This window comes from Mercenaria mercenaria, chromosome 1 (genome assembly GCF_021730395.1).
Source record: "Mercenaria mercenaria strain notata chromosome 1, MADL_Memer_1, whole genome shotgun sequence".
Classification (NCBI taxonomy): Eukaryota; Metazoa; Mollusca; class Bivalvia; order Venerida; family Veneridae; genus Mercenaria; species Mercenaria mercenaria.
In genome coordinates, this window is record NC_069361.1 from 25,573,259 (window position 1) to 25,645,347 (window position 72,089).

General features: G+C 35.8%; 1 protein-coding gene across 1 annotated transcript; it reads right to left on the minus strand.

The window, feature by feature from the left end:
* Positions 1-5,968: 5,968 nt before the first annotated feature.
* On the minus strand, positions 5,969-16,365 carry LOC123545715 (uncharacterized). The gene is made up of 2 exons (XM_045332025.2): positions 16,274-16,365; positions 5,969-9,366 (listed from the first exon to the last, which is right to left on the minus strand). Exon 2 carries the CDS (start codon positions 9,297-9,299, stop codon positions 7,836-7,838), a length of 1,464 nt encoding a protein of 487 aa, XP_045187960.1. The 5' UTR covers positions 9,300-9,366; positions 16,274-16,365; the 3' UTR covers positions 5,969-7,835.
* Positions 16,366-72,089: the final 55,724 nt, after the last annotated feature.

Consider the following 72,089-nt stretch of genomic DNA (forward strand, 5'->3'; position numbering starts at 1 on the left):
AAATATGTAATTATAGTTACTTCCCTAAATTGCAATAAAATGTATTCCAAAATAACTTTCAGGTTAAACCAGTGAAAGATGATGGAAGATATCATTCACCAGAAACTATGTTAAAAGCATACAATTTAGTGGGGAATAGGGAATTAACTTTAAAGAGTAAAAAAAGTTGCTAGAATGTTTGGACTGCCATAATCTACCTTGAGAGGATGTTGACCCTATTAATTTTGGACACTATCTTTATTCACAAAACAAAAAGAAAAGAAACTTATTGAACATTACAGTCTAGAACTGAATTCGGTTATGGTATATGTCAAACACTAAAACCAAAATATTAGCAGGAGAAATGGAATATGAGCTTGGCAGAAAGACGAAAAATGCATATTCCAGTAGCAAGCGGCTATATGCATTTCTGAAAAGATGGCAAAATGAAATTGCAGCTTTGGAACCACAACAAATTCCATCCCTGAAGCCATTACTTAATTCTTGAACTTGAAAGCTGTCATGGAAAATAATGATTTACTTAACAAACCTAACAATATCTACAACCTTGATGAGACCTCTATACAACCAGAGCATTGACGTTCCAATATTGCTGTTAATCAAAATGTCAATCCCCAAGCAATATCCCACCAAAATCTTCAACAACCACAGTAATTGGTTGTTAATGCTGTAGGCAATGCAATCCCACCATTATTTGTATTAAATGTGGAATCAAGACCTTATGAAAGGTGCTTGTACTGGTGCCAGGTCTGAAACCGGATGGTCACTGTTAGACAGCTTTCAAGTTCAAGAATTAAGTAATGGCTTCGGGGGTGGAATTTGTTGTGGTTCCTAAGTTTCAATTTCATTTTGCCATCCTGTCTAGAGGAGCATGTTCTTCCTTTTGCGAGCCACTCATCCCTTGCTTCTTATTTATGATGGACATTCTTCCCATAGATGTCCAGAAACCATCAAATGGACCAGGAAAAATGACATTATCTTGTTTGTTCTACCTGCTCATAGTTCGCATAATTATATTACAACCACTTGACGTAGTTATGTTTGGTCCATTCGAGAAGTATTATTACAGTAAATGCTCTCAGTACATGTCCAGATACATAGGGCAGACTATTACAAAATATAACATTTCCTCTCTTGTATCCGGAGCCTACCTTAAAGCATTAAGCCCTTTGAACATTCAAGCTTGTTTCAGGAAAACATGGATATATCCTCTGGATATAAAATGTGATAACCCAAGAGCAGATGTTGCTTTGTGAGAGTTTCAGAGAAATTAACTCAGTCCCCATAGTAAAAGCCATCGCAGAAGTGTCTTTAAATTACTATTGAATGTTATTGAACCTCTTTAATAAAACGTTTTATAATCTTACCAAATACAATTCGAAAATTAACCATGACCCAAGATCTTACGAAATTTGTAAACCACATCCCCATAAAAACGGGTTTAGAAATACCTTCTCGCAGAAGTGTCTTTAAATAACTATTGAATGTTAAAACCAAATTAGAATTACGATAGTAAAATTTAGCAAAATATTTACGCATTTTGTAATTACGGTAGCCTTGCTGAAGAAGTTAACTTGTAATATATTGATTACGTTCATTGAAATTCTTGACATGACTACAAAGTCCTGCTTGGGAAAGAAGAGCAAATAACCATAAACACCAAAGAAGATAACGATCAAAGTATTTTTTTTTACAAAATTATAGGTCATATGGCGACTTTACAGCTATGAATGTGGAGGAAGACCCGTGATGCCCTTCCGTGCATTATTTCATCACGAGCGGGCACCTCAGTAGAACCACCGACCTTCCGTAAGCCATGAAGAATTCAACGCCTCGAGTAAGGCTTGAACCAACATCGATGAGGGGCAAGTGATTAGAAGTGAGTGACCTTAACCACTCGGCCACGGAGGCTCTCTGAAAAAGTAATTTACCTCTAAGAAACCTAACGCTAGCGACAAAGCCATTACCGATGATAATTACTTTGATAATCTAACATAGTATCTTAAGGAAAAGCAAGTCAGAACAACCACCATGTCAGCTTAAGAAGGAAGCACATCAGAAAAAGAACAACACCAATAACCATAAACCTTACAGTCCAAAACCATCAACTAGTGTACTGCACAATGACAAAGGCGCAACAATTGACCAAGACACTGACAGATCATATTCAGATGATGATTGAAATGAAGACAACTGCTGTGATTGTGGGAAGTTCTCGCCACCCAGACAAGATGACTCTATAAAAATATAGGTTGGGTCAAGTGTGACAAGTGTGCTCACTGGATTCATCTGGTGTACTGCACAACAGTGCGTGTTGTCAGTGGCACACTGTGTTCCTGTGTCCTCACTGTAAACCAGATTACTAAATAATTATGACCTCTAAACTTTTATCACTGTAAATCTGTTTATAAACAGTTAGAATTTTAACAAACTTTTTATCATTAACAGTTCAAGTTGCATTTTTCTGTATTTCTTGTAATTTTCATGCTCTAAATTTACACACCCATCTTCGTGAAATCTCTAAAACATTTGAGAAACTGGCAATAATGAAAGCACATACCTTGACTGATTATGAATTACATTATTGAGATTGAACTGTAAATTACTATTCACCATAACAACCTTGTTAATCAAAAGTCTCGAATTGGGGAAACAGCTTCTGGGAGATTCTGATCACTACATGTATACAAATCAGGTACGTGATTTTTATGTTTATGTTACAGTTTACGGAGTTTTGAGAGTCCAGTGACTCCAGTTAATAGTTCATTCATTGTTTGGTGTAGTTAAAGAAACAAGTTCTTGTCAGCTGTACTGCGCATGCGCGAAAATCCAAGCTAACGGTCATGAAATGGGGAAACAACAGGGTATTAAATGAATTAAGCCACTTAAGAAACATCATTAATGGTCTAGCAAACAGGACAGACGACAACAGAAATCAGAGCAACTGAATCCCTGTGGGCTATGCGAACTATCTATTATGGAGTCTACCACCTGCCCCTTTATGCACAGTCAAAGAGGAAAGTATTATGTCCAGCTGTAAAACGTCTTATCAATAGTTGTTTTCAAAATAATCGGGTCATAACCACGAAGTTCACCATAGGGAAAGTGACAATAAAGGAAGCTAGGTTTAAACGTCAGGGTTGTATGGTAGCTGATTTCTGTCATCTTGATTTGGCGTGCCTCTGCCCTTCAAACGCGACAACAAGCCAGGATGACAATATAAGAGCGCAAACACGCCAATTATAGGGAGTCAAAATGACAAATGTTTAAAAACGTCGTACTTGCGCTAATACTTGGCGTTAGCACCTGTTGTCTTAACAAGCAACGATAGACATGGCGAATCTGATAGTGTCACATTCTTACCGACCTTTCAATGAAACAAAAAGACCGTAGCCTGTAATTTATCTCTATTGTTTCATAGGTTTGTTCGGCAAAACCCCATTCAGCCAAGTTTAGGACTTAGGTAAGTCTGTCGGGATATCAAAGATTTAACTATTTAATACACAGGCATTAATATTTCGGCTGAAACAATTTCGTTTGGACACCGCGAATTGCTTTGGCAGCGGTTACTTTCAGGAGTCGGTATTACTAAATTGCTCATGTATTCATTTTTAGACCATAGTGATCCACGTCTGTTAGGAAGGTAGAACCAAGACATTTTGATACATAATTTCAACTCAATAGTGAAAGAAACAGTGTGTAACAAACTAAAAGATTGTTCTGCAATATTATAACCGATCAGAAGAATGATTAAGAAACCTATAAATATATAAAATCCCTTACGTAATATGACTTTATATAATGCAAAGGACGTAATTTCAGAAACCAAGCGACATAATAATAGTATTCAGTAATCGTGAGCATTAGCTCATTGCAAAATACACCTCTACTATAAACAGAAACAGGGAAGTTTATTATCAATTTTGTTTTCTTCCTGTTTATCATCTTAAATGCTTTATCAGTCATAACTATGGGGTGTGATAATATTGCCAGACAGACATATACGATCGTAATAAACTGTCTATGGATGTGTTAGCTTGGTTATAATCAGTGAATGGATTTTTCGTCATAAACGATATATTGAAGGATTTTTGCTTCCGGCTAGCTTTATCCATTTAAGATATTGATCAATAAAGGTTATTTTTGGACCACAATATTGCACTGGACTTCATACAATTCATGCCACCCATATCAATGAAATTATAAATATTACTTGACAACAGTAAATAGAACTAAGATCATGTACCGAAATGTTTTCCCGGATGAGGTTTTACTAACGTATTACCTGTTATGTACCAACACAATAGTTTGAATACGAAATGCTACGTGATGTAACTCACTTGTATCTCATGTTTACATTTGCTTTAAATACCTGTCAATTTGTTTCGAATCAGTTAGTTTGCTTTCAAATAATCTTCCTAATACATTTTAAATCATTATCTTACTTTTGTTGTTTTTGTTGTGCTTTGAGCAACTACTTGTTCATCACTATAAATAGTTACTTCTAAGTCGCGGTAAATGACCATGTTATGGAATCAATATATGTTCTCTGTCAGCGTTCACCATTTTAGCACTGATAGTTATATTTAGTGTTCAAGAACAAAAACATGTTAACATTGATTGAACAACATTATCTTTATAAACCCACACGAAATTGAAACAAGAGGGTCATGATGACCCAATATTGCTCACCTGAATAATATGAGCCACATGTTTCAAGTGGCAAACTGATGCTAAAATATTTAGAAAGTAGGTCAGAAGGACACATTCATGGTCACTGAAAGTCTGTTTTGAGATTGGTGGGCAACTGTACATGTCATCCAAATTTCAAGGCTGTATCTTAAAAAAAAGTAGGTCAGTAGGTCAAAGTCACAGTCAAGTGACCCCTTATCACTCGGGGTCTTCAGGTAATTTTAATTAAACATTAGGAAATATGATCTTATAATCTTTGAAGTATTTTTTCCTATATAACTCATTTAACAAGTGACAAGGGCCTCTTTTCACCCCAGGGGCATAATTTGAACAATTTTGTTAGGAATCCACGAGGCAATGTTACAGACAAAATACCAAAGGCCTAGGCCTTGAACTTTCAGACAAGTATATCTTTTTCTATATAAGTCTGTGTTAAATTTGGGACCCCCAGGGCAGGGCCTCTTTTCACCCCATGGACATAATTTGAACAATTTTGGTAGAGGAATTCTAAGCAAGGAAACATATCAAATATAAAAAGCCTATGCCTTGCAGTTTCAGGCAAGAAGATTTTAAATGTTTTTTAACTATATAAGTCTATGTAAAATATGAGAGCCCCTGGGACAGGGCCTCTTTTCACACCAGGGGCATAATTTGAACAATTTTGGTAGAGCACCACAATTCAATGCAACATACCAAATATCAAAAGCCTAGGCCTTGCAGTTTCAGACAAGAAGATTTAAAAAAAATCCTACGTAAGTCTATGTAAAACTTGAGACCCCCCACCCGCCACCACCCGGCCCCGGGGCAGGGCCTCTTTTCATCCCATGGGTATAACTAGAGCAATCTTGGTAGAGGACCAAAAGGCAATGCTACATACCAAATGTCAAAGGTCTAGGTCATGTGGTTTTAGACAAGAAGATTTTTAAAGTTTTACCATTAGATTATGCCACATGCCAAATATCAAGGCTCTACCATTTGCGGTTTTGGACAAGAAGATTTTTAAAGTTTTTCCTTTCGTTTGCCATGGCAACCACAGTTCTGCATGGAATTCAATTCTTTGAAAGGGGGCCACACAAAAATCATTCCTGTGAAGTTTGGTGTAATTCTGCCCAGTGGTTTTCAAGAAGATTTTTAAGAAAATGTTGACGGACGGAGTGAAAAGGTGTAATATCAGTACATGCATAATTGTATGTGACTGAAATGCTGTTATGAAATATGTACTGTCTTTATATAGAATGCATAACCCTAAAACAATAATGTCATGGAATATTTTTCTCATGTTTATTGTAAAGCTTTTTTCATGATTAATTACAGTAAAACAATTTAATCTCCATTAACAATCCTAAAGAATCTTATTTATTAACTATCGCAACACGTCATTATGCCATGTAGTGACCATAAATGTAAACTTTTTAGTCCTTTTGGCAATCGAAGAACAGTACAAAGTTCCCATCAAGCCATTGCTAGGGCAAATAAGGTGTATTGCACTTTTCATTACGTCTCATGAAACAAGTTTTGCTTGATTGCGTTCTAGCTGTATTTAAATGCTACTTGGCGATCATAAAAGTTATTCCCGTGCTTGAATCAGTTTAAACATGCCCTTTTTGATGATGGAGTTTAAAGTATCTGTAAAGGGTTCCGCAGCAGTGTACAAGGACCATAGCTCTACTGTACCTTACTTTTTTTACAGTTATCTTTCTTTATTGATTTTTATGCAGGGCATAACTCTAAAAAGTACTTAATATTATAATATTTATTGCACATAAGATGAAATTGAAACATTGTAAACTTATACTGATGTATGAAGTTTTCACCGTGGATTTCACAAGCAATATAACTGAAATTAAAATAATATAAAGTATGTTTTATGTAAAGTTATATGTTATAAAACTTGAGCCAAATATTACATATTAGTTATTCTAACATGACTCGGTTAGATGTCCAGTTAAACAAAGAAGGAAATCAAGCTCTGTATATTCTGCGATAAACAACGGTTGACCTGCGAGAGCATTATGACATCAATTATGACGTCAAATTGCCGCGCGACGTCTGATACATTACTCCTCGCGTAAATGAAGTCCAGCAAAATATTTATTAAAATATATCAATGAGCATGTCAGAATGAAAATAATCTAGGCCTTCTTTTGAATTATCGTCTTATTTACCACGGTTCATCGTTCAGATGCTTCAGTATTTAACCACTCGGGCTAACGCCCTCGTGGTTCAATTCCTACGCATCTGAATTCTGAACCGTGTAAATCAGACGATAAACCACTCGAAGGCCTAGATTATTTGCTAAACAATTCCATTCCTCAAAAAAAGCATATTGCCCTATGTCTAACAAATCTGGTTCCGTGAAATATCTCCAGTATTTTTACATTTCTGCATCAAATAGAAAAAGTGGAAACTCCACAGGTCGCTCAACTCGACAAAAACGAAAATGTTACAGGCTCGGTTTGAGCCTGTTCATGGACGGTAGTAGAAATGCATGCTACCATCAACGCCCTCAAGCCATTTTTTGGTTTGTTTGCTTTGTCTTCTTCCAAAGCAAATGCACTGTTTGTCTTACATAGCTGTATTCACAGTTTTGTGAAAATATCTGTTGTTGGGAGATTTAAATTTTCCAGACGGATAAACTGTTGATACGTAAACATGACGTTCTACCACATCGTTATTACAATAATTTATGAGAAATTTTACTATGCTCTTTATGCTACATACAATTATTAACTTTAAGTTTTCATAGAAATACAAAATGGGTTTGGACCTCAATATTAGCAGTAGATGTCAAAATGTTCCCTTCGATAAAGCAGAAAAATTATTTTCTTCTTGTGCATAATTACTGAGATTGAGCTTTTTGTCCTTTGCGTTGAATTAGCTAAACAAACAATTATATGAACATTTACATTGTCTATACCATAACAGTATAATCGGCAATTGGTGAAAAAGTGAGTCACCTAATATTATAGAAATATAAATATGCCAGTTACCACAATTACATTAAGACAAGTATATACCGTATAAAAACATTACGGACCTACATATATGACATTCATTTTAACATTTTGTCAAGAAATCAGTGTCTACACTTAACGTTTTCATATAGAACCGCTTGCATCACTGATTACCGGCGGATGAATATTTCAAGCCAAATACTTGTTAGTATGACTATTTCTTATTAACCGAGATCCATTATCACGAAGATAACTTATGAATTTTTCTTTTTTCTCAAAAAACATTCTGGCGTCGTCTTTTGTTATGTTGTTTTCTTCATGAATACATTTGGCACTTATGTACGCCAACAATACAAAAAGGTCATCGTTATATACAGCTCTCATCAACTCCCCGACACTACTAAATGACCTGGTAATTATTCGTAAACTATATTCATCCTTTAATAGGAACAACTTTTGAGCAAGATGTCGTCTTTTTGATAACTTGTAGAACTCTTCTGGCGAACGGTAGAGCATAATGAAGGCATGTCTGAATTTCCGCCATCTGTATACCATCACAGGTCCCTCCTTTAGTAGATAATCTATTCTCATACAAATGTTGGCTCTCTGATCGACTGTCAGCCTGTCTGACAGCAAGTTTCTTTCAGGTATCATATAGCTTGGTAAATTATTTCTACAAACACATTGTTTGAGAAACAACAAAGCTAATTTTAGTACCAGACTCAAATTATTTTCTTTAAAGTACTCATAGTCGTTTAATTCTGCAATCCAAAAGATTACATTCTTTACAATGTAAGAAGTCATATCTTTACACAAAGGTTTCAGAGCAATTCTAGTAATCTGCTTCAGTAAGATAAGACATTTTGTAAGGCAATCGTTCAGACTTTGAACCAATATAATTTCCCCTTTTGTGAAGCAAATTCTCCATTCTAAGAATTGCATACTACTAAATATATTTCCTACAGGAACCACGTTGGATTCTGATTCAGAAACTTCTCTTATAACACCGTCAAAAGGCCACTGATTAAATCGTTGTCTATTGGACCACGACCTTAAATAGCTAGGACATTCACAAGAAAACGCGTAAACCAAATCAGACGGTACTGTATTATACAATGTCACTGTGGTTGATGGACCATGGTTTTCCCGATCTACTGTTTCAAAGTCTTGATTTCCTTGTAAAAGAGAACATTGTGTTAAATTTTTTTTCATTCCATGTTTCCAAAAGTCACTCGATAGGTACAGATAACCTGGCGAAAGTTCTGCAAGATATTCTCGCAAACACTTCGTGGTTAGGTTATTGTCATTGAGGTTTATGGCTCGGAGATAAGTATAACCAGGAGCTGCATATTTCATGTCTAAGTTAAATACAGTCATTTCTCCTCTATTTGTCACTGAGTCTAGATATTCTTTACAAATTACATCGGAATATACAACCATGATATCATAATCACTCTCTAGTGGAGCAGTCAGTCCCTCTCCTTTGCTTCCGGCTAAAATAGCGTGTAACTGTATTTCAGAACTAAGCATATTTCTCATTACTGATTCTAATCTTTTGGACACATTATGTCTAAATGCTACCATTTCTTTACCGTAACCAAGATGACCCAGTACTCTTGATATAAGAATAGACTCATTTGTATACAACTCCATGGTATTTGGAATTTTGTGTTTAATTTATGCAGTCATCCAAACTGTCTTACCGTAATGGCTGACTAATCTGAAAATATACGAATAACAACAAATGTAAAATGGAGTAATAAGTAAATATTCTATATAGCGGCATAAGGTTTATCTAATTTATTTGTTATTTCAAGCCTGATATACTCAGTGCTGAATAAGTATGCGCGTTATGAATTCATTTTCAAAACAATATCTATAAATGAAAAAGTTTGAAATATAACAAATAAAGACTTGCGTAAGTCGAAATTTAGGGCAAGTATCTCGTTGTTCAAAATTTAGGGGGTTGGACGTATTTTGTAAGTTGCTGCTTTTAGGCGAGAAAATGTTAGTTGCCTTTTTTATCTGGATGGCCTAGACGATTGGATCCAATCAGTAATTCAAGGGCCTTAATTCAAAAGTGCCTAGGCGGATTTGGCTAGTAATCGAACTTAGCCGAGGTCTTACAGTCAAAAACTTTTTTTAAAAGTTTTGTGAAGATCGGATGAGAAATGTTTGACTTAGAGTGCGGACAAGGTTTGTGTGTGACAGACACACAGACAGACAGACAAACAGACTTGAGTAAAACAATATGATAAAGTCGATTCTAGATACCGATAACAGTTAATAAAGTTTGTAAAGTTCCATCGTTTAAAATCTGCTTGTAATCGAATTTTAATTCTGCCTGTAATGAAACGGGAAATAAAATTTGGGGTGATGATTGCATTTTCAAACTTTTTTAGATTTCTACATGTCCATATAGAAAATTTCAATTCGCCGATCTTAATATAAAATTAAATTTATAGCCAATTGATCAACTGATAAATTAGACACGAGACCGAAAATTACATGGTTGTCTTCGGGCCATACTGTTTTTGCGGCGACGGATGAGATCCACGAGTAAGTTAATGCTTTTGCAGACTATAACAGTGCAATCACAAAACAGATGATTTATAGATTCGAGGCCTGTATTACATAGGTGGCATCACAGCTCTTTTGAATTGTTTCTTGAACACAGCACGGTTTGTACTGGAAGAATATCATGAATTATCTTCCAGGAAACATCTCTTGCAAACGGATCTACTGATTGATACACATTTCTTTCCAAACAGTATCAAAATTTATTTGTGGATGTTTAGCGACGGTCTTAGGAGAAATATTTTAATCTTATATATTAATGTGACAGGCAGTTGACCTAATTCGTGCTTCGAGGCTTTACTTTCAAACAATCTTAAAACCTCTATACATTTTGTGTAAAACTCTGGAATATGATCGCTGTGCGGAATGTTTAGCGAAGCTATGGATTGGTTATATTAACGCAATGAAAAGCCTAACCAATATTTAGCAAAATGTGTCCATTTCGCTTGTTATTATTTATGACGTTCTGCACATGTTTTAACAGGAAAGCCTGTAGCTTTATTTCGATATTCACAATGATAAGACCACCCTTGTTAAAAGACAGGAAACAAGTGTCCCTATTTAAGTGCTCCAACTTTGATCTCTAAATATATTGGAAGACTGTTCTGTGGACTGTCCCCATGAAATTCCAAAATGGATGATCTGACATTGATTTCCAATTTCCAAGAAAAACTCCTTTAGATTTTGATATATTTAATTTTGCACCAGATGCTTTATCAAAGTAATTAAATTTGTATATGAAACGTTGTGCCGTAGATTCATCTGAGACAAAACCAGTGGAATCGTCTACATAAAGTGAAATTGAATAACAATATCAAAGATACAATAACAATAACGAAACATAGAATAACAATAATGACTTTTACCATAAGAATATCGAACATACTATAAGAATAACGATATATACAATAACAATAGCAAATTTTAGAATATGAATGACACGACATTGAATAACAATAGTAGTAAACAACAAACATACAATAAAAAAACATATATAATTTAGCAACGTTTGACATGTCATAGTCAGCCAATGCTGTGGTACACATACAACTCTCAAAAACAGTAAAATACATGAAGCACCCCCTTCCAAAAGAACATACATGTCCAGATATCCCTAACGGTAGAAAGTAGCACACTCACACAGAAGTCACAACCGACAGCTGACTCACAGATCTCGCAAGAGGCAGCACATAAAGAGATAGAGCAACGTTCAGAGGTCGAGTAACAGGCAGCACACACACAAACCTCCAAGACAGCATGGAATACACAGTCTTGCATGTGAACATTTGCATCTATATTCTTATATTACAGATTTGACACTGTCACACGGACACTATTTTGCAATTTTTAAACTATTTTTACCGTGCCGTTTTTTATAAATTGTATAACTTATGGTATTTCCTCAAGCTCAAGTAGAGACAAATTTCAAAGTGATAGCCACTATCCAAAACGTTTGCAGAGAACTCATTTCACCATTAATTTTAATAAAAGAAACATCAAACTATTGGTAAACAATTATAAAACAGAAAATAAAAATGGCAACATCATTTTTTTATCATTTACCATTTTTTCTATGGTGCCTCAAGTAAACGGATTTAATGAGACAGAATTCATACTTCAACATTTAAAAAAATGAGGTCGAATGCTGTGTATCTGTTTTGAATTTTGCGTACTCCATTTAAAAATTACCTTAGGGCAGACGTGAAACCTACCTAAATTTCTTCCACAATATATAATCTAAGAGTGAAAACAAAATAGAGAACTTTCACCACGTGTAACTCAACATTTTTAAAAATGTGTAACTCTACCCCTTCTGTTTAAGTAGTAAATTTACTTTGAACACCAAGAAATCGCTTAATATAAGATTCATTTTTTTCCAGTTTTGCACAAGAAATCAGTAAGTCTTGAAAGAACTAAAAACTTACTAGAAAAAAGGAAAACAAATTTGGTCCCAGTAGGGCTTGAACCTACGCCCCCCCCCCCCCCCCCCCCCCCCCCCCCCCCCCCCTTAGAATTGCTGTAAAGTAGGTTTATGGTAGGTATTGAATACCCTTCAAAAAGGAGGTTCTCTATTAGTGATCTAATACCTAAATTGAACTACTATGAAAAGAATCATGTAAACGCAACTCGGGTGGTATATATCCGAACTCAATTCGTTACTTCGTACATATTAGTTTTTCAGAGTAAGGACTGATCGGTTGACTGATTCCTGTATTCATGTAGAAAAATCAATATACAGTGGTGATGCACATTTTGCCTTCTGGCTATTATAATGCACGTACATCTCTCTTACATGATTTTATATCTGATAATAATGTTACGTGTTACCAGATGATAATTTAGTAGTAAAAACGCGATGCCGAGTTAACAATTTAAAAGGGATCTACTGATTAGGGACATGCTAACAGTAATGGTGTATATTTATTGATTTCTGTATCATGATTTAGGACAAAGAACGGGAGGTTAAGGAGTGATTCGATTATTGGACAACATACTTTTTTAAATAATTGCGGATCTAGCGTTATTGATTATGAATTATTTTAACATGTAGGTTATTTTCATGTTCATGATACTAACATTATTATCTGACCATTGAATGGTCCCCAGTTAAAATGACGAGTTTGTCCGAAACAAGAAAACAATGGGCAGAAATTAAAAAACGAATTTAAAGAGGGGGAGTCTGCATATTGTAGAATAATTCAAAAGCAGGCAACATAGCCTAGGGTGATTAAACAATATCAGAACCTATTAAATCGGGAGTATTGGAATCACCCAAGCCGAAATTTTCAAGCTGAACAATCTAACAGTTTACTAACACGACACATTGCTTAACGATCTGAAATGATCGAAATATAACAGGTCTAACAGTCAAATAACGTTTTGCAGTGACATAACATCAGTATTAAATTTAAACGTTTCAAATATATAATGGCACCCATCCCGCAATTAATCGGGACCTCCTGTAAGAGGCTAGAGAGACCGTTAAGTGAGCTGCCAGTTAGTTAAATAATGGTAACCGATTGCTAACATGACTTGAGCTTGGCATTAAAAAAAATCCGGAAATAATACTGTTCAGTATATGATTTACGTAGATATTTCATCACCGATAAATACGGCGCAGCACACTGTTCTTTATCCGTCCTTGTACATGAAAATATGTGTTTGTCCTAGTTGCATGTGTATGTCTGTCTAACAGTTACTGCTGTTAGATGCCTAACTGCTGCTGTAGCGACACATGTTTGATAAATTTTAATGCATGACCGCACATATCTGATAATTTCGCGATATATCTAACATCTATTGGCAGATGACGTGGTTGTGTGACTAAAATAACTTAATTAAATTACTGAATTTTGTGTAAACTGAATTACAGAGTTCTGGTAAATTAATGTTGATTATAATTTATTTTCGTAGCATATGTAATAATTTCAATTATCTGTTTCAGTCAGTCGAGCTGAGCCGTCTGCTGTTGTGTATATGTACCATCCGGGTTACAAGTTACATCAGCACATAATGCATATAGAACTTGTCAAAATTATACTATGGGTCAGACATAAAGAGTCACTAATGACGTTCAAGTGAATTAAATGTTTCTTCCGGATACAAAATTGGGGAATTCTAGAAAGATAGATTAAGTGCATAAACTGGCTGGTTTATAAAGAACCCGAACGAAGGATTCAAAGTTTATTCAAAGTTTATTCAAAGTTAATTTCATTCAACTCTCAGTTTGTACACATACAAAAACATGAGACAAATACATTCATATAATTAAGACATGAGGATGATGTAGCCTGTTTTTATTACATTATCGATCGTTCAATTTCGACAACTACTATACGCATTATGTGATGACTTGTAACCTAGATGTATAATAGAACCAACCGCGATGGTGGTCTTTACGTCAAGCCCTTAGTTATAGATGATACCAAGAATCGCTGTAGTGGATTATTAACAACTGCCCAGATAGCGGACAGCCATTGGCCCAACGTTGGGCCAACTGCAGACTCTTCGTTGGCCCAACGAAGATTGTTAACCTTGGCCCAACGCCATTTTGCTAATTGGCGCGACGTTGGCCCAACGATTGATATCTGACACTTATCATTGGCCCTCCACTGGGCCAACAACTGGAATCCTACACTTATCGTTGGCCCTCCATTGGACCAACAGCATTTTTTTGTCTACCATGGTTGCTCCAACGTTGGGTCAACTATATTTGTTGGCCAAAAGAAGGATGACAACGCTACCCCAAGGAATACTAATTTGAAAAAAAGAAACAACTAAAAGTGATATGATTTAGTACACGTTTAAATAATTGTGATTTTGTTTAACATTTAACAAGAAGAAATCTAACATTTATTTAAAGTTTGTTTGCAAGTTTCCTGAAGAAATATAATTGAATATTTGAACATCACTACAACATGTCAATTTTTTAAAAATATATCTGAAAAATAATCTGTCATTTTTCTTTATTCAGTCACTGAATATATCCTGCTAAATTGAATTACTGTCTGTATTTTAACCCATATATCTAAGTTCTGTCTGATAGTTTTCTTTTCTCACTGAAGTTGCAGCTTTCTATCTTTTCTTTTTTTCCTGTACACTACAGTGCTGGACGCTCCATTTTTACTCTCTTGAACAGCACCCTGTAAAAAAACGAAAATCATAATGTTGATTAAGCCATCTACGTCAAATTTATAACAATAACTATACAGATGCAAATAAACCTCTGGACAAATACTTGCGTAAAATGTATGGAATTTATTTTTGCCTGTATTTAGCCGAGAAATATGTGTTAAAATTAATGAGAATATGTGCTATTTTATTTACAGAATTAAATACTCAACACTATTTAGTATCATCCACAAGTTTCAAATAAAAGCATTCAACATATGTTCCAGTCACATGGATAAGTACTACATGCATACAGTCTATAAAAAGAAATTCTCTATAAGATTCCACAATTTTATAAAAAAATATTCAAAAACTTCTACTTACAGTTTACAGTTTATAGCTAGTAGACCGGATTTTTGTTAAATCTAGATCTATCACATGTATAATAGTTGCCTTTACTTCATATGTCTAGGAAGCGTGAAATCTCGTCTAGAGAGTAAAATTAACCACATTTACTGTGATTTCTTACATAAAATGGGTTAACAAGAGTTCATGTTCTGGAATATTCAACAAATTTATTGTAAACAGTTTATAATTGTACAAGTTTTTTCTTCAATACTTTTTTCACAAATTAGGTTCTTCAGCTAGGTAGTAGATTTAAAAGAGTTAAAACGGCTGTCCAAACTATGATTACAAATTGGTGCAGAAAAGTATTTAATTAAATACTGCATGTTTCACATACACAAATTGTTTACCTGTAGGTGCTTGTAATAAAACAGTGAATTGTAAAATATATAATTATTATATTATTTCTTCCGATGGGCCAACGTTGGGCCAACAATGTTTTCTCTGTGTAAGTTTTTCCCTGAACATCAATGTTAGGCCAATGCAGAAATAACTCTGAAAGTTTTAATTGGTTCACTGTTAGCGCAACAGCTGTATTTAAAATGCTTATTAATCACTGTGGGCCAGTGGCCCAACAACGATTATACTTTGACGGTTTTCCGTCGTTGGCCCAATGACTTCATGTTTACAGGGTGTGTGTACATGTAATAACACAGTTGATTATTATAGGCGCGTTAATTCAAAATCGAAACTGGAAATTCACAGAACACTTGACTTAAACCATATATGTGTAAAAATAATAAACATTTTTTATACATTTAATTATATGTTCAGCTTGGATTTTCATTCCTAAATAAAATAAAACTACTACTTTCTGATGCATACATATATTTGACTAAAGGAAGCTTTAAAAATTAAAGAAGTAAAATAAAAATTGTATAACACCAACTAAAATGTTAATAAAGTGTAGACTCGCACAACAGAGACAGGTTAGAGAAGACAGTCTACATATATAGAATGAAATGTATATATTTAACAATTTGCCAGCTCTGTTACAAAAGTATATATAGTACAGATAAATTTAGGCAACATACCACTTTTGTAGTCCATACCTGTTATATTTTAAAGAGTTCTACAATATTTGCTTATAATAACGCGGTAAATCTGGATGATCATGCTATCCACCATGTGTTGTCGCTAAGTATAGCACTATCATATCTTTTCAGATTTGATATACACGTCATTTATTGACATTAGCATTATTGAAACGAGATAAAACAGAAACGGTTAAGGGCATTTATACAAAATATTAGGTTCCACGCTAGAAAACCTGATTGCAAAACCTAGATGTAAATCCTAAATATCTCCACCATGTGCACAATATATCCTTTTTCAAATAACAACGCGTACTCTGCAAAATTCCGGTCCTCTTCCAAATTTATTTATATAGGAACTTGGGCCCTATTAGGGACCACTATAGCTAAAAGTAGATATGCCTTTCCTCGCATTAACCACTAAAATGTAATGGATTTTTATCAAACTCGATGTGTAACAATATCGTAAGGTCTCCTGCTATTTTGTTACAAATGGGGATAGGGACCAATTTAGCTAAAAATATAAACACGTTTAATGACCTCTTCTCATGAACCGCTTCATGAATCTTCATCAAACTACTGGTGTAATTATTCGTCTAAGGATAAACGAAACAAAATTGCAACCCTACGAAACCTTTGCGAAAAATTAAAAGGGAACCATTTAAATTGTGAAAGTGCGGTGTTTAGTTTTGCAATTTGAAAAATGTTAGATGAAAGATGAATGTTAGATGAAAAATTCATAAATTTCTTTCCTTATTACAATTCGCCGACCATCATTTTTAAAGATATTTCTTGTTAGCAATAGTTTCATATCTACGTTTCCAATATAACTCTTATTCGGCGATATATGACCTATATGTGTTGATTCGCCATAAAATCAATGTCCCTCACTCAAAGTAAAAAAGGACCGTCATTTGGATGGGTTTTTTATTTAGAGTCATCTTACTGTCTGTGGTAGTAGGCTTGCTAACCAGGAAACCTTGTTTGAAATTTCATTCCAATAAACGTAGATGTTGATAGCTAGTTATACACAAAACTCAAACAGAAGTCGAACAAGAGTTACAATATTTCATTAGTCAGTATGTCTGATAAATAGAAAACCTTGTGTGAAGTTTCAAACCTATACATGTAGCTGTTTCTGAGTCACAGTTTGACAATTTTAAGAAACTCTTTCACCAAATTTCTTAGTCAAAATTGGCCGTAATTTACAATTATCTACTACTTTTCTGTTGTTTTTATGTTTTAGTTGGTTTTAACGTCACGCCAAAGCAATTAAGGTCATATGGCGTATTTCCAGCTTTGGTTGTGAGGAAGACTTATGGTGCGCCTCCGCACCTTGAAAGAGCCACCGAACTTCAGTAAGCCAGTTGTATGACTTCCTCACATGAAGAATTAACCCCCTCCCCCAGCTGCGAGGAAGACTCGAACCCACATCGCTGAGGGACAAATGATTCGAAGTCAGACCTTGACCACTTGGCCAGGGAGGACTTTTCTGATAAAAATGGTCCAGAATTAACATTACATTCACCCAAGTTAATTCATGTAGAGGGTTTACGGCATGGGAAGCCTTGTGTCTGAGACACAACTTTATAGCGCTCTGCATGCAAAACGTTACCCGAATTTTCTCAGTAAACAGGAAGGCCATAAAGTACCTGTATCTCTCGCCTGACTTGCTTTACTCCGCATGATACAGTTTACAATTTAACGAAGTTATATGAAAAAATAAACGAAGAGAAAACTATGATAGTGAAATGTTAATATGAGAGTACGTTTTGGCCTTAACAGAGACGGATTTTGGAATTAAACCCCCATTTTCATTTCATCAAATTTGTAAACTTGACCATTTGATATGAAAATTGCTATTAACAACTGATACAGCTGTTATATTTCATACTTTCGAAAAGTAATTCTTTTTGACGATATTAAATAGTATTTAACATAAAAATAAAAATACGGATTATTTCGTAAAAGCCGTAAAATTTCGAATTTTCGTAAAACTGAAATGCATTTTGAAAAATGTGCCTGATGAAACTCTAGGGGCTCCGTACTACTGTGCAGCAAAGCAGTTGCCGCTTAAATAAGAATTTTTTTGTCTTTTAAAGATTAGCCACAAACAAATATTTTATGAAAATATTGAGAACTACAAGTATCTAAGCTAAAAGGCCAAGATTAGGCCTAGACAATGTGTTTAATGTGGAAACATTTTATTGAAAGAATACAGCAGTATGTAGTACTTGATGTGTTAAGCTGAGTTTAGACCACATTTGTGTCTACAGGGTAAGACGTTTATAAAACTACTGAAACGAGAGTTTGAAAATTAAGTTTGAAAACACATTAAATCAGGGAGGGCCTGAATTGTCCGCCTGTCATCTGGTAGAATAGTTGTTTTTTACCAGAATTATCATAATGAGTTTCATCTTAGTTGGCAGGCCCACAACAAATAAATAGATAAAATTGCATTAACCTAGTGCGAATTTATATAAAATAAACTCTTAAGCCGTCCGGTAACCTGACGCCTAGCCTGAGCTCTAACCATCCAACAAGTAGGCTTCTTTTAAAAAAGGAAACCTAGGACAGGTCCAGTGTTGCTCCTTTTAAAGTTATATCAAGGACATAGATAACAGTTATCTATGTCTGGTTATATGATAGGTTGTGCTATCTACGAAAAAGTTTCCCTGATGCAGATCACTGTGATCTATTATGGGTCATCATTATGTTGATGGCCAACCTTCGTATCAAGTTTAGAGGTCCTAGGCACAAGCTTTCTTGGGTTATAGTCTGGAAACTGTTTCCTGGTCCAGGTCTCTGTAACCACGACCTAATGATATCAAAATCAATAAATCATCTTCAGGATATGATCAACTACCGCAAATCCGAGGACTGTAGAACCAAGCATTTCCTAGTTACTGAATTTTATTTTAAAATGTCCAAAAGCTACCACTGCAATAATTATAAACATAAGTCTTTGGCTCCAAGTCCGAACTTGGCCCTGGTGAAAGCAGCCAATTTGACATGTTACCGTTCTTCCGAGAACCTCAGATGACAAGCTTGTTTGTCAACTGCCGCGTTCGTTTTGGCCAAAGAGAATAGCTTCCGAGAAGCTTTAGAAACTCTTGGAAGAAAATCCCAATCGTACGGACGTCTGCCGGAAATGAAAAAATACATCATTCTTCATTTAAATGTATTTTTTCAGAGAATTTTATTCTTTATATGCTATCTGGAAAAGAATATTCTAAACATTTTAATTGTTCTAGTTTATTACTCAGTTTGTAAGTTTTATATGTCGAATTGCTGCCTTGTTTTGACCACGTTATTAACATCTCTGCTACCTCTTCCGACTATCGGGTGGAAGACACAGAAGATCTTCTAAAAACAGAAGACGCACAATCGAACATCTCTGAAGAGCTATTCTAATTCCGACAGATGTTCCGTGGCTCAGACGAACGGTGTAGTGTAATGGCAAGATTCTTTATATTCTGTATTTTAATTTGGATACTTCTTTTAGAGTTTTAAGATTTAAAAATTATAGAAGAAAAATTTTACATTTCATAAATTGACAAGTCAGACAAGATTTGACAATCTTCAGTAGCTTAAGGCTTGTTGAACTTGTACACACCAGTGAATTCTTTTCTACGTATCATTAAGTGATCGGGAAATTAGATAATGTGTCTGTTGTGTTTTCCTAAACGCAATATATTCTGTGGTCAGGGGGGCAGCCCAGGTGACGGGCAAGGGACATGGTCGTCCCGCTCCCGCTAAAACTCAATTATCATTGTTAAAAGCTAGTCTGAAGTACATTTATAATTAAGAACTTGTATTTATAGAGTTGTTAACAGAACTGTTTTAAAAGGCTTATTGAACATTGATCATATCTGTGAAATTAGACTGAACATTTATATTTAACTGTGCATCGCTGTCTTAAGAAATAAAAATGTTAGAACTGGTATAATCGTGTTGTGTTTCAAGACAAGCTTCAGGTGCAGACCACTACGTTACAACGGGACAAATGAACCGTTAAATTTCTTTATCTTAAACGCACAATTATTGGTCTAAAGTCTGAATCCTCCTAGTTTGAAAGCCAACAATATGGTGATAGACCTCTCCAAAAAGCGGACGCTCAGCTTGTCCTCTTAAGATTTTTCTTGTCGTTGTGTATTAAATGTATTAAAACAAATACTAGGTTAAATTCAAACCTCGATATCAATAGTTTTTAATAACTGAAATTGAACGGGTGTTACAAAGGCATGCGTAGGATATATAGGTTTTTGGTCAAATGAGAAAAAGCTATGACAGTGTGAAACACGACATTTTTCATTAAAAGTGCTAAATAAATACCAATCTTATAAAAGATTACACATTTTGAAATATACAACTAAATCATTACGATAGCTTTGCAATATTCCCTTGCAAAGATACGAAGATTACTTTTGTATTTTGTTAGACAGACACAGGTGGTCTTTTTGTCCTACTTTCGTGTTTATCGCGTTTCAGTAATCGCTCGGAAATCCTTCGGGATCACATAATTTTAAAATTAATTCAAACGAATAAACGTTTAAATCACGTTCTAATCCCTAATGATATCGTGATTCCCGAGTAAACTCAAGATGTGTCCATTTCATACTTTTCGCTGTAAAAGTATATGTATGCAATTATGTGCATGTATTACGTACTTCGAACAAAAGTAGCGGGTTTTCTCAAAAGTTTTAAGTCCCTGTTTTGTCGTTCATTTCGCATAAACTCCGAGAAAAAATAATTCATTTCTTATATTTACACTATACATTGTATTTCTTTTCCATTTGTGCATAAGGTTATATTAAAAATTGCACATATTTTGTTGCATCAAACATCAAAATCAGCTTCCCGAGCTATTCGGTGCACCAGCAGAACGTCTGCGGCGTACTCTCAGGAGCGCTCTCCCTGACTATACGCGGACGTCGTCAAACAGCTGCCTGTTATCATTTATATTTAAATATGAAGCCACAGCTTCAAACTCTGGTTTTCGTATAATACTCGTTCGGGTGTTAGTAGTGGAACTTTGAACTAACCTTTAAACTGAGGAACTGTGTCATTTTAGTATTAGCATGTTGCCAGTATTGACATCAAATTAGTTCAAATTTAAAGTACCATAGATACATGTGTTTTGTGCCAAAAATGCCGAGTTCAGCCATTTCAGACTCAAAATTGGCTCATTAGCAACCCCTGCTTTGATTTACAATTTATATTAATCATTAGAGGTTTTATTTCTATTTAGTATTATTCTCACCAGAAATCAAAGCAATGGTTGCTAATAAACGAAGTTTGGAAAAATGAAAATCTTTGTCTGGCCTATATTTTCATATTAGAGTTGTCTTCCTAGTTGCTACGTATCGCTATCAGTTTAAATCGGGTTATTGTAAACATGTTGTCCAAATAATTGTACTCAACAGATCAATATCCTTATAAATTTTTTTTGACAGGTCGATATCCCCCTTGAAATATCAGAATGTACAATCGGTTTATTTAGACTATGTAAACATGTTGATATGATAACAAAGATTACTTATCGTATAATGAAAACAGTTCCTTACTATTCTAAGTGAAATGTATAAGGTACGTAGAATATAGGCATTTTTGTTGTGTTAGATAAACCAGAAGTGAACTGACTTAAATCTATTATTTAATGGAAAGTAGATAGAACTACTGACAGCAAGATTAACAAGAAAATATAACAATGACCACCGAAACAAATAACTCTTAAATACCCTTCGTTCTAACTTGTGTCCACAAATCAATTGAAATGCTCACAATCGCTTTTCAAACCAAGCTTAATCTGTTGCATAGAGAGTTTTTCTAAACACTTCATAAAGTTGAACAGATTGGAAACTTTCCTTGAATAGCAGAGGTTCGACACTGAGATTTTGGATCAAATCAAAATATCACAATAATAAATAAACAGTAAAAACATCACTTACATGGCAATTAAACCATTTTCCTTTAACCACGAGTATTTGTCTAAAACATATACAGTTACAAAAAAATAATGTCACCGTCATCTACTACGGCCATTTTGAATTTGTCCAAATTGCGTCACCAAGCGCGTGCGATTAATAAGGCCAACAGTATACAATTTAGGTACAAATTCTTACGGAGTACAGTTATGAATTTTTACAAAATGTAACTTTATAAACAATTAAAAGCTAAAAGTCGAGTTTAATTGTTTTTAATGGTTTCCTGACAATAGCTGCAGAACAAATACCACTTGTTGTGATAATTATCCCATGTGAGAAGAAAAGGAAGTTTTTGCAGCTGTTTACTATCTTTTCTACTTGCATGGCAGATGTACAGTGTGCTTGTCCTTCAATGAATATTGCCTGAAGTTTGGCCGAAACAGTCAAAGAGCTGCAAATAAAATGACTGATTTTATTTTACACATACCATGCTAAGGATTTTACAGACTTTCACGTTAGTAAATAAAATTTGGCGTAAATATTTCCTTTTTCTCGTTAATCTCATTCATGAAAATATTAGCAAAGCAGCCTAGGTCACGGAAAAAACAGACATTCACTGATATTTTTGAATAGTTTTTCTGTAGTAAAAATACTGGATTCGCTTATCAGTTTAAGTATTTTGTATATTTAGCTGTTGCTGAAAAAATTGCTATAACATAAACTTTAAGAATTAATTGAATGGGGCAAATATTTCGTTTCGGTTAGTTATAGAATGGGTTCACATCACTAAAATCTTAGACATACCTTCCTTTGTAGCAGTCAATTCAAAATACACTACATACAAGCCGCAGAAACTTACATTCAACAGTGGGAACTTCTGCATAGAATTATGTGTCAAAACCTTAGACATGACTATGAATTCCTATAAAGCATCAGTAGACTTTATGTTCAAAACCACACTTGGGTATTCATAAACTTATAAAGAGTCCAAGGAGCATGATTTTGGTGTTGTAAGTATAACACACATGAAAATGGCGATTGTAAATACTAATTCTTGAATTTTCACAAGTGGTATACACAATTGCCCAGTTGATCTAATCAGCATTCCTAAGTTTTGAAAGCTGAATCTGAATCACAGGTGCAGTACAGATATCAGTATTTTATTGTATAAACATTCTTTTCAGCAGTTGGTTGGTACGTCTGACGTTATTAAAGATTCCGAAATGCCTAGTGTCCGTATGACCCTTATATAGATGTTGTAAATGAAACGTACATCTCAGGCCTTTGAAAATCTATTATACATTATAATATACTTTAATGGGCTGGGCTTTTTTTTTCTTGGGATGGGGGTGGGTTGGGTGGAGGTTACCCGCTACCAGAGTAATTACTGTATTTCTGACAATCATGGTCTTTATTTTATCCTTAATCACATAAAAAAGGCGTTCATACTACATAATATAAATAGTTCCATTTATGAACAGGTCGCTGATCAATTATCAGTGACAAAGCAGTCCTAATTTAACCTGTCTCAATTCACACTGCCAATTTAGATTACAAGATCTATCGATGATAATGTTTTAAGCCCATGGTTACAGCGCTGCATTAGATAACATTAATTACTGACTCATGTGAGGACACATTTCAGGCACATTTGTGTTTGTTTTCTATAGTTTGGCATTTCCTTTGTTGCAAACAGAGTGTTACAAGTAGAACAATAGAAAGTATATCCTTAAAGGTCCACTACCAATATCCGAACGAGTATTATATGAAAACCAGAGTTTGTAGCTGATACTTCCTATTTACTGAAAATATGACCCACTGCATCGGATCTAACTAAATAGTCATGAATATGTTCAAGAATAACCAACAAGTAAACAAAAAAAATTGCCTATTTCAAACCGAAAGTATGTTTTCCGACTGTTTACGAACCCGTCGTGCATCTTCGGATTTTTTTCGGAAGAATCCTCCGAAACGATGCTATAATCTATAAATAGGTGCAAAATATATAATATGCTCAAACGATAACGTGAATTTTACAAACTTAGAATTGGAAATTCAGCATTTTTGTAACTAATAAAAACTTCATGAAAATCATTCTTATAATACAGGTAATATACAGCTATACTACAAGTTTTCGGGAGGACAATTTAGGCCCTTCCCGAATAAAGGTGTTTTCACAACTTCATCTGCAAACATTTTCAGTTAATTTCTTTATAAATGAATAACTATCTTACACTCTAGAAACAAAATGTGATTGAAATTTACCTAAATGCACTGATTTATGTACATATGGCTACATAAACTCAATAAAATTTTAGAAATACATTGTCTTGGCCTAATATATGTCACTACCAATTTGAAACTAAAATTTTGTACATCTCATATTTTTCATGCAAATCGTATATAATTACCCTCATGGAAATACAGTTTTTGTCGCGCGTCTTTAAACGGATATTCGTTTTGAATTGATTTTAAAATCACGTGAGACCGAAGAATTTCCGACCGATTACGGAAAAGCGATAAACACGAAAGTAGGACAAAATGACCACCCATGTCAGCCTAAGAAAATACAAAAAAACAATACTTCAGTGAAATATTAACATTCACTACGGTAACCTTTACTTTTATAAATTATATGTTTCTCGCTTATGAATAGACATAAATCTTTAAAAAAAGACTACACATTTTGAAATATACTACTAAACAATACGATAGCCATGCAATATGCCCTTGAAATCAACACATGTACAGAGAAACGAATTATTGTTTCATACTTGCATGCAAACTGTATGTAGTGTTTTGTTTTTGTTTCATAAAGTTACATTACATACAAATGACAAAACATTTCAATAGACAAAATGTAAATTCAGGTATGTTTGCTTTATCCTAGCTGTTTACAAATGGCATTGATCTACACAATAGTTGCAATTAAATGGAAATTAAATCTGCCGAAACCCGCCCCACTAGACGTCTCAAGGCTTTGATATAATTTGTATTACAACACATCCCTGCTGTTCCCTTTTGTTATTTTTTAATTGTATACACTCTACATGTAAGATGCCTTTGCAATATTTACGATTGAATTGATTTATATTAATTTTCAGGTAATGGTATGAATGGAGATGATTTAATTTACTTAATAATCTTGAAAAGTGGTCACTGGTCAATAAGGTACCTCTTTCTGATAACTGTAAAAAATCCTGACGATGCGTATATAGGCTTTAGAGGCAAATCTACACAGTTCTTACCCTCCATCTATATTGTTTTATTCAAAATAAATGCGATGTACTCCAAGACCTTTTCAAGTGTTTGTGAGCTATATTTTCTTGAATATCATCGTTTACATAGTGAGACTTCTGTTTGGGGCAAGAATAACAACAACACTGTAAATTCAAATATAGTGGTTGTGTATGACCAAATATCCCTTGACACAATCTATAGTGCAGTAATGATATGGTCAAAGAGATGTGGAATGTCAATGCCTACCATGCGATGTCAGTAATATGTTACAATTAATCAAAGAAAAATGCACTACAGCGTTAAAAAAGCAAGGGATAGTTTTAGTCTATCATTCCTGTTAGCATGGGGCCATATTCATAAAGCTTCTTTATCTAAGATCTTGAATATTTGCTTAATTTTCATCTTTAATTAAGACCAAAAAGTGAAATTTTATACATGAAAAGGAAAAACTTTTCAGTCATATGTTGTGAAACTTTCAATAATATTAGGAGTGTTATGAATAATAAACTGTTTGAATAAAGATGTTTTTATTTCAGCAATGAAGGTATTCGAGGTTTGAATTATTTTCTGATTCAAAATTCAAAAAGCTTTATGGATATGGCCTAAGAAATCAAATTTTAATGCATCAGACAATCATATTGGTTATGTATAAATTGTTATATGATCTGAGTTATTTCAGAGAATACTATCGCGTGTCCTGAAACCGTGAATTACAAAAACAGCCAGAATGGTAAAAAGGTAATGTATTACTTTCCTCCTTGCACAAAACCTAAAGCTTTGAGGAATTGAATAAATTTGGAATTCTTAAATAGGTTTTCAAAGTGCATATTAGTTATGCAATAAGTAATCACATTCAAATCACGCTCATACTGTACATAGCTCGTTCATTTTAAATAAATATGACTAGATAGCATATCTTTATTTCTGCCCAGAGTTTAGGACTGGTACTCTGGAAATGAGAACAACGGCAAGATGGATTTCAAAATATTGCATAAAAATCTTGAATATAGTAATTTCATTTAAAAAAAAAAGATAGGTTAAAAGTTTGTAATTAAGAAATGAAATATTTTTTCCGGTGTTCATGCGAAATGAACGACAGAATAGGATCGCCAAATGTTTAGTTTGCCGATCTTATTCTGTCGTTCATTTCAGATGAACTCCGAAAAAAACATTTCTTATATTTACATTCTATTTCCTTTCATTTTGTCAACAGCATTATATTATAAATTGCACACATTTCGTTGTATTTAACATTTAAAAAACGTTTACCGGCAATTCTCAGCGGCCTGTTATCATTAAGCAGCGACGCCTTTCCTTTTTGCTGTTCATACAAAATGAACGTCATGATTTTAATGGAAAGGAGTAGGTTTTTATATGATTTGACATAGTGCCCTTTTTGACCTCGGGGAAACCCAGTTTCAAACTGCAACTAGATTTCATAGACAAATATTTATGTATTTCAGGTAAAACATCTGGCCTTAAGAGTTTTATCAAGATTTTTCTAAGATTTAACCCTGAAGAAATAAGAAATTTATCTCCTAGAATGTTTACATTGTTGTTTTATGGTTTGACTTGGGACGTGAGGAGTGTTGCACATTTCATTACCTCTTATGAACAGACTTAGTCAAACCGAGTCTGCTATTATTTTGCTTGGTTGCATTCTATGCTTCCAAAGGATCTTCTAAGTATACCTATATATCTTCTAGGTTTTTGTTGTGTTGAGCGACCTGTGGAGTTTCCTCTTTTTCTATTTTTATTCCAGGTGTAAATATAATCTATATTAACTTTATGGAGATAAACATTCCTACAAACTTTTATGAATATCTGGTGGAAAAGGTGTCTTCAAGAGTGTAAAGAAAGTTGCTTTTTACCCAGTGACATAGCAGTGACATAGCTTTTATACAAGATAACCAAGTTTCAAAATTATCTGAGATTTCATTAAGAGCAAATTCTGGTAAAGAGTCAACATTGTGACCTCTCAATTGTAAACAATAAAATTGGTGACGACACACTATGTACGACGAATTGCTTAGGTGAACTTATATTCCGGCGATGGTGCACGGTTTAAATTCTGCAAATAGATTTGTTATCCTGTATTATTACTAGTACCAGACGTTAGCTATTACTTAAACGCCAGTTTTTCTCGCATGATTACAACAGAAAAAAAACTCAGCTCTAGATCTATTAGGTTTCTGAAAGCTTTGAATTCATCACTCAATGGAATCCGTCATACCAGAAGACCAGAGGTATTAAAGTAGTAGTTTCCACATTTTGTAAACATACAATTAAGTTCTAAGGCATCCATTGCTGCCTTGGCCAGTAATTTAGGTCCCCGTCTTCAAATACTACTTGATATTCCATTTCATTGTAGACAATAACCAAATTTTCATTTCTTTTACAATTGTCACATACCAGATACCATTTTGATGTAAGACAGAATTAATAAATAATATTCAATTGATATTTGATGATCCTAACAAAGATTTTGGCTTACTACAGCTAGATTGGAAACCTGTGAATCATGTAAATAAAATTGCACATTCCTTTCTTGGGTTTAGTCTCACTTTTTCTTGATCAAGTATGTTCAGTGTCAACAGTTTCAAGGCTAAATTTAGATTGTTAAAAGTTGAACAGTTATGTTAACCATAAAAAATCATACATCGTGGCAAAAAGATGCTTAACAAGCAAATTTATGAATTGGTATACCCCGCCAAACGGGATAAATGTTTTACCATTGAAGAAGCATACTCTGCCTGCAAAAGTACTTAAATGAACTGAATTTCAATGCTACTTGTTATATCATATTGTTTTGAGACCATTTGTTATAACTACTAACAATGACCTCGATCAAAGCTAGATCTACCTAAAATGAAAAAAAAAGGTTTGTCTCAATGAAAGTTTGGTCTGCTTAAATCATTTCAAGCTAATGTCATAAAAACGCACTTTCCTATATCAATATACAGTGTGTAGCTGTGTTTTCTAATGTTAAAGCTGTTTTATTATATTTTGAAAAGATAATCAAAAATAATAATGAGAGCGAGGTATCCAAACTCCGACCAGGTTCCAAATTCCGAACATGTATATATATTTTAAACTTCTATTTACTCCTTGAATATCGTGTAATTGTGGGAATATGTCGTCATGTATGTGACGTCATATCCTTAAGTCATTTTATTTCCGAGGTGTTGGTAGAATATCTACTTATCACTTGTAAACGGTTATTTTCGGTAAGTAAACTAAAATTGTCTTGTGTCATTTTTTTGCATTTTAGCTAAGATTGTAAATTGATCCATGTATATGCCAAAATCGTTTCCTATACGCAAATGTAATGCATACACGTGTACAGATCATGTGTGACACTCCTGGGCGTGTAATTACGTCACGCTACATAGAAATCAAGATATGTAACTGAACCTAAAACCTAATAAATGGTATAAGCATTATTATTATATATCAACTTAATATACTTTATTTGAAACTAGAACTGTCACAGGAGTGACGATTAATTAATATCATCAAAATACGGTCTTGTCACAGAAGTATGCAGGGGTGGTATAGTACGTCATCAACAGGTGCGCGCAACACTTCCCGATGCGGCTTTTTTATGTCAAAACACCTCGATTCGGTGAGTAAACTTGCGATTATTTCATTGGTAACGAATAGATTTGGAAATGACATATAGCCTAAAGTACCCGCATGTGTCTCTAGTTTATCACTGACGTTTGCCTTTTTCAAGAAAGTCTTACGTTTAAGAGAACATTCGTGCACAATGCACTTCATGGAAACACTTCCCCATTCACCGCACCATATTATATAGCATAAAAAGAGTTTTCATGCATTTTTAATGACTAAATGCCTTGACGGGTGTTCTTTTATGGCAAACAGAGGTCAGTGATACCTTAATTAATTATAGGAATCTATAGTTTCAAAGAAATCAGTAATATAAAATTTCGCCTTCCCGGTTCACCAGGTAAAACGATGCACTTCCCGGCTCACCTCCCGTGTGGCATTATGTTTGACTTAACTATATGTAGCCTTTCAATTTATTTTGACGCACGGTACTTCGGTTGCCATACCAGCAAAACTAGTATTTAGCAATGAACGTTTATGTTAGTAAAAACAGTGATTAATTTACCTTCAAGGGCTATATTATGACAGAATTACTCTTTCTTTTTCAGATCACAACAGAAACACCTGAGATATTCTGTTGATCAGAATTAAATTATGAACTTGGGGTTCAGCAGTATGATATTCGTAGACAGATGAACATAAACGTCATGTAGTAATTCATGCATTTCTCGGGAATAAAGTGACACGTCAAAGAAAATCAGAATTGTAGAAAGAACAATACCCGCTTGTTGTAGATGTTTATGAAAAAGTCAGAAATAAAGACCACAAAAGTAGTCGTTGTTCGAGGTTCACTCACTGGCAATATGTGCAGACACCGTTTAAAACAGCTCACTGTTACGTGTGACCACTACCGTACAATATTTAGCCATAAACAACTTCTGTAGACGGAATTTAATGTGGTTTTGCGTGAAACAATTGTGAGTTTTTATTGAAACATTTTTGATTTTGTCTGTCTGTGTTGAAGTCACATAGGCTTGTCAGTGCCTCTCCTTTCTTCTAAATATCATTTGACAGATTTTGATGAAAGGCAACAGTAGCATTAAACATTGTATGAAATGTAGTCGACACTAATGCTCATAACGGGTAAAACACAACAATGTAAATATTCTTATTATCTGTGTGTTTCGGTCAATAAACGTTCACAGATTATACTACATTGCCACTTTATCAATTTTGTGTGTTTTTAATGAAATTTCTGAGTTATAATTAGTGTAGTTGCGTAAAACCTCATCATTTTCTAGTTTAATGGTTTCAAGAGTTATATTCTGATCTTTGTTGATTTTGAAGTATAGGCAGTGCATCTCCACTTCAACCTTTTTATAATTTTCATAATTACAAAAACATGCACATGGTGTATATCATGGCAATTATTGGTTTTAACGGTAACTTATCAATAACATTTAGAGCTTTCATTTCCGTGTAATTCCTTCCTCTTTAGACGTTGACAGTTTCTTTGTCATGTTTTCCACAGAAAGCTGCTGTCGTCTATTCAGAATGTGGATGAAAACAAACGGCCATTTAAAATAAAACACCTTTAATTTATGTGATAATAAATTACCAATAGACTTTATCGTTTTTCTTTTACAATAAAATTACCACAATATTTTAGGGTTCCCCGTCGTGTCTGAATATTACCAGTTGTTGAGAATATGTGACATAGAGATATACACTACTTCTTGATCGAAGAAAATTAAGGCATACAATGTGGAACGAATTTGTCAGATATGCGATCTTAATGAAACTTAAGATGAATTTCATTTTTTTTAAATGTTGAGTTATAAAGAATTACGTCCAAAGTTAATGAAATGTTATCATTATACTCGTAAGTGTGTATAAAATTTAGAATGGCTACAATCAAGTACTAAATCTACTTTCGTTGATTTGTGTAAATATATAACATTAGCTAATAACAAGGAAAATGTTGCTTTGTCTTGAAAGTGTATGTGCGTATGTTTATGTCACAACGGCTTCCACTGTGTAAGTGTTTAAATAAAAAATCGGTAAAATTTCCTATTTTAAATAATCTTTTATACAACAACATTTTCAACAACTAAACAGTTTAAGAAAGTAAAATAATTTACATTGCAAGTAAAATTGTTCTACCACTGTGTAAGCTCACTATGAGTTTTAACATGACATTGGGTGCACAAAGATTTGCAAGCAAAATCTGAACGTTAGTCAAATGTTAAATCTTGAACCGCTTTCTAGTGTAGATTCAATCGATGCCCCATTCTACTACGTGGTAATTATAATTCGGTGGCAGTGACTTGTTCTTTCCCTGCGCACATCTAAACCCCCTTAATAAGAAAATTTCGTTGGCGCAATACAGTAATTTCTCATTTTTCCCGAGCAATTGTGATGAACACGTGACCCCTGAAATGTTAAACAAAATTAAATAAGAGCATATCATTAAAAACTAAACTGCATTAGTGCGACTTTATACCTTTAAAATATATTAAAAGGTTGCTCCTTTAAAAAACAGCACATGATAATAATTTAACAATATAATTTTGCTTTACTTAGCATATTCAATACATATTCTCATTTGTCTCATCGACTCTTGCCTTGAACTCAAGTTCGGAATCAAAGCCATCATCGACTATTTTCGATGACACGCCATATATAGTTATCATGAAAAATTAATTAGAGTAACAAGTTAACTAATGGTTTCCAAAAAAAAAATTAAATCAGTTATTTATATCCATACCTTCAAACAGCAACCGACATAGTCGTGTTTGGTACGGAGACCTAGTTGAGCGTTGAATTCCTTGTCTGGGGTAATTCCGTTAGAAGATGTTCACCAATTCTCAAAAATTATGTCGTACAGCTTTTGGAAAATATAATACGTCAATTATGTCTTGCATGCAAATCACTCAGCAAGCCTTTTTAACATATATTGACAATTCCATTATTGTTGCAGACTAGAAGTTTTGTTTCCTTTTTCATCTTTCATGTACCTAAAAAACAAATATAAGGACATGATAGAACATATATCATACATATGCACGTTTATAGTATACAACAATTGTTCAAGATATGCCTCGTTCTTTCAATATTATCTTCAAATACTTAAAGGTCCAATACTAAGGAAAGTGAACATTTTAATTTCATTTAAAAAGCACAGAAACTATTTCATTTTATTGGAAAATGAAAGTTGGTATGTAGAAATTTGAAATAAATCGCAGTATATGTACAATTATTTTTCTATGAAGTATGAAGAAAGTTAAAAAGACCTGGGGGGTCATTCTGTCGATTCATTGAAATTTCAACATAAAACACATACATTTCTTTGAGTTCCAAAGACCTTCTGTAAATTTTGACCTGCCAATCTTCATTATTTAGTGTCTTGCAGAAGTCTATGCACTGGCTATGAAAAAAATTGCCAACTCACTTTCCCTTAGTAATGGACCTTTAAAGGAAGTTTACGGACCATCTAGTGCATGCACTCTAACTATTAGTTATTCCAATTAATAGAACTTCCAGGCAAGCGTGATCACATTTACATGAGCACCAGCCCGATGTTAGTCATGCTGGAAATTGGTGAGCCGGGAAGGACATCAATTCAGTTGGTGAACCGGGAAGGCGAAATTTTAGTTTACTGATTTTTCGGAAAGTTTAGATACCAATGACTAATCAAGGTATCACTGACATCTGTTTACCATAAAAGAACACCCGTCAATGCTTGGATTTATCAGAAATGCATGTAAACTCCCGTTATGCGACATAATATGGTGTGGTGGATAGGGAAGTGTTTTCATAAAGTGCATTGTGCACGAATGTTCTCTTAAACGGAAGGCTTTCTTGGAAAATGCAAACGTAAATGATAAACTAGATGCATGTGCGGGTACTTTAGGCTATATGCCATTTCCGAATCTATTAGTTATCAATGTGATAATCGCAAGTTTACTCACCGAATCGAGGTGTTTTGACACAAAAAAGCCGCATCGGGAAGTGTTGCGCTCACCTGTTGATGACGTACTATACCACCCCTGGTATGGCAACCATAAGAAAGAAATGGCCACAAGAAGGTGCAATTTATGTTGAATGTGATGTTTAAGACGGTAGGTTACCTTAATATTTGTATGTGCGCATGCCCAACCGGAAGCTAACGTGATGATTAAAGACGACGTTTACGACAAACTAAATGTGTTTGTATATCCATGGAAAAAATCATGAACCTCTCTCCGATCCGATCCGATGCTTTATGGTTTAATAATGCAGAAATAATAAATAAATTGCCGCAGAAACGCTTCAAAACATTGCTGCCTTAAAATGACATCATTGACGTCATGACGTTACGTGTCAGTTACCGCGTAAAATTAATAGATTTTATTTTGAATGTACGTAATTCTGTGCATTTTCTTTATTTGAACTATTTTTTTATCAGCCATTACTTGCTGAAATATTTCTATGAGTCTTTCGCTCTGAATAATAATGACTATTTTGCTTCTTTAATGTAGTTATATTGAAATATTATGCGGAATGTAAGAAAATGGATGATGGTAACTGATGTTATTGGAAATTTAGTTGGGTGAAAGGTAACTTATAACGGCCATTTTCAAATAAAAATGGGCAGTTTTATTTGTAATAGCTATTTTTTTTTCAGCTTCCGTGGAAAATTTGTTACTTACTAAAGCTAAGCTCTAAACTGGTTCAAATTTCAGTAGAAAATTGTGTGTGTGTTTTTTTTTTTTTAATTTAATTGATGTTACCATGGAAACGAAGCCCGTGACCTATATATCTAACTGTAAAAATCAAAAGCGTTGACACTGGTCTATTTAAGGAACACAGCTTCGGCTTCTTATTTTCATTTCAACAATATCCATGGCAATAATAGCAGCCTGCAGAACGATTTTTCCATGAAAAATGTCAGACGAGGGGTACTGCTGTAAGTTTTCTAAGCTGTGAAATTTGTTTAAATAAATGCGAATAAAACGAAAATATTACTTACGTTAGAAATACGATGTTTTAAAGCTACATTAACAATAAAGATAATTTTATTTAATATTTTTTATAAGATATTACGATAAAAAGCAAGATATAAGCTATTTTAAACATCTCTGTTGCCATGGTTACTTTAAACTTTAAGAAAAATAGGGTACCATGTAAAATGCTTGGTATTTTGCTTATCATATTACCCAAATATTCCATGTTGGTCTCATTAACAAAATGGCACTGAAGCCGTCGAAAAATCCGTTTTCATACATATTTGTTAAAAATGAGAGAAAATGCGTTACCACGGGAACACGAGCCTCGCGACATATAAATTTTAAGCATATATTAGAAAGCTAATGCGCATACTTCTATAATTATTGATTTTGCAGACTTCTACGGAAAACAATGAAACCAAGTTACACGGAAAAGAGTTAAATATCCGTATTTTCCTTCTTTCAATATGAGATATCTTTGGAGGGTCTTATACTTCAAACCTGGATAAAAATTCTACTCAAATGGACTGGGATAAACGAATTGAGATTGTAGCATTAAATTTCACGAAATACCAAAAATTACTGCAGTTCAACTAATTTGAATTTACCCCGGTAACAAGATAACCTACCTATATTGGCAAATTTTAAGTTGGAAAGTGGCCGTAACTACGTCAAAAATGGTGGTTTGTAGGCAAAGTCGAACTTGTCCTATATTTTATAATGTTAAACCTGTGTACCAAAATTCATTTAAATCTGCCAAGCCTTTCATGAGTTATTGTCCAGAAACCATGAGTTTTGACACATTTTAAGTTGGAAAGGGGTCATAACTACGTCAAACAATTGTTGCTTTGTAGCCGCGTGCTGGGAGTAGCCATCTAAGATGCTGCATTTTTCAAACGTGAGATTCCCTGTTGGATATTTATCCTTGTTTTTTTTTACAATAAACGAAGCGTGTCGAATACCACTTTGAACACATTTAATATTTCGCATTATAACCCAAAATATTACTCCGAGAAGGTTCAGGTTACGTGACGACAGTGCGGTATTGGTAAAATTTTACGAAAATTGTATTTTTATCCGGCTATTTTCTCGTTATATTTAGTTTTGTTTTTGTTTATTTTTTTTTACATATCAATGAAATATACATTTCTTTTTTGTCTGCTATTAAGAAACACAACTAAACGAAAATATATTAAACCAGCCTTTGTACAAAGTTGATATATAGTTGTTTACAGTGTACGTTAAGCGCGGGCATGATTTTGCCAATTTTTCGAAGGTATGGCGGCGGTTTTCTAGGTTTGCGGGAGCACTTGGTTGACGTAAATTCGATATCATCCAATCAGATTTTCGCTTACAAATCGTTTTTAATTATTTTACAACTTTCTGTAATTTTATTGATGCTTATTGTATTGTACTGAAATGAGTTAGCCAAGTTGCCAAATATACACGCGAAATGGTGTGGAAACGTATCATTTCAGACCCATGTTCAACCAACGAAATAGTCGACGCGCGTCCCACCCGCTGACGTGGTGATATCGAATGAAAGAGAAAGTGAAAGTCAACGCCATGGCTGAGAAATCTATCTATAATATAAAATGAAAATATCTCATGATCTGATCGTGATATATTTTCATAAAAATTTGCACATATTTGTACAAATCAATTATTTATTTAAAAGATTATGAATTAGGAATTTCAATTTTATCGATGAATATTGAATATCAGTTACTTTCTACTAATTGATAAAAAGCTCCATCCATTTCATTTTAAGAATTTCAAGTCGGCAAGATTTAAGGCTGTGACTGCGTGCATAACATTCCTTGTTTTTTTAACACGATGCTTTATGGTCCCAGTCGATTATCATCTGTGTATTTGTTTGTTTTGGGTTACACTTTTTGATACTTTCTGTACACTTCTTGCTGACTTTACAAGTACAATAAAGGGAGACGGCCAGAGAGAAATTATGGGTAAACTTGTGTCACGGGTCAGTTAATTTTGTTTTAAATGAAAAGTTTAAATCATTTAGAGAATACTTACTGCCTCTTGCATACGAGAACTGGGATAGTGTTAGTCCTCTAGAACAACAAACAATTGGTAAGTTATTCTCATTCTTTTGCAAAATGCACATATGGCCAGTGAAACTGACAAATGCATAGCCGAATTTGAACGGATAATATTAATATTGTTGCCGAGGGTCGAAATCCTTATGCATTCAGTTCATCTGAAAGTGGCATTGCCCGTCTCGTACGCACCGTAAGTAAGGCTTTAATTACCAGCCACGGCTGTGACAAGTCTGGTGTTGGTGGTCATTTTCTGACTTATTTGCATGTGAAGGGCATCAGACATGAACTCCTCGCATTCAGAGGTCATAGATTTAACCATCTTTGTCATGCTGCAGGATGTACCTTTTATCATTTAACTGATAAAAGAGACTTTCTCTCAAAATGGGCTGATCCACTCGAGTTGATGAGATGCATTGCCTTTGATGCTCACGAACCTGTAAATAGTGCTGATGTGCATGCACTAGGGATCATTGATAAAGTTGTAACTGGCCCTTCCTGGAGACTCGTAGTTAGTCCCTAATGCCTTCTCACTGAACACATATCCCCATCAGATGAAGATTTAATTTGAAACCTGGTCTAAAGATGCTTCTCCAGTACTCACAGGTGTATGTATGTTCAGTGAAGAGGTAGTAAAAATTACAAAGGACTGTGCCTATGACTCTGATTGCCCCAGTAGAGGACCCAATAATAAAGTCTTACTATGGCTTTGGACATTTGTTTCGGTGCTATGTTGTTCATTTTGGAGCGACAAGCAAAATATCAACTACCCGGAGGTAAGTATTGGCATCTCCAGTGTAACTTGCACAAAACTGTCTCATGTTCGAACCTCCAACACCACCTCGAAGCGAGACTTTGCTCAGCTAGGTATGCTAATAAGATCTAAGCCATTTGCCTCTACAGCTACTTATAAACTTAAGTATGGCTTAACTCACTTTCTGACGAAAGCCGCTCCGCCATTGTTACGGAGACAAGTATTCATACTCCAAAAATGGTAAAATTACTAAAAGAAAAACAACAGAATCTGTTTCGAACCAAACTAGAACTTTTAAAAATTAGACAACAAACAGGCAAAACAGGAAAAAAACAGCATTCAAATAAGATTGACACAAAAAATTACTGAGTGTGGGTGACTGTGGGCCATTGCTGCGAAGATTGGTTCATATAGAGAAACCGTCAATGTCGCTAGCAAATTTAGAGTCTCTGGTGGCACAACTCCAGTTTAGAAAGTCGGTATTGCGTAGTACAGGACCAAAACATTTATTTCAACAGCAACACCAAGGTAAAGTTTATACAACTGAAAACTTAGCAAGTAATTTAACACAAGTGCTGGTCTTGAATTGTGTAGAAGATATATCTGAAAATGTGGTGCCCAAATTGGTTTATAAAGATACAGAACAGGTACAAAATGATTTGTTAAATTTGAACAAGAGGGCCATGATGACCTTATTTCGCTCACCAGAGATGAGTTGCTTGCTTGAATAAATTTCTTTGCTAAAGCTTTAAAAACAAGAACATTAGGACAGTGGGTCAAGGTAAAGATTATGCAAGATTACTTTTGAAATCTGTAAAAAAAATTACAGGTGGTCCAAATCCTTTTGCTGTAGCTTAGAAAACATGGGCATAATTTGAACAATCTTGTTAGAGAGCCACTAGGCAATGTAACATACTGAATATCAAAAGCGTAGGCCTTGAACTTTCAGTCAAGAAGATTTTTAAAAGTTCTTTCTTATGTAAGTCTATGTAAAATTTGGGACCCCCAGGGCAGGGCCTCTTTTTACTCCAGAGGCATAATTTGAACAATCTTGTTCAAGAACCACTAGGCAATGCAACATACCAAAAATCAAAAGCCTAGGCCTTGCAGTTTCAGACAAGAAGATTTTTTTTTCCTATATGTCTATGTAAAACATGGGACCGCCGGGGCGGGGCCTCTTTTTACCCCAGGGGCATAATTTTAACAATCTTGGTAGAGAACCACAAGGCAATGCTACATACCAAACATCAAAAGTCTAGGTCTTGTGGTTTCAGACAAGAAGATTTTTTTTTCCTACTCAAGTCTATGTAAAACTTGAGACCCCCGGGGCGGGGCCTCTTTTCATCCCAGGGGCATAATTTGAACAATTTTGGTAGGGAACCAAAAGGCAATGCTACATACCAAATATCAAAGGCTTAGGTCTTTTGGTTTCAGACAATAAGAATTTTTAAGTTTTTCCTATATAAGTCTATGTAAAACTTGGGACCCTCGGGACGGAGCCTCTATTTACCCCAGGGGCATAATTTGAACAATCTTTATAGAGGACTATTAGATGATGTCACATGCCAAATATTGAGGCTCTATGCCTTGTGGTTTTGGACAAGAAGATTTTCAAGTTTTTTCCCTGTATAAGTCTATGTAAACCATGTGACCCCCAGGGCGGGGCAATATTTGACTCTAGGGGAATAATTTGAACAACCTTTGTAGAGGACTACTAGATGATGCTACATACTAAACATAAAAGCCCAATGACCTGTGGTTTTGGTCAAGAAGATTTTTAAAGTTTTTCCTTTCGGTTGCCATGGCAACCAGAGTTCTATGTGGAATTCAATTCTTTGAACATTAAAGGAGACCATCCAAGGAATATCCCAGTGAAATTTCATCAAAATTGGCCTGATGGTTTAGGAGGAGATTTTGTTTAAAGGAAAGTGTGGACGGACGGACGGACGACGGACGGTGAGCGATCACAATAGCTCACCCTGGGCCTTTGGCTCAGGTAAGCTAAAAAGTCACTTGGCGCAAAAAAATAGAAGATAACAGAAAAAAGGTATGTATTCATCAACAGAAAGAAATGCTGCCTGTTTCCTTGAAGGGGCTGACAAGCTTATTGGTAAAAAAATAAGCACAAATGCCGAGACCCAGAACCAAGGACTGCTGAATGGTTTTCTGGTGTTGTCCTTGGTATTAAGAAATCGGATTCAAAAAAAGTGAACAAGACTGAGTTCAATGTGCTTTGCAGTATATCACGTTTTCCAATTTACGGGACGTATTTGTATAATTCCTTGGTGTTACGACCAGACGGTATAAAGTGTTTGAAGTGTCATTCTGTCCGTCAGTCCATTATTGACACCTTCTTATGTACTCAGTAAACCTACAGCAGTTTCCATCCAATTTAAATGAAACTAAGTATATACATCGTCAACATGAAGTGGTTTCTGTCATATTGTCGGAAATTTAATGTCCGGTTGTTATTTTTAGCTTTATGGCCTTTGTTTACTTAACATTTTTGCAACTACATCTGTTCCTTGTTTTTGACTGCCCCAATAGTTTTCATCTGATTTTAATGATACTTAGTATTCATAATCAACATGGATTTGAAATGCGCGTATTATTGGAACTTACATGTCAGTTCAGTTTTTTTCAGTTGGTCCCTTTTTGACCTATATACTACCGGTATATAGGCAAGCATTTTTAGGCGGCATGTGTCAATGTTGACACAATTCTTGATGAAATTTTAAAGTGGTCGCTATCGTAACAAAATGATACGTTTAAAATGTTAAGATGAAATATATATAATTATCCTTTTTCATATATTATGTAAAACAAGCATAGTTACTGACAAAATACCAGTTATTACAATATTCAAATATTGTCGTTTTTGTTTAATATCGGTCATCTCATTATAATTATATGTAGTTGCGTTTATATAGTGACAAAATACCATTTTGTTATGGTTGCCATGAATACTGTTACAAAAATCAAATCAGGCAGTGGTATCAAAGTATTATAACAATAGGAGTAAAAGTCTGACATTTTCCAAAATTTTATCTTAATAATTTTCTTTCAAAATTTTGGTTGTTTTTAAACGGTTGCCACGGTAACCATATATAATAAAAACTTATCTATTAGAAAATTATGAAACCACTGTTGTTTATATATGTATAATTATAAATAAAAATAACATGTTTAGTCATAAATTGTTATTTCAACACTGTTTTGTGCTTTTTGCACCAGTTTATATTTAAAAATGCCGAAATGGCCACGTTTCGATGAACAATTGTCACAACTACAACTTGTGCGTAATTCTCTATTTAATCATATTCAGGACAAGAGTGCCAGACAAAATACGCCCGTCTAAATATTCAGTAACGTATCATACAGGTTATAATGTTGATGTTGTATATTAACCCCCAAAAAAGAGTAAGACGGAATCAAGGTATTTGTGAGGTTCCATGAGGGATGAAATTGACAATCGGCTCAAAACTGTTTGAATGGACAAGGCTAATTTCGCAAATTTCAAGTAATTCAAGGGCCATAATCTTAGAGTGCCTGGGGCAATTTGGGTGGTTATCGAACTTGGCCGAGATATTATGCTCACAAACATTGTCACCAAGTTTGGTGAAGATCGGATAAAACTTTTTGACTTAGAGAGCGGACAAGGCTAAATTCGAGGATTTTCGACATGTTTTTATACATTAAAGCCGACCACGGGTGTTCACATAACACGCCCCGCTCTTTGAAAAAATAAACTTTATATGGTGTAATAATCACCAATTTAAAACTATAGCCCATAGAAAATTTATATTAGGTCAATTAAGTCAAGTTTTGGTGCCATACTGGCATAGTAAGTGCAAATTGTGCTGATATCTGCGAAAACTCAAAAACTAATGTGATTAGGATTATTTTAAAGCTATTTTCAAGAGCTAGCTGTCTAAGGCATTGTTAATACACTATTACTAGTAATTAAAACCACCTGAACCTCCTATATTAATTATCAAATAGAAAAAATGGGAGTCCACAGGTCGCCCTACATGACAAAAACGAAAATGTTGCAGGCTCGATTTGATTGAGTCTGCTTATGGACGGTAGTAGCTAGTCCAAATTCGTGACTCCATTTACCTCCCCTGACGGCCCTGGCTATTAAAATCGACGTAATTGAGGTACTTCAGCCTTCTAGACAAGACTGTTAACACAATAATGATTAACAACGAAAAGAAAAATATTTTCATACAGTAAATTTTCTCGTAAATGATTTTGTGCAGCAAATGCTATGTCACGTCATGAGCATTTCGTAGTACATAGAGAAAGTTACACACTGATCTGCATCATTGATTTATTTTTTCGCCATTGACGACGTCACATCCTTATTACATCCCTGTTAGCGACAAGTGTCAGATAGCGATTATTGAAAAGCACAACCACACTATGTACCCGGATAATCTTGACTGTTCAGAGACCCTGACTCAGTGCCAACATGGCGGATGTAAAGCTAGTACAATTTTGTTTTATATATAATTTCGATATATAAATGTATATTTCGGTTTGTTATATCTGTCCATTGATCAAGTGTATTTTTATTTAAAAATGTATCACGTGAAATATATCAAAATAGAAGAAGTGGAAACCTTACATGTCGCTCAAAACGACAAAAACGAAAATATTGCAAGTTAGGTAATCCGTGTGTTTTCATGTGGAATACTGACGGATAAGGCAAAATATTCAAAGAAAATGTTAATAAAATTCTTTAAAAATACTTGTATGCTTTTGTAGCTAAAAATATTTAGCGCAGCGATATAGTCTATTATATCCTGTGCCAGAACGGATGTCATAGCGAAAGCTAACCAGAAATCGTGACATAAATCTTTCACGCTGTAGTTTTTTATATCCAACTGCCCGCTTATCTCAATAGGGAGAGCATAGATTCTCGGGGGGGGGGGGGGGGGGGGGCTTTTGTTCTCTGTGACTATTGGATATTAGACTTCATTCGTCATCCGCCTCTGATTTATGTCGGGAAGTTGGCAGTTACTTGCGGAGAACATGTTTGTACTGGTACAGAATCCAGAAACACTGGTTATGTTAATTGCCCACCGTAACATAACTGAATACTGTAACAAGACGGCGTAAAACCCAAAAGAAAAAACACAAAGCAAGGAGTTCTTTCGAAAGAAGAGATGATTTTCTTCTAATCTGATATTTCTATATATATCAAATAAGCTATTTACAAAAATTGTACAATAAAAAGTGATATTACTATCGGTATTTACATCCATTCAGCGCCATTTTGCTTTGCGTCATGTCACGTGATCGGAATATTTCACATTTGGCTAGCTTCTTACTAACCTTGCCCTTAGTATATCAAATCATGTCCGTTCGGAGACAGATATCGATAATTTATAATAAACAAGCTTGCCATTCTTGTGGAGATTGTATTGTTTAGTTTAAACATATTTTATTCCCAGTAATACATGTACAAATTAAATACATACATCATAGTTTGAACAAGATAAGTAGGAAAGGGTAAGAATGAAATACACAGTCCTATAGAATTCCTCTCCTTTAAACTTTGTCGAGTGTCATTAATTTGGACTGCTTAACAAAATATGCCTAAGCCTCTGTATTCGTTTGCTGAGCACCAGTATTATTTGGTTATTTTTTCAAGGGCGATTCTAATTTACTAGGGATTTTGTTACTTTGATAGTTGTTTTTTCTTTAATTGGTATTATCATTCTATTGCTACTGTTAACTTCTTTTGGGATTACTTGGAAATCTTTTATGAATAATACTGTCTTATTTCTAATGTTGTCGTGTGTTTCGATTTTTATTTCCATGTATGTTTTTGTCAGTTTTGAATCAAGTTGTGTTAAATTATGCTTTAAAAGTCTGGTGTCGTTTCTTTGCAATAACAACACCTGTATTGCTTCACTGTACCTAAAACAGACAGAAATCAGAATTTAATCTTCATTAGTAATAACAATATGCCGTTCAATATGGACAAAATCGTATCAAAATATTTGCAATAAGTAGTATAATCTTGTGTGTAAAAATCAAGATAAGTCGTTCACTATCATTTCAATTGGGCGTACAATACAATGCAATACAAAGCACCGCGAATTTGTGTTTAAAAAGAAATCGGATATGAATTAAGGCTGAAATCGTGTTTAATGAAAAAGAAAATATATGATTTTTTTATAATGTGACATACATTCAGAAGATATGCCTTATTTTTGATAGAACTCATACATTTTTGGTATGCACCATCTAAACATTCACCATTAATCAACTGATTTCAGCTTACCTACCGCTCATGTAAGTCATATTCTCGACTTATATTTACTGGGGAACACTTGAAAAATGCTTTTCGAAAAACATCTCAAGGAATAAATATGCCTTTATTTGGTAATTATCCAAATAACAATCGAAAAGGTTAGACCACGTTTATCATATTTCAACAAATGGTTGAAATCACATCGCTGTTTCCGTTTTGGTGGTTCAATCGTTTTTACACTGTGCAACGGTTCGTTTCCGTATGCATCGTTAAAAATCAACAGCTCTCGAAACGATTTTTTGTTTACATTTCTTGACCAGTAAATTTAAACGTAACATGTGGTCACATGTGTTTTTTACACATTATTGTAAAAACAAGAGGGCCATGAAGGCCCTGTATCGCTCACCTGACGTATTGACCTGAAGATCATCAAGATTAACATTCTGACCAAGTTTCATTAAGATATGGTCATAAATGTGGCCTCTTCACTGTAAACTATCTTTTCCTTTGATTTGACCCGGTGACATAGTTTTTAATCCTACATGATCCATATTAAAACTGGACCTTGAAATCATCAAGATGCAGTCTTAAATGTGGCCTCTACAGTGTTAAATAGCTTTTCCTTTGATTTGACCCGGTGACCTAGTTTCTGACCCCAGATGACCCAATATCTAACTCGTCTTAGATTTTATTAAGAGTAACATTCTGACCAAGTTTCATTAAGATTGGGCTAAAATTGTGACCTCTAGGGTGTTAACAAGCTTTTCCTTTGATTTGACCTGGTGACCTAGTTTGGTGTCCCAGATGATCCAATATCAAACTCGTCCAAGATTACATTGAGGGCAATATTCTGACTAAGTTTCATTAAGATTGGTCTAAAATTGTGACCTCTAGAGTGTTAACAAGCTTTGCCTTTGATTTGACCTGGTGACCTAGTTTTTGACTCCGGATGACCCAATATCAAACTCGTCCAAGATTTTATTGAGGGAAACATTCTGACCAAGTTTCATTAAGATTGGACCGAAATTGTGACCTCTAGAGTGTTACCAGTGTAACTGTTGACGACGCCGACGCACGACGAACACAAGGCGATTAAAAGCTCACCTTGCTCAAGTGAGCTAAAAATAGAAGTGAGGTAAAATACAGTCAATCAACAATATACCTCTCCTGACAATTAAAAAAAAATACGTTTTTCTTTTCCGAGGATGGGTCAGATGGCCCATGTTCAATCATAGCGTCTGTTACAGACGCAGCGAGAAATTTTGAACAACTGAAAAGTCTTTCAGTTTGGTTTTGGTGCATTAAAACCAAAGCCAAGAATTTTAATTGAGACAATCATCTAGGGAATCTGATTGTATCGGTATTTTTCCTACTGGATATGGGAAAAGTGTTATTTACAATTTTCCGCCAATTATTTCGTCCGCAGCCAGGGGCAGTAAATATTTCAGCCTTGTCATATCTCCTTTGAAATCTCTGATGACTGACCAAGTTGGTCAGTTATCCTGTATGGGTATAAAGGCTGTGTTATTGTCACCTGAACATAGATAAGATAAGATAAGATAAGATATGTTTATAATAGTCTCACTCTGCATGAATACAAATATAATACAGTTACATTTACAAATAAAATATTCATGCAAACCTTTCTTAAAAGAAATATGAGAGAAACATTACAGAATTAAACTTTAAAAGTTTCATATTAATATTCTATCACTAAAACTTTTAAAAGTGTTTTATACAATTCACAGTAAAATCTCCATCTACTAAAAGAACAATATATTGATATTACACATTATATACATACACATGCCTTTAGCCCTTGGAAACAGACAGACTGTATCAGTGTATCAGGGAAAAATTCTTAAATACTTAAAACATATATATTCTTTAAAATCAGCCAGGATCTTATCACAAATTACAGGTTATCATCATGCAGTATGTATACCATGTTTAAATTCTTAATATAATATAGAGATACTATCAGACAAATAGAATTAGTGACAAATTCTTTAAACAGAACCCTGACATCCAGTGAAATGGAGTAAACTAAAGTATATAGTATCACCAGAAATACTTGAATATAGTGAAGAGGTGAGTTATTGAGTAGAACATCATGTTAGATATCAAATGTGATACAGTATAAAATGTTTCCAAATTATCCAAGAAACTCAAATTTTCTAAGTACAAAAGGGCCGTAAATTTTAATAAAGTGCATATCAGAGTTATGGCTATTGGCCTATTAAGTCACCTAATGTTGATAAAAAAAAATGGCAAATAGTTTTCCATAATATTAGATATTAAATGTGATACAGTAAAGGTTTCCAAGGACCAAATGCATCCTTACTAAGATCAACCATACCGTACTATTTTCCTTCTGTTTAAAATATTAAAACAGGTTTTGGCACTTAAAAATACAATGTCTGTGTTTGAGAGCAAATACCCAACTTTATCAATATCAGTTAGTTCTGTAAAATTTGTATTAAAATTTGAAGCGGTTTGTATCAGTTCTGCTCGGAAAGAGCTATACAACGGACAATATAATAGAACATGTATTTTATCTCCAACAGAATCTCTACAGTGAAAACAAGTTCGTTCCTCCACCGGTATACCATTATATCGTCCTAGCTCAATACCAATTGGGGCTGTGCCACTTCTGAACTTTGCTAATGCACCCCTATAAGATCCATTAAAGACTGATGTACAATATTGCTCTGCATAACAACTGTGTTTGAATGTTTTATATAATCTAAGCTTATTTCTTCCTATTCCATTCCGTGCAGTATCACGGTTAACATCTCTACTCCAATCTTGTATAAAATCATCAAGAATTTTAGGTAGCATGTTACTAAATACATCAACTTTTTGAAATGCTGTTTCAATATTACAAAATATATCACAACCATACTGTTTAAACTTTTGACCGACTTTGTAGTTCCAATTCTTACATCTATTATTTGACATTCTATCTGACCAAACAAATATTTTCTTATTCAATCTTACTGGCTCATACTGCTAAGTCTACACCAATTAGCAAGCACAGATTTCCAACAATTATAAAAAATTGGTGTCCAACCTATATCACCACAAACTGCAGCATTTGGAGTGTACCTACCTACATTTAGAAAATACCTAGCAGCTCTATTTTGTACTGCAGTGATGCATGAAAAAGTATCACACCCCCATACCGATGATGCATAAGTTATTACTGGAACAACTGTGGCCTCGTACAATTTCGTGAAAGCTTCATACGGTATGCCTCCAAATGCTTTAGTTCGGGCTATTAACATACCCAAAGCTCTATTTGCAGACTGTGCAACAGTTTTATCAGTAATTGCAAAATCTAAATGTTGAGTTAATAATACTCCTAAGTACTTATACTGTGTTACATAATTAAGAGTTGTGTCACCAATTTTAAACACAAATTCTGACTGATTCACGGACGGATTGCGAAAATGTATAATATTTGACTTTAATGGGAAATAAGAAATGTTGTTTAATACATTTGTTGTTTTTATTTATACCATGTGTTACCTTTCTTGTATATGTGCAGTATAGGTGTAGGTCACTAGAAATATATAGGGACCCCCAGTTCTCCCCAAAATGATACAAAGTGGCAGTGTAGAAAAAAAACCAGTAAACAAAAATACTCGAATCAAAGAATTTTATTTCAAAATTGTATAAATGAATTGGGTGCAACTATTATTAACCTTTATGTCAGTAACAACTATATTATGTATTTTATATGAACTTCCATTATTTTTACTGGGGAATTGCAGTAATGTAACATGAGCAAATGTTGAATTACAACGTGCCTTTATAAAAGTTAAATAGGGAATGCACTGTATATTATGTTGATATGTTTAGGACACACATTTCTTTTATTGTATCACCTTGAGAGCTTGATAAATGTCATGCTTTTGAGATGAGGTGTTGAGCGATAAACATAGAATGTTGTATGCTCGAGATGATAGATGGTGAGCTTGAGATACAGTGCTTGAGATCATAGCCAAAGTGCTACAGATTACTTTTCTGAAAACAAACAGTCACAATAGTTTATTTATCACTTTAATTTCAATGCTCAGATAGATATAATACACCATGCTGAAGCAACTCATGTCCACTTAATTCATAATGGTTTTTTTTCCCTAATAATTCAAAATCAACATACTATTTCAGGGCTTTAAGATGGTGATTACAGCGTGCTTTTTTCTCCCCAAAAATACTGGACCACATGGACAAGTGGCGTTTCTTTCAAAAGGGTTCTGTCTATCAAGAAAAAGTCTCAGTGATAGCAATGGATGAGGCCCATCTTCTGGAGTCATGGTATTCACTTAATTTTACTTTAATAATTTACTTGAATCTTTTGCATAAAATATGCCTAATAGTTCTGGCTATCATAACTAATGCTATTTTCATTTTCTGGCGGTAGTTACTACTACTTTTAGAGATCCGGAACAGTAAATAAACATCACTGAAGCTGACATTATTTAGCTATATGAATGGTGGTTATGATACATCTTCGAAATAGTAAAACTGATGAAAAAATATCACTTAAAATGTTAGTATATCAGAAGTTGTTGGGCTGGTTAAAAAGATATTTGCTGGCAACAAGGTATAATAGGGGTGACAATGTTTCCAAGTGAATGCTCATATGCCTTGTATAAAAGAAATCCTAAAATGACATGTAAGAGTCATGTAAAATTCACAATGTCATTTTTCAAGGTGACAAGTTCCGACCAGCATTCAATAAAACAAGAGGACCATGATGGTCCTGAATCGCTCACCTGTCCCCACATGACCCAGTTTTAAACCGAGTATGATTTTTTCTATTATTTGACATTGTGACCTAGTTTTTGAGCTCATGTGACCCAGTGTTGAAACTGACATAGATATCATCAAGATAAAAATTCTAACCAATTTTCATGAAGATCCACTGAAAAATATGGCCTCTAGAGAGGTCACAAGATTTTTTATTATTTGACCTACTGACCTAGTTATTGATGGCACTTGACCCAGTTTCGAAATTGACCTAGATATCATCAAGGTTAACATTCTGACCAATTTTCATGAAGATCCATTCAAAAGTATGGGTTCTAGAGAGGTCACAAGGTTTTTCTATTTTTAGACCTACTGACCTAGTTTTTAAATGCAGTTGACCCAGTTTCAAACCTGACCTAGATATCATCAAGATGAACATTCAGACCAATTTTCATATAGATCCCATGAAAAATATGGCCTCTAGAGAGGTCACAAGGCTTTTTTGTTATTTGACGTACTGACCTAGTTATTAAAAACACGTACGTGACCAAGTTTCGAACAAGACCTAGATATCATCAAGGTGAACATTCTGACTTACTTTCATGAAGATCCATTGAAAAGTATGGCCTCTAGAGAGGTCACAAGGTTTTTCTATTTTTAGACCTACTGACCTAGTTTTTGACCGCAGTTGAACCAGTTTCGAACTTGACCTAGATATCATCAAGATGAACATTCAGACTAACTTTCATACAGATCCCATGAAAAATATGGCCTTTAGAGAGGTCACAAGGTTTTTCTATTATTTGACCTACTATACTGACCTAGTTTTTGATGGCACGTGACCCAGTTTCGAAATTGACCTAGATATCATCAAGGTGAACATTCTGACCAATTTTCATGAAGATCCATTCACAAGTATGGCCTCTAGAGAGGTCACAAGGTTTTTCTATTTTTAGACCTACTGACCCAGTTTTTGACCACAGTTAACCCAGTTTCGAACTTGACCTAGATATCATCAAGATGAACATTCAGACCAACTTTCATACAGATCCCATGAAAAATATGGCCTCTAGAGAGGTCACAAGGTTTTTTTATTATTTGACCTACTGACCTAGTTTTTGATGGCACGTGACCCAGTTTCGAACTTGACCTAGATATCATCAAGGTGAACATTCTGAATAACTTTCATGAAGATCCATTGAAAAGTATGGCCTATAAAGAGGTCACAAGGTTTTTCTATTTTTAGACCTACTGACCTAGTTTTTGATCGCAGTTGACCCAGTTTCGAACTCGACCTAAATATCATCAAGATAAACATTCTGACCAACTTTCATAAAGATTCCATGAAAACTGTGACCTCTAGAGTGGTCACAAGCAAAAGTTTACGCACGCACTGACGCACGGACGACGGACGCTGCGTGATCACAAAAGCTCACATTGTCACTTTGTGACATGTGAGCTAAAAATTGAAATACTTTTCACTAATGCTGCAGTACTGTTGCTCTCAGCAACCATGACATCCTCTGCTGGAGAATGTATGCTCACTAAGATTAACCTCAGCAGATCTATACACACATAATGGGAGGTCCCACACAGGTGAATACTTGATAATTGAACATGCTTAAATTTTGACACAATATGACAATTGCAAATTTGAAGCTGTTTCTGATTTCTGGTACTGACTTCAGTGCATATAGCAATGGAATACAGGCAGGGCTAATAAATTAAGAAAGAAGTTACCAAAAGCACACATTTTATTACACTGTAGTGAAAACATAATATTAAAAGTGAAGTGAATACAACAGAAAAAGTAAAAACTCCACAGGCCGCTCAACACGACAAGAATGAAAATGTTGCAGGCTCGGTTTCATTGAGCCCGTTCAAGGACGGTAGTGGGAATGCAAGCTACCGTCCATGCCCTCTAGCACCGGGCTGAGCCGAACTCAACGTTTTCAGATGCTGCAAGTACAAAAAGCAATTATGAGATCTCTGTGTTCATACGGCGGTGTGCATGGAACCTTCATGAAAAGCGGTGTATTTGCCCCAATTTAAAAGAGGATTAGATATCACAGGAACTGCCAAAAGACAAAATTAAAAAGCAGGCACCTTATCTGAAATTCTGTTCTTAATAGCTTAATTCTGCATTCATAATCAAGTGGAAATACAGTTACATTCAGTTAATAAACTACTGCAAAAAAAACTTTTTAATTTTAGGCCTAATATTTTCCCAGTACTGAGAGCTACATTTTCAAGCGTTGCACAAGATATCGATGTCCCCAAAGGTAAACATGTGTCAAGGAAATATTTGATTTGGAATTCAGTATCAAAAGGAACGAAGTCATGAGGTGATCGGTAATAACCTAAAAGCTGATCTTAAATAAGGTTTCGCCGAAAGAGCTCTTGGAGGATAGACAGCCTCACTAGAGTGAATATGCTGGACTTAACGGAGCTCCTCACTTACAAGGTCAACAACTACCAAAAGGCGAGGTCCCATTCTCCTTGCCTCTATCAATTGAGTTTTTGCACGCTGTTTCTGGTCTTCCGGTAACAAATTTCAAATTAATAGCTGAAAACAAAGCCATTGGGCCATTAAAATACGAGCGAGAATCAATTTATAAAACCATCAAAACCGATCGTGTGCGGCGTCATTATTTCAATAATGTGACATTGCCTTCGGATAATCTGAAATCAAAAGACGTTTATCATTCATCGTTTTGAAAAAAAATCTGCTTGTTAAAGTTGAATATTCCGCGAAATGAATAATATTGTACGGCGGAATGCATATTTCCTCTCTTAGTAAAAATGCACCGGTGTCTTAAGCGTTTTACAAACACTGGCCTTCATCACTCTTGCTAATTGGTGATTGAGAAGTGATGTCGTTAATTGAGCTAACGTATTTGGTATTTGGCTCACTAGGAGGTATTGCTATCCTTTTCATCACTTTACATTATACTAAATCATCTTAGCTGACCGACATGAGAACTTCAAGCTCCAGAAAATCCATAACAGAGTGAGTGAGTTAGTTGGGTTTTACAGCGAATCGACACAAAATGGTCATATATCACCGAGAAGAAGTCATATTGCAAACGCCAACTGTAAAGCATAAACATTAAAAAAATAAATTAAATAAAAATGTAAAGCATACCTAAAAACATCCATGTAAAAATGTAAAGAACACTATGAATAATGTAAAACGTATCTAAAAACATCCGTGTAAAAATGTAAAGCATATCTAAAATCAGTTATGTAAAAATGTATATACGTATGTGGTAAAATATCAGCTGCAAATGTTAGATTTTTTTATATATTCCTATCTGCTTTAAAAACGATGATATATTCCGACTGAAACGTTTTCAAATAACTCTGTCAAAGATTGAACGTTATAATATGTACTGCGTTGTGTAGCAAAGTCCACACAGTCGGTTAAACTATGTTTAATAGCGGTGTTTGACATGGTATACATTCGGGTTGATCTTTATTCGAAAGATAAGAATGAGTCAAACGGGTATGACCTATTCGACAGCGAGAAAGAACAACTTCCTCCCTACGAACAGATCTGTTCTCTTGGTGCCATTCCCTTAGGGTAGGTTTGATATCATGAAGTTTATTGAATGAAGCATTGTTCCATGACGATTGCCATTTAGATAAAATGTAATTGTTTATATTAGGCCTAAAATCGGTATGTGGTAATTTCAGATTAGATTGTGATAATGAAAGGGATTTCTTTCCTGCAATATCAGCATCCTCGTTTCCATGAATACCAACATGACTGGGAATCCAACAAGATATGATCGACTTTTTGAAAGATAGTTCATGAACCCTGAGAAATATTTTGAATGAATGAATTTTCCATATTTTGGTTGACTGTAAAACAGAAAGCGAGTCGGAAAAGATAATAAATTTTTCTTCACTATTTTTGTGCCCCCCCCCCCCCCCATGAGTGGTGGGGGCATATATATTTGGTCTTGTCCGTGTGTCCGTCCGTCCGTCCGAAGTTCGTGACGCGCCTAGCTCAAAAAGTATTTGATATAAATTGATGAAACCTTGCATGAGTCTTTATCATGATATGAACTTGGGCACGTCCTATTTTTCATCTGGCTCCGCCCCTAGTTATGGCCCCTGAAACAGTCAAAAATGCACATTTTCACCTTGTGACACGCCTAGCTCAAAAAGTATTTGATATAGATTCATGAAACCTTGCATGAGTCTTAATCATGATATGAACATGCGCAACTCCTATTTTTCATTTTGGTCTGCCCCCCCCCCCCCCCCTTTATTTTTAGAGTTATGGCCCCTGAAATACGCAAAAATGCCCATTTTCTACTTGTGACGCGCCTAGCTCAGAAAGTATTTCATATAAATTGATTGAATCTTGTATGAGTCTTTATCATGATATGAACTTGTGCACCACCTACTTTTTGTCTGACTCCGCCCCCTATTTTCAGAGTTATGTCCCCTGAAATAGTCAAAAATGCACATTTTCACCTTGTGACGTACCTAGCTCAAAAAGTGTTTTATATAAATTGATTAAACATTGTATTAGTCTTTGTCATGATATGAACCTGCGCACCTCCTATTTTTAGTCTGGCTCCACGCCCTATTTTCAGATTTATGGCCCCTGAAATAGTCAAAAATGCACATTTTTACCTTCTGACGCACCTAGCTCAAAAGTATTTAAAATAAATGGTTGAAAACTTGCATAAGTCTTTATCATGCACATCTTCTATTTTCTGGCCGACTCCAACCCCTATTTTTAAAGATATGGCCCCTGAAATATAAAAAATGCGCATTTTCACCTAATTATGTGCATAGCTCAAAAAGTATTTAATGTAAATTCATGAAACCTTGCTAGAGTCTTTATCACGATGTGACCTTTCACACTTGGCATTCTTCTTGAGAGCCTTTGTGCTTATTACAAAGTTATAGCCCTTGAAATAGCCAAAATAGTTGATTTTTTTGTTTGTGATGCTCAAACTCAAAAACATATGGCCTAGAATAATAAATCCTTTTCATAAATTGTTTGTTTGGGCTAAACCCCATTAACACTGCAAACATTTGAATTACTGCCCCTTATTTGTGACAAATGTACCAATGGGGGCCACACCCTGTGTCCTACAGACACATTCTAGTTTTATATAAAATTTAGAGCTAAATCAATAGCTTTGGCTTCGGCCGAAAATATTGTTGTATTATTTGGCAAACGAGGCTGACAAGTACGAGATGATTTGGTCGTAACCGCAGTGGGGCTTGAACCAACGACCCCCGGGTTGAGTGGCCGGTACTTCAATAATTAGATCACCGCTCCCCGTCATCACCTTTAAGCAGAAATTGCTATTCAACTCCATGTGCACCGCAGCATGAACACATCTGCACATGTTTGTACTTGATGTATGTGTAAATGTTGAGTTCTGCTCAACCCGGTGTAACAGCCCAGTTTTCCCCCAGTCAGTTCTTTCCCCGGGGAAAAAACTGACTAGTCAATTCTTTCCCCCGGGGAAAAAACTGACTGGTCAGTTTCTTCCCCCCCCCCCCAGTCAGCTTTTTCCCCCCTTGGAATAAGTTTTCTGGTAGGGAAAGAAACTGACTAGTCAGATTTTTCCCCAGAGAAAAAACTGACTAGTCAGTACTTTCCCCCTAGTCAAGTTTTCCCTTCAAGTACTGGATTCTTTCGGTATTGTTATTTGGGATACAAGTGTCTTTTCATTTTCCATTTAAATTTCAGATGAAACGGGCATTGTTTTTCATTTCTTTTTTTGTAACTTTAATCATTGCTTTTTTTTTGTCAAATCAAATTTTTAAACTTCTGTTTGATTGCCATTACTATTTAATATTGGTCAGTTGCGGGGAAGAAATTGACTGGTCAGTTCTTTCACCCTTGCATATACTTGACCTATCAGGTGGGGGAAAAAATTGACCAGTCAGTTCTTTCCCCCCAAGCCAGTACTTGACCTGCCAGGTGGGGGAAGAAATTGGCCGGTCAGTTCTTTCCCCCCTAGCCAGTACTTGACCTGTTGGTAGGGGAGAAAAAATTGACCTGTCAGTTCTTTCCCTCCTAGCATATACTTGACCTGTCAGGTGCGGGAAGAAATTGACTAGTCAGTTCTTTCCCTCCTAGCAGATACTTGACCTATCAGGTGGGGGAAAAACTGACCGGTCAGTTCTTTCCCCCCTAGCCAGTACTTGACCTTTCGGGTGGGGAGAAGAAATTGACCGGTCAGTTCTTTCCCTCCTAGCATATACTTGACCTATCAGGTGGGGCAAGAAATTGACCAGTCAGTTCTTTCCCCCCAGCATATATTTCACCTATCAGGTGGGGGAAGAAATTGACCAGTCAGTTCTTTTCCCCCTAGCATATAGTCAAGTGGGGGAAGAAATTGACTAGTCAGTTCTTTCCCCCCTTGCATATACTTGACCTATCAGGTAGGGGAAGAAATTGACCGGTCAGTTCTTTCCCCCGTAGCCAGTACTTGACCTGTCGGGTGGGGAGAAGAAATTGACTGGTCAGTTCTTTCCTCCCTTACATATACTTGACCCATCAGGTTGGGGAAGAAATTGACTAGTCAGTTCTTTCCACCCTTGCATATACTTGACCTATCAGGTGGGGGAAAAATTGAGCGGTCAGTTCTTTCCCCCCTAGCATTATACTTGAACTATCAGGTGAGGGAAGAAATTGACTAGTCAGTTCTTTCCCCCCAAGCCAGTACTTGACCTGTCAGTGGGGGAAGAAATTGGCCTGTCAGTTCTTTCCCCCCAGTCAGTACTTGACCTGTTAAATTGGGAGAAGAAATAGACATGTCAGTTGATTCCCCCTAGCATATACTTGACCTATCAGGTGGGGGAAGAAATTGACTGGTCAGTTCTTTCCCCCCTAGCATATACTTGACCTGTCAGGAGGGCGAAGAAATTGACCAGTCAGTTGTTTCCCCCATAGCCAGTACTTGACCTGTCAGGTGGGGGAAGAAATTGACTAGTCAGTTTTTCCCCCCTATATATATAGATAGTTCTTGACCTGTGGTGTGTGGAGAAGAAACTGACTGGTCAGTTCTTTCCCCCCAAGCCACTACTTGACTTGTCGGGTTGGGGAAGAAATTGATCAGTTAGTTCTTTCCCCCCTAGCCAGTACTTGACCTGTCGGGTGGGGAGAAGAAATTGACTAGTCAGTTCTTTCCCCCCAAGCCAGTACTTGACCTGTCAGGTGGGGGAAGAAATTGGCCAGTCAGTTCTTTCCCCCCTAGCCAGTACTTGACCTGTCGGGTGGGGAGAAGAAATTGACCAGTCGGTTCTTTCCCCCCTAGCATATATTTGACCTATCACGTGGGGGAAGAAATTGACCAGTTTTTTTCCCCTATATATAGATAGTTCTTGACCTGTGGTGTGGGGAGAAGAAACTGACTGGTCAGTTCTTTCCCCCCAAGCCAGTACTTGACTTGTCGAGTGGGGGAAGAAATTGTCCGGTCAGTTCTTTCCCCCCTAGCATATACTTGACCTGTCGGTTGGGGAGAAGAAATTGAATAGTCAGTTCTTTCCCCCCTAGCATATACTTGACCTATCAGGTGGGGGAAAAAATTGACCGTCAGTTCTTTCTCTCTTACTATTATACTTGAATTGTCAGGTTGGGGAAGAAATTGACTAGTCAGTTCTTCCTCCCCTTGCATAAACTTGACCTATCAGGTGGGGGAAGACATTGACCAGTCAGTTCTTTCCCCCCTAGCCAGTACTTGACCTGTCGGGTGGGGAGAAGAAATTGACCAGTCGGTTCTTTCCCCCCTAGCATATATTTGACCTATCACGTGGGGGAAGAAATTGACCAGTTTTTCCCCCCTATATATAGATATAGTACTTGACCTGTGGTGTGAGGAGAAGAAACTGACTGGTCAGTTCTTTCCCCCCAAGCCAATACTTGACTTGTCGGGCGGGGGAAGAAATTGACCGGTCAGTTCTTTCCCCCCTAGCAAGTACTTGACCTAACGGGTGGGGAGAAGAAATTGACTAGGCAGTTCTTTCCCCCCTAGCATATACTTGACCTATCAGGTGGGGGAAAAATTGACTAGTCAGTTCTTTCTCCCCTACTATTATACTTGAATTGTCAGGTTGGGGAAGAAATTGACTAGTCAGTTCTTCCCCCAATGCATAAACTTGACCTATCAGGTAAGGGAAGAAATTTACCAGTCAGTTCTTTCCCCCCTAGCCAGTACTTTACCTGTCAGATGGGGGAAGAAATTGACCAGTCAGTTCTTTCCCCCCTAGCCAGTACTTGCACTGTTAGGTGGGGGAAGAAATTGACCAGTCAGTTCTTTCCCCCCTAGCCATTACTTGCTCTGTTAGGTGGGGGAAGAAATTGACCAGTCAGTTCTTTCCCCCACCTAACAGAGCAAGTACTGGCTTAGGAGGGGAAAGAACTGACTAGTCAATTTCTTCCCCCACCTGAGAGGTCAAGTACTGGCTAGGGGGAAAGAACTGACTAGTCAATTTCTTGCCCCACCTGACAGGTCAAGTACTGGATAGGGGGGAAAGAACCGACTGGTCAATTTCTTCTCTCCACCCAACAGGTCAAGAACTAGCTAGGGGGGAAAGAACTGACCGGTCAATTTCTTCCCCCACCTGACAAAGCAAGTACTGGCTAGGGGGGAAAGAACTGACTGGTCAATTTCTTCCCCCACCTGACAGGTCAAGTACTGGCTAGGGGGGAAATAACTAACTGATCAATTTTTTCTCCCTCCTGATAGGTCAAGTACCGGCTAGGGGGGAAAGAACTGACTGGTCAAATTCATTTCCTTACCTGACAGGTCAAGTACTGGATAGTGGGGAAATAACTGACTGGTCAGTTTCTTCTCCCCACCCAACAGGTCAAGAACTAGCTAGGGGGAAAGAACTGACTGGTCAATTTCTTCCCCCACCTGACAAAGCAAGTACCGGCTAAGGGGGAAAGAACTGACCGGTCAATTTCTTCCCCCACCTGACAGGTCAAGTACTGGCTAGGGGGGAAATAACTAACTTATCAATTTTTTCTCCCTCCTGATAGGTCAAGTACTGGCTAGGGGGGAAGGAACTGACTGGTCAAATTCATTTCCCCACCTGACAGGTCAAGTACTGGCTAGGGGGGAAAGAACTGACTGGTTAATTGCTCCTCCCACCCCTGACAGGTCAAGTACTGGCTGGGGGGAAAGAACTGACCAGTCAATTTCTTCTCCCACCTAACAGAAGCAAGTACTGGCTAGCGGGGAAAGAACTGACTGGTCAATTTCTTCTCCCCACCCGACAGGTCAAGTAGGGTTGGGGGGAAAGAACTGACCAGACATTTTCTTCGCCCACTTAACAGAACAAGTACTAGCTAGAGGGGGAAGAAACGGTCAGTTCTTTCTAGCAAGTACTGGCTAGAGGGGAAAGAACTGACCAGTAAATTTCTTCCCCCACCTGACAGGTCATATATATGATAGGGGGGGGGGGGGAAGAACTGACCGGTCAATTTCTTCCCACTTAACAGAGCAAGTGCTGGCTAGGGGGAAAAGAACTGACCGGTCAATTTCTTCGCCCACCTGACAAAGCAAGTACTGGTTAGGGGGGATAGAACTGACTGGTCAATTTCATTTCCCCACCCAACAGGTCAAGTACTGGCTGAGGGGAAAGAACTGACCAGTCAATTTCTTCCCCCATCTAACAGAGCAAGTACAGGCTAGGGGGAAAAGAACTGACTGGTCAATTTACTTCCCCGACCTTACTGGTCAAGTACTGGCTACGTGGGAAAAGAACTGACCAGCAGTAATTTCCCTACCTTAGAAAAATTTAAAACAGGAAAAAGGCAAATTAAAAATACAACAGAAATTAAAATAAGTTCATTTAAAAACATTTCTTTAATTTACACAAAATATGAAACATACATGTATTTCTTATTTTATATGCAATTTAAATGAAAACCGACTATCGGAAATGAAAAAAAAACAGGCTAGTTAAGAATAACCAAGAATAACCAGTTTCAATTCACTAACGGGAAATAATTGACTAGCCAGGAAAATTGATGAGGGGGGAAAGAATTGACTTGTTAGTTTTTTCCCCCCATAAGAATGATCAAGAGTAACCAGTCGCGATTGGGGGGGGGGGGGGGGGGAACTAGGGGGGGGGGGGAAAGAACTGACCAGTCAGTTTCTTCCCCGGGGAAAAAACTGACTAGTCAGTTCTTTCCCCCGGGGAAGAAACTAACTAGTCAGTTTTTTCCCCGGGGAAAAAACTGACTGGGGAAAAAACTGACCGTTACACCGGGGCTAGAGGGCTTGTACAGTAGCATGCATGTCCACTACCGTCCATGAACAGGCTCAATCAAACGAGTCTGCAACATTTTCGTTTTTGTTGTGTTGTGCGACCTGTGGAGTTTCCACTTTTTTCTATTTTGTTATATCCTTATTTCCCATATGTTTGTAATAAGTTTGAATATTTGATTTCGTGATGCGTATAGACCTGTTTGTTTTTGTCGGAAAGCGACTGTTTCTTATCATACCATGATGGTGAAATCATCTTACTACTTTTGTACAATAATACCTTTTACAACAGGTAGTTAAAGACTTAATTCTTATAACATAATTGACCAAATTGAGAACCTTTGTTAGTCTCATTTCAAATAGTGCTCTTTGACAGCCAGTTATCTTAAGAAATTAAGAAATGTCTAACCGATATGCTATAGTATTTAGTATATGATAGACGAGCTCCATAACCTAAAATCCGCTCTTTAATTAGTAATTAGTTATACCTATTATTTTATCGGGGGCCCCCGTGGCCGAGTGGTTAAGGTCGCTGACTTTAAATCATTCGCCCCTGGACGTGGGTAGCCATCCAGCTGGCTTACGAAGGTCGATGGTCCCACGCAGGTGCCCGCTCGTGATGAAATAATGCCTGGAGGGCCACCTGTGGTCTTCCTCCACCATCAAAGCTGTAAAGTCGCCATATGACCTATGATTGTGTCGGTGCGACGTTAAACCAAACAAAATAAATAAACATTGTTTTCTCGTTTTGGGTAAACCTATTTTTTTTTCATGAAACTACTTTATTTATCATTGACGTTTCTATGTACACCACCGTTTGAACACATCTGCGGATGTCTCTAAAATGTATTTTTTGGTACTTTATAACAAATCCGGGGTTAGAGAGCGTGGATGACAGCATACACTTCTACTGCCGTCCATAAACAGGATCAATGAAACCAAGCATGCACAATGTTCCCTTTTGACTAGTTGCGAGTCTTGTGGAGTTTTTAAATCTTTCAGAACCACTTCTGATATAAAATACATACTAAATAGGGCCTGAAAAGCAATAAAGTGTAACAGAAGTCCGGTAGTTCTTCGCAAAATGCAATTCAACAATTAAATTGGCTGATTGTTCAAATAATAGAATACCGTAAAATAATGAATTGGTACAAACCAATCCGGATCGATTTTGGAACAAAAACAGGCCTTAAAATTATTTGACAATTTTAGTGGCTATCCATCGCGGATTTGTGGATATTTCTATTGTGAGACAATATATGACATGCTCACTTGAATATAATAAGAATCTTTTCAGGACAGTTTTAAACGGCTGTAAAAAATAGCTAGGCTATCGACATGTTCATTTTTGTGGGTTAAACACAGCGACAAAATTATAGGTCATCTGGCGACTGTCCTTTATTTCAAGCACGATCATTCACCTATATAAAAGCAATAACCTTATGTAAGCCAGCTGTATGAAAGAATTCTACACCCTAGTGAGGTTTCGATTCCGGTAAGGGGCAAGTGAATTAGTCAGAGAATCCTGAACATTTCTCTAAAAGGTGACTCTTGTTTGACGTATAGATTTGTTTTTTTTTTTACATTGTCTGGTTTAAATCAGATGCCTAGTTTTGAGACAAATATCGGGGATTCGAGTGATTTGGCCAATTAATACAGCTCCAGAACACGCAATGTACGCAACATCAAATTAATTAGGAGTTCGCATGATACTAAGCAAAATTCGTAATTTTAACGCCACTCAATTTTGTAGTCCTTCACGTAGAGAAATAATTGTGTTAATGAAAACGTTTTTTAAAATTTTATCGGATTAATTTAGAGGGAAACCAATGACATCTCTCCCCTAAAAACTATTGGAGTTGTTTTTTTTTTGTGTAATGAAATCAAAGGAATAAAATCTGAAAAGATTCTTTGGAAGCATGGAATGCGTCCAAACTTTGATTGAGTCTTTTCACGAGAGGTACTGAAAAATTCTTCGGCTTAAGCTGAATTCTGTTATTTAAGAAATAATAAGTTCTCAAACGTGGTTTATCGTAGAATAACCCCAGTTTTGAGTTCTTATGCGTAAGAATATATCACGAAGGCCGTAGGCCTGAGTGATATATTGTTTCGCATAAGAACGAATGGATCCGATGACGTCATTGCATGCGAGTGATATTGCAGAATAACCCGAGATGGATTTTGCTCTACATGTATATAGGTTATTTGCTGGTTGTGTTAGAATGTAAAACTGAATTCAAATACGTTTTTTCTGTTTCGTTATTAACGGGTTGTGTCAGATAGGAGGGTGATTTATCGGACGAATTGTTATATTTATTAATATGAAGTACATGTAGTCTAAATCTCTACGGAGCAGAAATAGAAGTATTTTAATCGATAATATACGAGGCATTGTCTGTTTAGCAACTTAATTTTCTTAAAAGTTTGTGAAGGTTATTCCTTTGAGAGATTTCAGACACTTTACTTTCTATTCCGTACATACAAAAAGACTTGACTTTTACAATGAACAAAGTTAAACAGGCTAGGAAATAGCCACTAATCTATCCAAGACATTATGCTTTCTAAAGTGTGAACACCTCCACATTGTTTGATATGGCCTTGTAAACTTATATATATATAAATACAGCAGCGGGTGTCTCTAAAATTTCATTTTGGTACTTTTAACACGTGTAAATATTGAGGTCGGCTTAACCCGGTTTACATTGATTAGAGGGTGTGGCCTGAAGCTCGCATTTCCACTACCGTCCATAAGCAGGCGCAATCAAACCAAGATTGCAACCTTTCATTTATATCGTGTTGGGCGACTTTTAAGAATATTACCCTGTTCGAGAATTGCATCATAATATGTTGACAATATTTTCTAGCTTTTACACCTAATATAATCTTTAAAAATATGTTAAGGCTCTCAGATTTGTATTTAGATGCTGTAATTGTAAATTCATTTCAGTGGTGTTCAAAGTTCCATGTATGAACGTAAGCTCACGGTTTTACATCTCGCCTTATTAGTTTTCGTGATTGATTATATATTTTTTTCTGATTTCCACTCTTGATGAGGTTGTAATTTTATTAAGGAACGCTCACGCCATAACATCTGAGTTCATATAAAGGGGGTCCCCGTAGGTTTGAAAATGAATTGCTCTTATGGCATTTATAAAATGAGCCGTGCCATGGGAAAACCAACATAGTGGGTATGCGACCAGCAAGGATCCAGACCAGCCTGCGCATCCGCTTTCAAATCCTATTACAATTAGAGAAACCGTTAGCGAACAGCATGGATCCTGACCAGACTGCGCGGATGCACAGGCTGGTCTGGATCCTTGCTGGTCGCATACCCACTATGTTGGTTTTCTCATGGCGCGGCTCAAATAGATTTCCTACAGATGTTCTGGAATGTCAATTGTCGCATTAATGACGCTTCTATTTCTATACATTCTAAAATAAGAGAAAGATTAATGTAGTTTAAATATATAGTAAGTGCATTCATCATACAAAATAACATGTCTTGAGAATGACCACTGATATGAGTACTGATTAAAAAATTGCGAAGTGAAAGTTAATTATGTCTGTTATATTTTGATATGGTTGCTCTGAACGTCTACAAAATGTAAGGTCAAAAAGTACTTAGAAATGGCATTTGGGATTTTTTTATTAATCTGGTGGCCAGGTTATTTGGAAAATCAATATACAATGTATATTGTTGGTACATTGCAAACTTTTGACCCAATGTTTTCAAGAACCTGATTTGAAGTTCAAAGAGAAATGATATAGGGAAACTGGTTGCCATCCATTTAACAAATCGGAATAATTTGAACATTGTAATGAGTTGCTGAAATATTCCAATGAAAATACTCCCGAAATTAAGTCAGGAAAATGTTTATTCATCAACTGATGGAAAATTAACTACGTTGCCTAGCGGTCTGGTTTTGACATATTAAACATGGGGAAATTACCCAAGAAACACATCTGTGAAATTATATAAAAAATGGAACTTTGCAATGGTTAGGAGACGTTGTTTGAATATTTTTCTATTTGTTCCATATTTCTGGTCATTCTTTATTCAAGTTGAAAATTCTCTTTGGAGTTTTTGTTTTGTTCCAAAGTTACGTATTGAATCAGGCAAAACTTAAAATTTGCTAACGCATCTTCAGGCTCATGCTGTATGAAACTCGTAGGACCGTTATAAAAACAAAGGTTTACCGTCATTTAAATAATATTGCTAGTGGATATAAATGGATTTGAAAGTTGTTATGTTTACTGAAACAAAACTCCATGTGATTAAAACTATGTTGTTTAGTCGTGAAATTAAACTGTAAGTTAGAATACTAAGTCAGAATACTAAGACTTTTACTGTCCAGTCCTGGTAACTTTTTTCCATTCAAAACGTTTCAATTTTTGTTTTCCTGTTAAAGGTTTAGTTTATAAAAAAATTTTTTTAGCTCGATTGTGCTTATTGTAACCACTCTCGAGTCCGCTTTCTGGAAAAAAAACAGTACTGGTGTCATATGAGAAGTCATGGTCGTGACCCCAGTGGGGCTCGAACCCACGATCCCTGCATTGAGCGGCCGACACCTTATCCACTAGATCACCGCTCCCCTTAGGTTTTAAAAAAAAATAAAACCTAGATTGTAATCGCCTCGTAATTGTTGAGCATTAGATAAACCACTACAACGAGAATAAGGTATTGGCCCCCTAATAGTAATGTTTAAAAAATAGTATTTGCTTTGTATAATCTTAAAGTTGACCACGTTTCGCACTGTGTTGCAAATTTTAAACAACTTTTCCCGTGTTTTTGTATAATTTATGGTATTTCCTCAAGCTCAAGTACAGACAAATTTCAATGTGATAGCCACTATCTAAAACGTTTGCAGAGAATTCATTATAGCATTAACTTTGATAAAAGTAACATCAAACTAGTGTTAAACAATTATAAAACATAAAATAAAACTGAAAATATCATTTTTTCTAGGGTGCCTCAAGTAAACAGATTTAATGAGACAGAATTCTAACTCCAACACAGAAAAATTAAGGTCAAATCCTGTGGGTCTGTTTTGAATTTTGCTCACTTCATTCAAAAATAACCTTGGAGCAGAAGTAAAACCTTCCAGCATTTCTTCCACAATATGTAACCTAAAGAATGAATGCAAAACAGAGAATTTTTATCGCATGTAACTCAGTATTTTTAAAGATGTGCAACTACCCCTCCTGATTCAGAGGTAAATTCACTTTGAACAGCAAGAAATCGCTTATAAAATGAAGATAAAGTCTAAAAAGAAGTAGAAACTTACTAGAAAAAAAGGAAAATATGGAGAAAAAAAATTTGGTCCCAGTGGGCCCTCAACCTATGCCCCCCCCCCCCCCCCCCCCCCCCCCCGAAAATTGCAGTCAAAGTAGTTTTATGGTATGAATTGATACTCTATAAAAAGGAGGTACTCTATTACGGGTCCAATACCTTAAAGTCTTGTTGCAACTGCTGCAGTCATGCGTCGGTTTTGCATGGTATTTAGCTAAAAGTATTGCCTCGGAGTTGTCTTAAATGGGCACACAGAACCATTTATATCAGTAAATATGCCATGGGCATGAAATCTCTTGTATCATTAATAAGTGACACAAAGTGCCATTGCATCACCAGCGGAGAAAGTATATATGCGTCCAGTTTTTGCATGCGTCTCGCTGAGTATTTGTTTACAGCATCATATCTCGTTTAGTTATTGTTATAATAGATAATGGCTAAATGATTGGCTAGAATGATACAGTTCAATAAAACAAGTTTCATATATTTTGCTAAATTTCTTGCCTTTTGATATGTTTTCAAGCTTCATTTTCAAATCACAATGGTAAAAATCCTTGTCATAAAAGTGCATGAATAGTTTACTTTTACATAACTCCAAAATATAAAAATCGTCAGTTATTAACGCACTGAAAGTCAGTTTCATGACACCCCGTTTTCCCCCATGAGTTATTGTATTTAATATTTTGCCTGTTTGGATGCGTAACTTTCAAAAAAAACAAATAGCAAACAGTTTGAGTATATCCAAAATCTGTTTTGTTAAAGAACTGCAATAAGGTACAAAGAAACATTCGATTTATAGAGCAAGTATCTTTAGGGATTTTTTGTATTTACTGCATTGTCTCAGAGGTATGGAAAAATTATGAGACAAATCGCTATGTAGTAAAATTTTGAAACGGACGGTATATAATGACCAAAAGAAAAGACATCAAAATTTCATTAACTGTGAAGGTCACAAAACTAAGTAAATGTCATGCAGTGACGTATACAATAAAAATGTCAACTGGACCCTGGTGCATGTCTTTGGACCTTGATGGCACACATATATAACATAAATCCTTGAGCTATTTTTATGCCCCCGAAGGGAGGCATATAGTTTTTGAACCTGTCTGTCTGTCTGTCTGTCAGTCTGTCGGTCCATATCTTTGTCATCGATGGATGGATTTTCAAATAACTTGGCATGAATGTGTACCACAGTAAGACGACGTGTCGCGCGCAAGACCCAGGTCAGTAGCTCAAAGGTCAAGGTCACACTTAGACCTTAAAGGATAGTGCATTGATGGGCGTGTCCGGTCCATATCTTTGTTATCCATGGATGGATTTTCAAATAACTTGGCATGAATGTGTACCACAGTAAGACGACGTGTCGTGCGCAAGACCCAGGTCCGTAGCTCAAAGGTCAAGGTCACATTTAGACGTTAAAGGATAGTGCATTGATGGGCGTGTCCGGTCCATATATTTTTCATCCATGAATGGATATTCAAGTAACTACGCATAACTGTGTGGCACAGTAAGACGACGTGTCGTGCGCAAGATCCAGGTCTGTAGCTCAAAGGTCAAGGTCACACTTAGACGTTAAAGGTCATATTTCATGATAGTGCATTGATGGGCGTGTCCGGTCCATATCTTTGTCATTCATGCATGGATTTTAAAATAACTACGCAAGAATGTGTGGCACAGTAAGACGACGTGTCGCGCGCAAGACCCAGCTCCGTAGGTCAAAGGTCCTAAACTCTAACATCGGCCATAACTATTCATTCAAAGTGCCATCGGGGGCATGTGTCATCCTATGGAGACAGCTCTTGTTCAGTATAGATTAGCCGTTGTAGCACCTCTTAGCGTATCAATATTTTGTGTCGATTCGCCGTAAAACCTAACTCACTCACTCGTATCATCACCGAGTAATAATGTTCCAGTTATATTCTTTCAAGAGAATGGAATTTAGTGATTTTGTCCTGTTATTTTTTCTTATCTTAACATGAAATTCGTCTGAAACCTGAGCTTGGTGAAATATACAATTTGATTTAAAGTGTTATCAGGATGGAAATCACAATCGTACAGTCTACTGAGCTGTGTACAGCGTTGTTAAAATTGAATTCAATTTAGATTATGTAATTTAAATGAGATTGTCTGTGATATAAATGATACCGACAAAGTTGCAGGTCACGTACTTTAAAGACTTAAATAGGAATAACTAGAATTTCGATGCTATGCATCAAAGTCGCCAAACACAAGTTCATTTAGAATTATGGCTTGAATAAATAGAGGATAACAGGCTACTCTCTTTTGATATCAGTGTTGTCAGGTCGAGGCTGATATGTGCTGGAAGAGGTGACGGAACCGATCCCTTCCGCCCATATCAGTCGAGCCTGATAACATTGATATAAAAAGACATAAGTCTATTATTCAATTTATCATGTAACTGAAACAGCCCACAAAATGTAGCTGTCTGGAACAATTATACCCGGCGTGAATTTCAGTTGTACGCCGTGAGCATGTAGATACGGCACAAGGATGTAGTTCTACAAGAAATCCATCGGAAAAAACTAGAAAACTAGATAAAAAAAGAAATCGAAGCATTTGGATTGAAATATCCGATTAGTTGCTTATTTTTTCTTCAAAATAACAAAGATACCAATTCAGTCAACATTTATAATTTATTTGCGGAATGATTCACATCAGTTTATGAGGTGTTGCCGTAGCAGACGACTGTATATAGAAAAATAACAAAGTAACGACCTAATTCACAGCAATATTCTTCAACTATTTGGAGCTGGAGGTAAGCCATACATATTGAAAGCATGTATGTAAGCGGTTGCACCATAGAACATGCATTGCGGACTGGGCGGCGTGCTGAACATGTGTCGTAGAAATGTTTTGCTGAACTGTCGTGGAGGGCATAGCTATTGGAGAGGGAGATGAAACATCATTCTTAATATTACTGCTACCAGTGTTAGACAATATTTTTGAACACTTCTTGTTCTCAAAGGACATATCAGAGTAATTTCAGATGCTATGCACATTGTTGCATACTGATATTTGCATATTAGTCCGCATAGCACCACTATCACGAAGCTTTTGCACCAGGAGTAGTTTGTTAGGCGGCATTTCCGGCCTTGGCACACTTCATCAAGGTAGCCAGCATTTTCTGGCCAATGCACTGACGCATGAACCATGGATCTGTTGCCGACTTCACAGCTGAGTTCTAGATACCTGATAAAATGGATCACAATCACCGCAGAATCCTGGGGCCTCCTTGCTGCATGCATACATATTGGATGTGATTATAGGGTCACGCTCGTCATCTGTCCCCCAAATGCGTGGTGGTAACTTCCTGGTTTCCAGCGTCTCACCAGTCCGAGTTTTGGTTTGCCGTTCACGGAGTTCCATGAACTCGTATCCGTCTGCATCAGAACGTACTTTTATGTCTCTCTAGCTGAAGCAAATTTAAATAACACAATGTTGAAAAACCTTGCCGGATTTTCGTTTTTATATCATGCAAAATCTAAGGACACATCGCTTACAGTAGACGTTCTATTAACATTTTAATGAAAAATCTTGTTCATCAAATTATAATAAACATTTCAAACAAGAATATAAAAAGCTAATAAACTTACTTTTAACTAGTGTTTTAGATTTTGAGCAATAAATTGGAATATCTGCTATGGAATATTAATTTATGTATTTTTCCTTGCTGCTGCAATTAATCGGAAGAAATACCTGGGTTTCGAGTTTACATGTTTGAGGTAAATGTTTCAAACATTAGATGGGCTATGTGAGAGGATATAGGAACGCAATACTCCAAATGATGTGACTTTTCAGAACTTCGATAGGACTTACCATAGCATATAGTGTTCTTGTACACCTCTCATTCCAAAGTGAATGGTGAAATTCAGCCAGAGTGTGTTTATGAGTGCGTGTTGGGTCAGCCTCCCCAGCAGTTCTTTGCCATACAGTACGTATATTTACTCATCTGATATTGGCTGAGCTGCATTTTCTTTGTTTCCCTTGCCTTCTTTTTAAGCCGTTTGAATTTGGACTGAATGGATGCAAACAAAATATTTATTTTTATAGTTTTGACTTAAAAAAAACCCCCAAAAAACACTGATTCATTCAAGTTTCATTAGACACATTTAGAACATGCATTTAATTTCGGTTTAATTATTTTACCAGGATGCGAGCAAAATTTAAGGACATGAACCGGTAATCACAATTGGCAATTACGTGCCCTGTTACGTTCCAGTCCATTACCTTAACATATTTTCAAGAAAAGATTTCTATAGTTTACATACTAAACTTGCATTCATTTTACTTTCAAAAGAACATGTTTGATCATAATAAAAAACTTATAACTATTTTTCAGTATCCTGGAAGGCAGTGGTCCTATTTAAAGAAGATCCTTAGTTATAAAGACTGTCGACGTGCAGGAAAATACAGTAACAAACTCCTCTATTGACAACAAAAGCATGAAATGTCTGTCTTGAAAAAACAAAGGAGTTAGATATTAACAAAGAGATACATACAGATTCTATGATAAGTGGAAGTGAAAATCTTCACAAACGTGCTGTTCAAAAAAGATTAGTGTATTGGTTATAAAAATAGTTATTCTTACTGTTATGAATTCTCTGGGAAGAGGCAAGCCTTGCCTTGACCCTTTTCCGATTGTGTGCGGATAAAAACTCTCGTGGAGAACTCTGTCAAATGTTGACGTGTACTGTACTGACGTCTTCCTTCCGGATAGCCAGGATGAACATGGAAAGAATTTCATCTAGCCCAGATACTGGAATTTCGTGAATCTTCCTGCTTTCGTTTTTTAGTTTCAAGTATTGGTTAAAACGCCTCCTGTTTCCCTCAGCTATGCTCATTGTGTGTGTGTGTTTTTAGCTCACCTGTCACAAATTGACAAGGTGAGCTTTTGTGATCGTGCTGCGTCCGTCGTCCGTGGGTGCGTCCGTCCGTGCGTAAACTTTTGCTCGTGACCACTCTAGAGGTCACATTTTTCATGGGATCTTTATGAAAGTTCGTCAGAATGTTTATCTTGATGATATCTAGGTCAAGATCGAAACTGGGTTAACTACGGTCCAAAACTAGGTCAGTATGTCTAAAATTAGAAAATCTTTGTGACCTCCCTAGAGGCCATATGTTTCAACGGATCTTCATGAAAATTGGTCAGAATGTTCATCTTGATGATATCTAGGTCAAGTTTGAAAACGGGTCATGTGCGGTCAAATACTAAGTCAGTAGATCTAAAAATAGAGAAACCTTGTGAGCTCTCTATATGTCATACTTTTCAATGGATCTTCATATAAATTGGTCAGAATGTTCAACTTGATGATACCTAGTTCAGTTTCGAAAATGGATTAAGTGCCATTAAAAACTAGGTCATTAGGTCAAATAATAGAAAAAACCTTTTGACCTCCCTAGAGGCGATATTTATCATGGAATCTGTATGAAAGTTGGTCTGAATATTTATCTTGATGATATCTAGGTCAAGTTTGAAACTGGGTCAACTGCGGTTAAAAACTAGGTCTGTAGGTCTAAAAATAGAAAAACCTTGTGACCTCCCTAGAGGCCATATTTTTCAATGGATCTTCATGAAAATTGGTCAGAATGTTTAAATTGATAATATCTTGGTCAATTTCGAAACTGGGTCACGTGCTATCAAACACTAGGTCATAGGTCAAATAATAGACAAACCTTGTGACCTTTCTAGAGGCGATATTTTTCATAGGATCTGTATGAAATATGAATGAATATTCATCTTGATGATATCTAGGTCAAGTTCGAAACTGTGTCAACTGCGGTCAAAAACTAGGTCAGTAGGTCTACGTCGTCCGTGTGTCCGTGCATAAACTTTTGCTTGTGACCACTCTAGTTTAAGATCCAGCCTTGAAATTTAGATGCACATCAATCTTTAAACTGTCTTTCAGTGACCATAAATGTGACCTACTGATCTACTTTCTAATATTTTAGCATCAGTTTGCCGTTTGAAACATGTGGTCCAATATACTCAGGTGAGCGATTCAGGGTCACCATGGCCCTCTTGTTATTATTGTTGTTTAGTGTTAAACTCTTTAACATATTCTAAATTAACATCAACAAAACGTTTAACGTCATCACATGTCTCAAGAGCTTGTGTATCCATTTCTCCTTGCTCAGAAATTGCTACAGTTTCATTACTTTCTACATCAGGGACAGTAGTGAAAATTTCTTTTTTATGTTTCTCATACACTCATTGTGTTAGTGGCATATTATTCAGAAACTTGTGAATCGGTCATTAAAGTTACAATGTTGTTGCCATCACGAGCTTCAAATGATTCATCAAAAATAGCAGGTTCAATCACAAATTCTTCTTCAAAATCTTTAACATCAATTTCTGTTGTATTGTGTAGTGGAATATCTAGCTGGTCATCCCGATGTAGATTGAAGTCACTGTCTCACAAGCTTGTTTTACTTAATCAATAAGAATTTTTCTTTAATCTGTATTTTATTGTCTTCTTTATTTGTTTTTTGCAGACGATAGATGATTTTTATGTAGATATTCATGTAGATATAACGCCCATGTGGTTCTGGGACGATCTGTGTATGAAAAGAATTGGAACCACTGCCTTACCCTTGCATGATCGTAAAAGGCGACTAATAGGGTCTTAACACTTGGTTTTGCTGTAACTCTGTGATTCCAGCAGGTATGCAAATTTTGATTCCATACCTCATGTTTTTATTTCGATGTAAATGAGATGTGAAACCAAAATTTGTAGTCCTGTTTGGCGCCATATAACTTATACTGTGTTGGTGCGCCGTAAACCCAAATAAATAAATAAATAAATTGTATAGATACAAGCATATATTTGTTACTGTTTCAAAGGAATTGGTATTGGAAAACATATCTGATTAAACCTATAACAAAAAATTACATTTTCTGTGATATAATGTTCACTTAATTTGCAAGAACTTATTTGATTAAATTGTTCCTATTATTCAATGATATAAGCAGCTTCAGCCAAAAAGTAGTACGTTAATGTGGGGAGGAGCTAAATTTTGATATCAGATCATATCAAAACAAATATCAAGCAAGTGATAGCGGACACTACAAATTTGATAAACGAACATTCTGTTTCTTTCATTTGGCTTTTATTTATTTTTCTAGATCTAGTGAAACAGTATTCGAATATTCGTGCAATTAACGAATATTCGTTGCCATCCTATATAACATTATGGAGTTTATGATGTTAAAGCTATGTCAGTCCCGCCAAAAAAAAACGAACGAAAAGCATTTGAATGTTAGTATATTTTACGTGAATGGTATGATCTCCTGTATACATCTTTTGCACGGCCGAAGAACAGTTTCTTGAAACTTGACATGCATACCGAATGAACCACATATAGTCAAAACGTAAAATACAGTACTGTAAACGCAGTCAAAAGGTTTTATCTTGAAAAGCACTAAACAGTAAATTATCTGAAGTCAGAATATGGTAATAAATAAGAAAACGGGCGCTTTTAAATATGATTTTGTTCTGCGATATTATGAATATATTTCACGCTTGCTAAACAAAAGAAAAACGTAACTAATGCTTATCTGTTCTTATTTCCCACAGAAACATTCCGATGCAGTATGTTCTCATTTTTTCCTCCATCAACTTCACTGATGGCTCATCTCTGAACGTGAGTCATGCAAGCATGACTATCAAACACCTTGAACTGTATCCCTGTGACCGTAGGGTCTTCCACGACTTTCAAGCAGGACATGAACTATATCATTGAGACTAAACGGGTCTTCCATCCTTTCAGCCATGACTACAACCGATCGGTGTTACTTAATACCCTTCAACCATTTCAATAAAGACCTACACTTTACCGGTATGACTTAGTTCAGAAAAAAACATGCAAAGTATATAAAAATAATCTTTTTACAATAACGTTGAAAACAAAACTGGACAACTTTCTAAAAGGAAAGCTCACAATCAAAGAAAGCAGTCGCTCATAAAGCAGGAAGCTGTCCAGTCAATCTGTCATCATAGCATTGGTACTGTAAAAATGTCAACTGAGACGCAATAATAGTGTCTATTTAGATTAATTATTCCTTGCAAGGTCGTTTCATACAGGATTCATTGTCTATCTAATTGCAATGACTAGACGGCCTTATTTACGACATCAGTGTTTATGACATTTAGGACGGTATTAATGCCTAAGAGTGTTCTTCCCCAGTTGTTATCTTGATTAATCGGTACAGATAGGTTATTTAAGATTGTAAAAAGAAATTTGATAAGATAAAATTTAATGCAAACTTTGAAAGTATTGTGAATCCCACTAAATTCAAAGTTTAGCATGAAACTGATGTTTTGTCTCAGGGGACACATCATCTGCTCCAATTCTCTCACATGTCCTTCCGTCTGTCCGCCCCTACATCCCACAACTAATGTTGTGCAAAAGTATTATAAATAGTGAAATTGTAAAACGACTAAATAAAATTAAATTTCTGCATTTCGGGAAAACATTGATTATATAGGCTTCAAGCGAGATCACCATTCATTTTGTTTTTTGGACGACTGTTAACACAGACATTATTGTCCAAAAACTTTAAGACATGTTTCTTATATACGTCATTGTCCGAAAATTGTAAGACATTTTCCTTTTTAAAACCATTGTCCAAAAACTTTAGGACATGTTCCTAATACACGGCATTGTCCGAAAACGTTGAGACCTGTTTCTAC

What these genes read in the sequence shown, in the direction of transcription:
- LOC123545715 (XM_045332025.2), bottom strand. Translation starts at nt 9,299, where the DNA reads ATGGAGTTGTATACAAATGAGTCTATTCTTATATCAAGAGTACTGGGT.